This window comes from Eschrichtius robustus, chromosome 6 (genome assembly GCF_028021215.1).
Source record: "Eschrichtius robustus isolate mEscRob2 chromosome 6, mEscRob2.pri, whole genome shotgun sequence".
NCBI classification, from domain to species: Eukaryota; Metazoa; Chordata; class Mammalia; order Artiodactyla; family Eschrichtiidae; genus Eschrichtius; species Eschrichtius robustus.
This window is the reverse complement of record NC_090829.1, coordinates 19621669-19682616: the sequence shown is the minus strand read 5'-3', so window position 1 is coordinate 19682616 and position 60948 is coordinate 19621669. Positions and strand designations below refer to the sequence as shown.

At 42.4% G+C, this 60948-nt stretch overlaps 2 protein-coding genes across 3 annotated transcripts; both read right to left on the bottom strand.

The window, feature by feature from the left end:
- Positions 1–2545: 2545 nt before the first annotated feature.
- Positions 2546–27063, bottom strand: CLDN18 (claudin 18). Of its 2 annotated transcripts, none has more exons than XM_068547326.1 (5): positions 26844–27063; positions 6585–6749; positions 5848–5965; positions 3721–3831; positions 2546–2717 (listed from the first exon to the last, which is right to left on the bottom strand). In XM_068547326.1, the coding sequence occupies exons 1-5, from the start codon at positions 27061–27063 to the stop codon at positions 2546–2548; spliced, it is 786 nt and encodes a 261-aa protein (XP_068403427.1). The 2 variants fall into 2 exon arrangements, with proteins under 2 accessions (XP_068403427.1, XP_068403426.1); XM_068547325.1 differs by lacking the exon at positions 26844–27063 and adding an exon at positions 17162–17381.
- A 28442-nt stretch (positions 27064–55505) lies between these two features.
- Positions 55506–55998, bottom strand: LOC137766734 (14-3-3 protein gamma-B-like). The gene has a single exon (XM_068547323.1). The coding sequence runs from the start codon at positions 55872–55874 to the stop codon at positions 55506–55508; it is 369 nt and encodes a 122-aa protein (XP_068403424.1). The 5' UTR covers positions 55875–55998.
- Positions 55999–60948: the final 4950 nt, after the last annotated feature.

The window sequence follows — 60948 nt, the reverse complement described above, 5'->3', positions numbered from 1 at the left end:
GGCCTCCAGGCAGCCAGGCTGCTGCTGAGAAGACAGAGATTCTGCAAACAGAGACACCCCAGGGAGATGTACTCAGCTTTGAGGTGCTGAGACTCCCACCTCCACATTCTGAAGCTAAGGAAAAAAGACCAGAAGCTGTTCGAATGTGAGATAACAGTATCTTTAATATTTAAGTAACAAAACATGTCTGTCAATACTCAGTGCATATACAATAAGACAGAGCAGCAACAAAACAAATTTACAAAGCACACTCTAACTACACGGAGGCTTTCAAACAATTAAGTGTTGGATAGAGAATGTGCTAATTAAAAACCCAGCTGAGCCACACCTCAGGGCCTCAGACCTGACTAGGGACTTGGTGGTGGTGCGGGGGAGAGTTCACTGTGCCCATGGCCTTCAACTCAAACCCTGAGAACCCTGAACAATCTCCATGTCCTACATTGCTCAGCGCTCTCTCTCCCAACCTCCACTTTGTGTGTGTGTGTGTGCGTGCACTTGCTGACATTTTTTAATTTTTAATTTTTTTTTTTTTTTTTTTACAGTAGGTCCTTGTTGGTTATCTCTTTTAAACATAGCAGTGTGTACATGTCAATCCCAAACTTCCAATCTGTCCCTCCCTCTTACCCTTCCCCACTGGTGACCATAAGTTCATTCTCTAAGTCTGTGAGTCTGTTTCTGTTTTGTAAATAAGTTCATTTGTATCATTTTTTTTTTTAGATTCTGCATATAAGCGATATCATATGATATTTGTCTTTCTCTGTCTGATTTATTTCACTTAGTATGATAATCTCCAGATCCATCCTGATTTTATCTGTTCATCCTTTACCCCATCTTAGACAATGATTTTCATGAGCGCTTTTATGTGGTTTGGCCTAAAACCATTGCTGTCTCATTGAGAAGTGTCTCTGGGTTTACTGTTTGGGTTCTTGGTGAACACAATTCCTCTCTGTTGAATGGGCCATGATCTGGTCTTCCCCCGACGTAGTCTTTACAGCCTGAAGACCCCTATGAATATTCACCCATCTCCTTGGAGGCCACTTTCATATGCGCTATTGGCCTGAGGACTTTTTTCCTCCAAAGAATAACCCAATGGTCAGATTCCCCAGTGCCAGTGCTGTTCCCTGACTAGGTAGTTTTGAGAGATTGGCTTTACCTCAGTTTCCTGTGGGGGGAGCCTATTCTGGCTCTGGTGCTGGGATGGGATTCTGGTGGCCTGGAAGAAGGAGGTTAGGCTTTTGGCAGTAGTGATGCAAACACAGGGAAGGCGTGTGGCTGCAGAGAGTTCTTGAACATCCAACGGTCCAACCACTCAAGATGAATTTAGTGAAGAGACCAGCTCTCAGGGTCACAAAGCTGACCACAGTGCCAAGTAAGTGCTACCCTCAACTCTTAGTGGCCTGCAGCCGTGGAAGTGTGGACACCTGTCACTTGGAAATATTACATTCAGGCTCATCACTTTTTTAAAAAAGAACCAGTTTCAACTCACTTCCTAGGACCTGCTGTGTTCCATTATTTGGTTTTTACATGGATTACACTGATTCTATCATCTATAATCAGAGCCCAGGAGACCTCAAAGGGAAAGAAGTAGGATCAGTGAGCATTTCATGAAATTTGGACTTAAATGTGATTTTACAAAGTACATTACAACATCAGAGCAATTATTTTTTCATTTTCTTCTATTCATGTGCAGGGGTGAGGCTAATTCACAGAGACAGTGTATAATTTCACTAATACATTATTTATTCTAAGTATATTTAGAATACCAAATATATTTAGATTACCAAAAAAAAAAAAAAAAAAGAGGAAAAAGAAAAAAATTCTTTTCTCATTCCTCTAGGGACAGTTTCTGGCCTGTGACAGAAAGAGGACCTGCAGTGGGGATTCTAGCTAGAATTAGCAGATGTTAGCAGAGGTGGAAAATGTTGGTTTCCTCAAACTGAAATCACTTTGGTCCAAGTAATGTTCAAGATCATAGTGGAAGAAAACTCAGATAATGAGCTGCAGATATGATAAATATTTTTCCCTACCAACTCTCCTTCAATCAGTGTTTATTAGTAGCCAAGTTAGGGCGGGGGTGGGGGGAAGGGGCAAAAATCAAATAACAGAAAATGATGTCTTTTGATTGACTCTTTTTTTCCTTTCAGAATTGTTCTGGGGGATGAGTTGGGAAATAGATCATCAATGGGCCATTGGCTAGAAGGAGGAGAGAGAGTCTGCCTAAATTACCTAAGTGACTGATAGGAATTCAAACCACATTCTATCATCAGATTAAAAAGGTTATGTTAAAAAAAAAAGAAATAAGAGGATTGGAAAATGTGGGCTATAGCCTCTAATGCACATCTGATAACTCAGCTGTTTTGTGATGGAACATTTAGAGACAGAGAATGGTGGCCAAGACCATCTGGCCTCACCACAGGTGAAACCAAGGCTTTCTAACTTCCAACTGTGAGTCAAAAGCAATGGGAAATCAAGGTAAAAATTCCTTGTTTTTGGGTGAGCTCTAGTTGGGGGATTTCTTCTGCTCCTACCGAGGTGTCTTGGAGGGCTACACGTAGTCGTACTTGGAAGGATAAGATTGTCCCTCATCTTCTGTGCGGGCACCCCCATCGTATATCTTCTTGGTTTTGGTGTTGGACTCAAAGCCAGTGCTGGCTTTGAAGCCTCCAGGCCTGTAGGCAACATTGTGGCCCGAGGCGTGATAAGAGACGGCTTTGTAGCTGAAAGCAAAAGAAACATTCTATGACCATAGATGTATTTGGTAGGAGGACAAACTACTCATTTTCCCTAGGATGTCTGACTTTTAGCACTGAAAGTCCAGTGTCCCAGGAAACCCTTAGTCCTGGGCCAACTGAGACAGTTGCTTCCCTGGGCTTTGGGACACTGGCTTTTCAGCCTCTGCGGTGGAGCAGAATTTCTTGCTTTGTATTAGAGCTGGGGGGTTAGTGACTAGTGAGTTCCCTCTGTTCATCAGTTAAGATGAAGCTGAACCAGAAATGATGTCCAGGGGAACATGGTTATGCCAAAGAATCATAGAATTTGTGAGCTGGGAGGTATTTACATGCAACCCATCTCCCCTAATCTGCTTAGTACGTGGATGAGGTAACAGAGGCTCAGAGAGGGCAAATGATTGGCTAGAGGTCACGGGGCTGGTGAGCAGGAGAGCCTGACTGGGATCCAGGTCTCCCAACCCCAGGCCCAGTTACAGAGGTACAACAGGTATTCTCAGCAGCTGTGCTACTAACATTTTGGAACGGATACTTCTTTGTTGTAGGGGCCTGTCCTGCGCTTTGTAGGATATTTAACAGCATCCCTGGCCTATACCCACCAGATTCCAGTATCACCCAATCCTTCCACCCCAAAGCTGTAACAATCAAGAGTCTTCAGATGTTGCCCAATATCTCCTGGGGACCAGGGCAGGGGTGGGTGGGGGGTGGAAGGTGGGTAAGATTGCTCCCAGCTGAGAACCATTGAGTTACAGAATACTGGAGTCGGGGGGAAACCTAGAGGGCTGGGTTTTTCCTCGAATAGCATCATTTCTAAATCTGCTCAGGCTGAAATAGGCCTGTTCTGTTCTTTAGGTCTCCTCATAAAAGATAAGGTTCATGATCCTTCTGTCAGTAGAGTTCTTCCATGTACCTATACTGATCATTCTGCCTGCAAATGATGTGTTAAAATGGACTCGGATAAAACATCTGATTGCGTTGGGATGGGGAGACTCACTTGGTTTCCTCGGGCGCCAGGCCCCGGCAAGCGATGCACATCAGCACGCCCCCAATTAGCGTGAGGCCTCCAGCGACCCAGCCAACAAACAGAGCCGCACCAAAGGTGTACCTGGGTGGGGAGACAGTGGCTGTGAATGTGGTTGACTCAACTCCCCGGGCTCTACCCAGTGAACCTGGCCATGCCCATCCTCTCTGTCCCCACTTTTGGATCCCACATCTATCCCAGCCCACCCCTGAACACAGCCCTTTGGGTCGCAGTCAACTGCATCAGGTGTCCTGGAGAACAGAATTGGGACTGAAGTTACTCAGCAAAACAGCTGTGGGATTCTTAGGCCCCTAGCATCACTCAGGCATAGAATTAATTGTAAACTTCTAATTTCAGAGAAACATCTCAGGAAATCCCCCTCCCTCCCTATTGGCAAAGGGAAGTGTCTTGACGGTTTGGTAAGAGAAGTTTGAGACATTATGGGATCAGTCTCAAGTTATTATTTCAGAAGGAATTTTGGTCTCTTGGGTTCTTACTGTGGGCCAAGAAGCCTTTATCTTCTCTAACTCAAGTAACCCTGGTAACCGTCCATGCCGGTAGGAGCATTATGTTTAGAAAGAACTAATGTGAAGAGACCAGTCATTCTTTCATTCATTTCTTCACTCATTTGTTCAACAAGTATTTATTGAGCTCTTACTATGTGCCTGGCACTGCCTGGCACTGGGACAGAGGGGTGAACAGAACGGACACAGACCCCACCCTCAGAGTGCTTCTGTTCCAGTCCGCCAAGGCTGGTGCTCTTCCCCTTGGAGGGTTGCCTCCAGTGGGACTCAATTACATCAAAACAGGATTGTCTGAGAACAAAATCTCTGAAGTTGCCTGCCCAAGGGACACAGGAATGTTCTAAGGAGACGGTGTAAGAGAGTGATGGCAGGCATTAGCGCTGGGTGCCAGGCGGGTGGGTGACTCCTCGGGCAGAGGCAGTGACACCAGGCACCCAGACACTGCGGCCAAGGCGGGCTCTTCAAAATAGGGTGACCAACCATCCTGATATGCCCATGACAGAGAAGTTTCCCAGGATCTGGGACTATCAGTGCTAAAACTGGGAAAATCCCAGGAAAACCAGGATGAGTTGATCAGCATGCTTCTAAGTTGCCCTTGTAGTCAAGAGACCATGGGAAGACGGTAAAGGAGGTTGAGGGCAGCTTATGGGGATCACATTTTTTCCTATTCTTGAAATAAAGCAGGAACATGGATGGCGAGTGGAGTTCCAGGCAGCCAGAGAGTAATGGATTTATCACGTGCTCACGCTCATCTGTCTCCCATGATGGTGTTGCTAGAGAAATACCAAGTGTATCCGCTCCAGAGATGACGGGTCACTTTTAGGTATAATATTTACATTGCTCTCCCAGAACAAGATCTTTCTTCTTCAGGAATTTGCTGCTGCTTCTTGCTATGAAATACATCCCTTTGAAGTGGCTAAATGACTATAGGTGTTGGAATTGCTCTTCCACCTTGGAAAAGTTCTACTCTGCTTCCGACACCAAATTACAGTGAGGTTTCATCTCCCTCCACTAGACCGTGACCTCTGTGAGAACGAGGACCTTGTCGTTATCCCCAGACCTCAGAAGAGTTCCTGGCCCACAGCAGGTGTTCGATACATTTGTAGAATGAATGAATTAATGAATGCGAGAAAGAGCAGCCGTACAAGGAAGAAACATTACTTTTCTCATCTGTACCGCACCTCCCTCATTTCGATTCCAGCTTTTCCCTGTCCCTAGCTGGGTTCTCGTCATGGACAGGAGACGCGGGGGTGATGCCCATTTACATGCTTGGGTTAACAATGCCTGTTTCGTTGCCACCACAATGGGGCCTGTGTAAGAGTGTTAGATAAATACTGTGAACTGTCGCTGTATTTCAATGCAAATGTCAGATCAGCCTCAAGTCATATCACCAAGGATATTTCACTGAAATGAAGTTTATGAATTTACAGATCATTGTTGATTTATAATATGGCATGGTTTCCTCTGATAAATTTTTGCTATTTCAGGCACTGACAGTCACATTAGGCATACGTGTTTAATCGGATTTTTACAACAATGTTCACCACGGAATACTGAGACTAGTTTAGGAGGTTACCTGGTCTGGACGGTCTGCACCATCCCACCCATGCTGGTGTACATGTTAGCTGTGGACATCCAGAAGTTAGTAACCAGCATGTTGGCAAACACAGACACTCCAGCGATTGCACAGAGACCTGTGGGCAAGAACGAGAAAACTCCGGAGTCAGCTTTAAATGGATCACATTGTTTGTGAGGCAATGTATGTTTAAACGAGTTTAGAGGAGCAGGCTGCAGAATATTCCATTCCTATAACAGGATGGTCAATCCAAGCATCGATTATTGAATTCCCACTATGAGTCAGACCCTGTGCTAGGTGCCTACACTCTCTTATCTCTCTGGTTGAGGAAAGATTTGTACGTGCACAGAAAGAGATTTTCCATCTTGGGACCAGGGGTCAATAGTACAAATATTTTGGGCCTGGTCCTTTGATGATGTCAAGGGCTTTTCCCTTAAAATCATTTTCTAAAGTCTCACCAAAATAATGCCTTTAGGGATTGAGTCACATGTCTACCTAGAGTTGAGAATCTCTCATAATGAGGTGAAGGTGGCAGCTAAGAGGGACATCAGCACTCATGATAATTCTGTAGAGTGTAAGTGAGCCTTAATCTCAGATCTTGAATCCCAGTGTGTAAAGCTCTGATCCATATTCAAACCATGCTGACTAGGGAGAAGCCCTGTCCTCTGCCAGAATGATTTTGCTTTGACATTCCTGGATGCACATTTGAGAGAGGGAACCCCAGGCTCCTTGTTTACCTGAGATGATGAACATGATCCCGGAGGTAAGTGTCATTTTGGCTTTGGCAGAGTCATCCATGTTGCCAATGCGGATGCACTTTAGGGCGAAGATGGCCACCAGGAGGCCGATGACACTCAGGACGATGCCCACAATCATCAGGGCTCGCACTGCCTGCAGCATGGCTGCGGGTCGAGGGGCAAGACACAAGCAGACAAGTAAGACCACCTCAACGTGATTGATTAGGCTCTGGTTTAATACAACAAAACAACTACAACCAACCGGCACCAAACCGCTGAGAAACGGCAAGTCCATAAACTGTGAACCTTCTCATCATCAGGGGATATGAAATTGTGAAAAATACAAAACCATCGCTTACACTCCCCTGATTGATGAAAGACATGCACGCAGAAGTCTATAGAATGAGAAAATTATGAACTGTTGGAGCTGGGAGGGCCAAGGGAATTTAGCTATTTCATGTCCTCATTTTAAAGCTTGATAACCTGGGGTCCAAGAAGGGGAAGTGGCTTGACTAAGGTGCCATTAAAAATTATTGATAGAGCTTATAGTAAAACTGTGTTGCTTTGACTTCTAACCCAAACATCTTTCTTCTCTAGTCTTTCCATAGGAACGCAATGCTTCATAGGGTTGTGTCCACTTCCAGAAAGCTCAATACTCATTTACAGCCTATAATGAAGCAAGGTCACTGGTAGTATACCAGGGGCACTGTATTGTTGCCTCCTCCCAAAGGGACTACTAAGGTCATGGTGAGCTGTAGGTTTGGGGTCTACATAAAAAGATGATTATATCAATTATATCAATCTCAGGCCTTTCAGCACAACCACAGTTTATCAGCAGTTCCCTTTCCAGGAATCAATGGAAGCTGTACGTCCTGCTGGGACTCTCCTGCAGTGACCTCCCCTCCAGATATTTCCAAAGAGGTTTCTAGTGCAACCTTAATGTGCAGTGACTCATCCCAACAGTTTTTTACTGAGCCTGCATGACTAGGCATGGGGATGACAGTGAGTAACAGGTCAGATATGGTCTCTGCCCTCACGGAGCTTAGGCCAAAGTGGGGAAAGAAAGTCATTAAACATGTCCACCACAAGCATAATTAATTTTACAAAAGGAAGATAAATTAGTTCTTGTGTCTTCCAGAGGGAAAGGCCACTAGCGTGGGTAGTTCTGGTAAAGCAGAACTGAAGAACCATGTGAAGCAAAGCAGAGAGCTCTGTCCTATCCTAGTTGTCATAGCCAACTGCTACTTTTAATTGAAAGCTATTAGGTACTTTTCAACATTAAGAGATTGAAGCCATATAAAAACTCCCTTGCAATGTAGGTAATATTATTATCTCTATTTTATAATTGAAGAAATTGAGACTCAGAGGTTAAATAAGCTGCCCAAAGACACATATCAAAGGAAAGGCAGAGCTGGGGGTCAAACCTGGAACTGTTTCAAAATGGTTATTTTCCCATCACAATACATTGCTCTGAGGTACTTTATCCTTGAAAATCAGGTAGAGTTCTGGCTGCCAGCAAGGTATAGGGATCTGTAAGCTCCTAACAGAATGTATCCTTCAAACTTGGAGACTAGACCATAAAATGTCATCCTCTGAAATGGATGCTAAGAATGTATAAAGGAATATTCTCCAAAAGTCATCTCAGGGAATTGCCTGTCCCAGGAGATTATTTATAAATGTGACTCTCAAGACAAGGGAGCCCTGGGAGGAATTCTCTCCAATCTCGTCGGGAAGATTTCATCTCAAATATGGCCAATATCAGGGGAGCTGCCTGCTTATTCACTCTAACGTGTGTATCATAAAGCAATTTGTCATGATGGAAGAATTGGAAATCAATGAAAGATATTGAAAACAGGAGAGGTAGATCATGCACAATTCATTAAAGAGCCTTCTGCAGTGTCTGAGGAATGGAGGCCCCGGCAACTTTCTCATCAGGTAGCGAGACAATGGTAACCAGCTACTCTAGTTCTGTGCCATTGACTTCCATTCACTTAATTCTGATTCTCTTCTCCCTAAAGAAACTTCTGCTTTTAACTTTGCTTCCCTGCTGGGAAGAGATTTCTATAAGCATCCATCATCAGTCTTGGTCCTATTAACCACTATATTCTGGGGGTAAATGTGTTGGTGTATGGTGTGGATCAATCTTCCAGGATCTGACCATTCATTCCTAGAAGAATTGATGAACATTAGCGTCTTGGGCCTGCAGTTTCCTGATGCTAGAGCCACGGTGGCCCCAGTAAGGTGAAAAGAACTCATGAGGGCTTAAGAGTGGCCTCTGGATCCACTCCTTAATATAAGAGGGCTCTAGTGTGTCGCCTCTGTTTTCCAAAGCCTTGCCCAATGGCTATGTTGACCCCACTCATACTGGGAACAAACACACCATCCATTCTCTCATTAACAAATGCAAGCATGTGACATCTACTTGTGTATTTATTTATACCTTTGTGTATTCATCCAGCACATGTTGGTATACTCTCATAGTCAAACGTTAACAGATTCATGCTCTCATCCATGAATTCATTCATTCATTCATTCATCCATCATGTATTCTTAAGCTCAGATTCTCTGCAAAGCCCTTTGCCAGATGCTGTAGGAAGAATAAAATTTCATGAGAAATAATCTCTGTCTTCAAGCAGCTTACAACCTGGAAAGATTATATTTTCACTGGAAATCCTGAACCTCAACTTTCTTTTCACCTTGGGAGTACTTTGGCTAAGAAATCATAATAGAACCCCTTTCTGACAGTCACTCATGGTGTGGTTCTAGCTCTCTTTCACACACACAATTAAATTCTAAGGCTGTGGTTCAGGACAGCTATGGAGAGGAAATTTGTGGGGCAGCCCCAGACTTCAGGAAATACCCTCAGGGCTCTTCTATTTTTGCATGTTGCTACCAGAAAACTGGACTTATGAGAGGCGGAAGGGACTTTGACTTTCCTTCCGTCTTGTCCTCATGGGCCTCTTATGAACTTCAAATCTACTCAGGAACCTGTTAAAGGTTTTAAAAACTGCTCTTGTTCTGATATTTTAAGCCTTAAGCCATTCAGAGAACAAAATCTTTTATCCCTTTTGAGAAGCACCTGGCAAGGCATCTGGTTAAAACAACCAAAACCCAATCAACCACCCAACCAACCAGCCAACCAACCAACCAATCAACCAATCAACCAGCCAAATAAACAATATTAACCAAGTAGGATAAAAAATATCCCTTCCTCATTCTATGAAAAATTTTACTTATCCTGGACTGTTGGCAAGGATGGGGTCATTGAATCTCTTTAATTGAGTGGTTCTACTATTTGTCCCTGGAAACATACCACATATGTGCTGTGGTTGTGGCTGAAGTATGTGGTCTTCCCTGACATTGTTGGATTAGAAGGGATGATGATGCCAGCTGGTGGGAGGTAAAAGCACCGGGCTTGCCTGATGTGCAGAGCAGCTGCTGCTGTGTGTGCCACAGGATTCCTTGGGTACTGAAGCCCTAGCCAGCCTGTCTTTGCCTTTGCAAAGACAGCCTTTGCCTCAGGCTCTCAGATGCCCTCTTGCCTTTGCTGGGTCAGGTTTGCATGACAAGACCTCATTCTTTACTGCTCTCTCTTGATCTCTGGATTTCTGATGAACACTGGTACCTGCTTTGAACCAGGGGTCCACCCTGACCCTGAGCTCCTTTTTATTTTTTAGAATCTCCTTCTAGGGTTAGGGTTAGCTTACCACTTTCTTTTAGCCTGTGGTTGGGCAAAGACACAACACTGTCTTATATCTTGTGGGGCCACTGTCAGAGCCACAACTCTTGACCTGGATGGATGAACCAAGATCTTCCTTGCTTTGGAGACCCCTTGTGGGTGTTCTTCTGAGGGTGGGAGCTGTGATGGGGACAGCTGCCAGGAAGCAAGGGGAAATGTTCTTCACTACTCACTGCTAGAACTCCCCTATGTCTAGTAATGACCATGGAGATGCATGGTGGTGACCCAAACTTCCTTTCCATCTGGAATATTCTACCACCTGGAATACTAATCCGTCTCCAAGGATAAGTCACCAGAGGAATTGCTTCCAAAGGAGGTAGATTTCTCTAGCCTCTCTGTCTCTCTCTCTTTTTTTTTAAACATCTTTATTGGAGTATAATTGTCTCTTATTTGATATTCTGAGCAAGAGGCATAGGCTTATCAGCTGATAACAGGTGAGTCAACGGGTTCTATAGACTGATTCCCTGCACCAAAGGTGTGACTACAACATTCTTTCCAACGAACAAAGACATATTATCAGACATGAAGGGTGGGCAGGATTCAGGGCTGACAGAAGCAAACAGAAAAATGGGAACTCAGTGTCCCCCACCCCCACCCCACACCATTGCAATATATCTTATTCCCCCAAAGTAGCTATGAACTGACAGGCAAGGCGTGGTTCCCAATCCTGGCTGTACCTTAGCCTCTCCTGGGGAAACTTTTAAAGAAATGTTAATGTTTTGCCCTGATCCCTAGGGATTTTCACTTAATTGTTCAGTGACATAAAATTGCAAGGAATGATCTGAGAAAACAGTCCTCAAGAGTGCTTAGGAGGAGGTGCTCAGAATGGGGAGTTGAGAGGAAAGAGTTCCCAGTGGCTGACATCACTAAGCTGGCTAGGGGGTGTGGGTGGGGCTGATGAGACCGCAAGTCACAAAGTGCCAAAGACTGGACACGGGGCCTTTGTTGGGGTGGGGACGTGGAGGACCCATACCTTCAGGCACAGCTTGGCTTCAGATTGAAGGTTGGAATGGCTGGTGGCGGAGCCCAAAGGAGGGGATCCCAGAGGAGGGAAGTCTGAGGCCAGACCTCAGACCTTCAGAACAGAGTAGGAAGGCCTCGATTCTCCAGAGATTCCAGGGAACCGATATGGAGGTCCTGTGTATCTCATGAAATCCTGCAGACTTCATGATACCAGGTGAGTGTCATTAGGCAAGTCTTTTAACCTCACGGAAACCAAGTCTCCTCAACTCTGGAGTGGGATAGAGATATTTCTTGAAAAGAAATGTTGTGAGGATCAGATGCTGCTTGGCCCCAACATGGAACTAAGCCAGCCTCAGTAAGTTTTAGTTTCTTCCCCTTCCCTAAAAAGAAGTTATCTCTCCATAGAGAACAAACTAGTGGTTACCAGTGGGGAGTGGGGGAGCGGCAATATAGGGGTGTGGGAGTGGGAGGTACAAACTATTGGGTGCAATCTAGGCTACAAGGATGTATTGAACAACACGGGGAATGTAACCAACATTTGGTAATAGCTGTAACTGGAAAGTAAGCTTTAAAAATTGTATAAAAATTAATTAAAAAAAATAAAACAACTTGAAAAAAAGCAGTTATCTCTCTCCAACCCGACATGGCTTTGGTTTGTGCTAACCGTGTACAAACCTGAATCCTCTCACATGGCGATAAAATATGGTTGAGGATTTGAAAGCCATGGGTGAGAGAGTGTGAAGGGAAGGAGTGGAAGAAGACTTGAGAAGAGGGGGAAGAGAAAGCCCTGGACCAAGGTAGGGGGGAAGATCAGGAAAAATGGGCTCAGGGTCTGGCGGGCGATGAGTGGGCTGATGGTGGAAGCAGCGTAGGCAGCTCCTATCCTATTGCCCTTCCTTTCCAACTCTAAGGTGGGCTCCAACTACATAACTCTGACCGTGTGTGTCCCCACCAGGAAATGATGCCCCACCACTGACTGGTCCATGCTACGTACGGTGTGATGCTTTGTGGATGGCTGCCTCCGCTATCAAAGCCACAGGCTGAGGAGGCGTCCTGATTCCTGGGTCTACATAGCTTTGATCAAGAAATCAGAGCAACGACTTCCTTTTATATGTAAGGTACAGGTTTCCTTGGGCTTTGTTGATGTGTTCTCAGTTCTCTGTGGGATCACCTTCAGAGGTACAATAGTGTGTACACATTTAGATGTTTGTCCACATGTTGAAAAAGGCATGTTTGTGCTAAAACATGTCTCTTTTTTGAAGAAAAGGAAAGCAGCTTGACCAAGAGGTTCCCCCAGATCTCACTTCAACTTTACAACTAACTTATAATCATTCTACCTTTTAGGGCCAGTTTCTTCCACCTGACATTGGGGAAAGACAAGCTGGTTTCACAGAATCATGACTTTATGTGACACATTCAGCCAATAGTAAGAAGAAGTAAACAAGGCAGCTCCTTTAGAAAGGATACATAAGAACAGTTTCATATTTTTTTCCCTTATGGATTTTAGATTTTGTGGAATTGTTCTCTCTGTTAAATGTGGTTTCCTTAACTGCTCTCCCCGCAGCCATTGCCGTGTGTGTAAATATGATTGACAAGTTGATGGGAAACTCCCTAGCTCTCCAGTGGCTGTTGTTTTTTCACATTGAGGTGGTAAAGAGGAAATGCAGCCAGTTGTGTGAAAAAAACCAAGACCCTCAGTGCCTGCAAAGGGGCTGAGAACCAGTGAAGTGTTCAGAACACAGGTGGAATGGGGGATGGAAAGGAGAAAAAAGGACCCTAAATAATTTTTTCTTTGGATATTTAGATTCGTAAAAGGTGTTTGATTTTGGAGAAGAAAAAAACCTGGAAGATAGGATGTCCTGTTCGAGAGCTTTGGGTGGTATAGACATGACAGTAATGATTTAATGATGCCAAGAGCCAGATCTTGTAAATGCGTCGCAGAGCACTTTCACACAAATGCCTTCCTGTGAGGCACTGCGCACCTGGAGAACACGAGGTCAAGAGATGTAGGTGGCCAAGCTATACCCTTGATACCAACTCACTCGCCTCTAACCATAGGGCCCTGCCACTGCACCAAATTCAGTCTAAATATTTGCAAACACGTTAGAAAAAACAGTGCTTGACTATGATACCATCATGGAGGCCAGAGACCTGAGTCTGCCAGGCCTCCTCTCCACCGTGCTCATTGACTGCCCTTTTCTTTTTCTTCCCACTGTCTCCAGGGCGGGGAAGTGGGAATGACACACAAGTCATCCACTCTTTAAACTTAGTATTCTTAATTTTGCATTGTTAATGATATTGCTATAAATGGGTCAGGGTGCCGAGGTACCCTCTACTCTTATTGTGCTCAATCTCTTCAACAATAAGGAAGCCCCTTCTAGCTGGAATGAGCATGGACAGGGGAAAAGACACGATTTGGAAGTCTTTTCAGCTGTGTGTTCATACCCTGCTTCTGCCATCTTCTACCCATGGGAGCTTGGGCATGTTATCTTGTCTCTCTCTCTCTGAGCCTCAGTTTCCACTTTTGTAAAAAATAAAGCTGATACTTCTTTCCTTGTATTGTTGTGAAGATTAAACTGGAGAGTTTATGTGCAGTCCGATAAACCAGAGCTGTTTTTATTTCTGGGCATTGTCTCTGTAGAATTACATGCTACACTGGCTGTTTAGAATCCAGTGGAGAGAATCTTGCGCTATAAATTATACAATGCTTGTAATATACAGGTAAACAGTCCTGCTACCACCACCATTTACCTCATTCGTCTCTCTGTAGATTACGTAGTACAGCTAGATGAATGGAATCAAGTTATTCTATGGCTGTCAGTTCCAGCTAAAAGTGATACATTTTAATCAGATGAATGAAAAGTTAAGTGAGATTTTTGCAAGAAAAGAGCTTCTACTTAGGAAGAATTGAATAATTGGTAGTGATGATTACGATGATTAAAGCATTATATTGGTATCTGCCTCATGCCTTTACAGCTCTTGAAAGCTTACTTCCCTGAGTTCCAGGTCAAAATTAAACTCTCTGCAACCTTCCATTTCTACCTCTGGGCATTTCTCCCGGCTCCTCTGCTTCAGGTGTCTCTTCCCAAGGCCCTTTGTCATGCTCAAGGGCATGCTTTCAGCAGCCGCTTCCGCTGGCCGAGTCCCCCCTAGGCACTGGGTCCTGGCTGGTTCATGTTACTCCTTTCAGTCCCCCCGGGAGCCCCGCAAGTGTCCACAAGCCATCCTCTGGCCTCCTCTCTGGCTGCTTCATTGCCTTATGTTCCTGCCTTTAGCTTTTGAGTTTCTTTCTAGCCTTTTCCTCCTGGTAATCCTGCCGCCCTTCCCTCGTCTCAGTCAGTCAGCTACGTCTTAAGTCATCCAAAAAATATTTGCATTTCAGGACGCCAGCTGACACTGAAGTCACTCCTGCTGCCTTGAGGACTGGCTATTCTTAAATTCACACTGTTCTTCAAGGCCATACATGATCAACGATTTAAAGTATCTCCTTTTCCACAAACTCAGTCCCAAGAAATGTCTTTCCTGGCTTTTGGTGGGATCCTGTTCCCCCGACGCAGACCGGCAGGGCTGGGGTCCCCCTCTGTGAAGGCTGCCTGGAGCTTTTCAGAGTTTCAGATTTGTGAGCAGTTGTCAGGAGCGGTACAGGATGTGGTACAGAGATCTGTGGGATCCTTTTTAATCTGGGGATGTGAGGAGGCTTCTTCAGGGAGGAGATGGTATTTGAGCTGGACCTCACATATGGGAAGATTTGTGCAGATGGCAGTTGGGGTGCAAGAGGGGGGACATTTGGGCAGCAGGGGCAATGGGTATCCAGGACCAAGCTCAAGGTATAGTAAATGGACAGGGAAAACCTTAGGCTGTGGGCAAAGGGCTGGTAAGAGATGGGTCAGGGAAGGGAGGTGAGCAATGCAGGAGGGCGTGGGTGTCAGGCTGTCATGTCTGCACCTAATTAAGCTGGGAGTGGGGAACCATGGAAGCTGTTTAGGTCTTGAAATATCCAGGGAGATGAGAGGTGAGAACTGGAAGTTGGTGACTGGAAGATTCTGCCCGACCTTCTGCCACCGTCAAAGCAGAAAACACTCTAAAGAGATGAAGGATAGAAACCAGATTGTGAGAGGTTAAGAGTGAGGGGTGGTAGAAAAATTTAGTCTTTCAATTTGATTGTCAGTGAGCCGAGGAGAGACAAAAATTGACAATGATCCGAATCAAGAGAAGGTTTTCCAGGAAAGGAGGATATAAGCATAAGAGAGGAGGAAAGATGAAAGAGGCAAAAAGGAGAGGGGCTGATCAGCGGTGATGGCCAGACAGGAGGGCATGGGGCATTCACAGCCGGGGTGGAGAGGTCGGCCTTGGGCGGGAGGGAAGGAGGGGATCTTGTTCTTCAGAGAGGTGGGGAGATGAGGAGAGATTCTGGGAGGGCTCAGGGAGGATGGGATCCCTCGGTAGAACAGGAAACACAATGAGAGTGGCAGTGATGGGGTCTGGCCATTTAGGAGAGTGGGGATATTTGGGATCCCCATGTGTAGAAAGATACAGAATGAGCAAGAGATTGGTAACATGTGATGGGGCCCTGGGAAGAGGTTAACGAGCTGAAGTCATGGAATGTCATGCTTTAATTTTCAACATAAGGTCAATCTTATTTTTTCATTTAATAGTTAAAATTAGCTAGCAACTCAACAATCCACGGTCTCGCATCTCCTCCCTTCTGACCTTTGCCCTCACGCTATAGCATCATCCCTCCTCCAGGGTTTCCTTCCCTCCGGACAGGTTCTACCTCCCTTGATTCTCTAAGCAGGTCTCAGTCAGTGATTGGTCTGTCCTGCAACACAAGTGGCTTCTAAAAATGGAGTCAATACCCCAATTCTTCCACTCTGCCACCCACCTTCTATTTCTTTCTGCACATGGAGATGAATTAGTTGAATTACTCTTTACAATTCAATTTCAAGGGCTTCACAGGCTCTTAACAGTTTTGTGCAAATTTATTCCCATCTACCTGTCCACAAAGTGTTTGTTTCAGAGAGGCAAAACCCAGCCCTGTTTTCCTTTCCTCACCAAACTCACATCTGGGCCACTCCTTGGAGCCACTGATTAGCCTGACCTTTTATTTCTTTTTGCTTTAAAAAAAAAAATACAAGTAGAGCTCCCATAATATCTAGAATGCAAAGTTCCTATGATTCCTATTTGAAATAACTCTCTGTATGAGAAACAGGGACTTAGCTGATTTTATCTTCAGGGGTGAAACGATGTCACATTTATAATTATATTTATATTCTGAAATTATTATAATATCATTACAGTTCTATAATTATATTTTGACATGTATTGTTTTTTAGGAGTGCATACCAGAACCTCTCAACCCAAATGCAGAGAAAGGATATTTATAGTTTAATGACAATGTATACTTTCTGGCACCTACGGAGACTCCAGTTTTTCAAAGGAAAAATTAATTGAATTGATAATGAAATGATATTAGCTCCCAATAAACTTTTTTGACTGTAAGAAAATATTCACCGTCCTACCTACTCCCATGTGTGTGCAGGCAAGAGCAAGTCACATGCACATACATGCACACGATTACTTTTCTCCTTGAGAAACATGGTCTATTCTAGTATCATGAGCCTGTCCTCACGATAGACCCATTCTTTTCATGACCTGCTTCCTTACTAGCAATTCCTTTGACCTGAGTATGAAATCGCCGATATTCACCGCTACAACTATAGCCCTTTTTGACACAGGGTCAACTTCTCCTCTTATTCACACCTCTGATCCGGAGCCCGTGCTGCGAGGGTCATGCCCTGCGCCCATCTCACCCAGTCCCTCCTGGCTGCGGTGAGAGAAGCAGGCCCTTCCCTGCCTCACCTGTGCCCTCGCCTACCTGGCAGGCCCAGGATGGTGAAGTAGGGCCGGCACTGGGTGAAGCCGGAGCTCTGCTGCACGCAGCTGCGCCAGAGCCCTTCGTACTGGAACACGGCGGTGACAGGGTTGTCATACAGGTCCTGGGTGCTCCACATGTCCATCACCGTGGCGGCGATGCAGCCGGCCAGGCCCAGGATGGACAGCAGGAAGCCCACCACTTGGCATGTGGCGGTGGACATGGCCTGGGTCCCCGTCCTCCCGCCCAGCTGCCGCCTTCGTCCTGCTGTGCGCCCGGGGAGCTGCTCTGATTAGATGGTTTCCCTCAGCCCTTGGTGTTTGCTCACAGTGTTTTCCTTAGATAGTTCAGTTTCACTCTTGGTTCAAGGGCATTGTTTTTTCATTTGTTAGGGAAGCAGCCCCAAGAGGCACTTGTCCCGCTGAGCCGCGCAGACCCAGCTGGTTTGAGGGCGAGGCGGTCTGGGTGGACCTCCGCCCCACCCTGGCTCGGGCTCTGCCCCGAGGGTGCCACCATCTGGGGAAGAAGCACAGCTGAGACCCCCCCCCCCCAACAAAAGCCCTTCCTTTAGGCTCTGCTCATCACAGGAAACCACTTCGCCTGACCTCACTTAAAAAAAAAAAGGCTCGGGGCTTCCCTGGTGGCACAGTGGTTAAGAATCCGCCTGCCAATTCAGGGCACACGGGTTCGAGCCCTGGTCCGGGAAGATCCCACATGCCGCGGAGCAACTAAGCCCACGCACCACAACTACTGAGCCTGCGCTCTAGAGCCCGTGAGCCACAACTACTGAGCCCGCGTGCCATAACTACTGAAGCCCGCGCGCCTAGAGCCTATGCTCCACAATAAGAGGAGCCACCTCAATGAGAAGCCCGCGCACCGCAACGAAGAGTAGCCCTTGCTCACCGCAACTAGAGAAGAGCCCGCACGCAGCAAGGAAGACCCAACGCAGCCAAAAATAAATAAATTAAAAAAAAATTAAAAGATGCTGTTAATATTCATTGAGGCAAGTTACCTTAAAAAAACAAAACAAAACAAAACGGCTCCAGGAATCTCCTCTTACACCAGATGTTAACATTTTCTCCTCACGACTAAAACCACGTTTCACTGACATAGTTCCATTTTGTTCTTACAGAAATAGGTAGGGCAGGTATTATTATTTCCCACTCATATTTTTTGGGGGGGGGGCTGTGAGTCAAGCGACCTACAAACAGGTTAAGAAACTTGCCCAAGTGCCTTGAACCACAGCTACTTTAAAGATGACAAAGGTGGAGCTCCCATCTCAACTTCCAACCCAGGGCTCTTTCTCTGTTTCCATATGGAGTGACAGAGGCAGGCAGAATTGACCCCTCTTTTGAGAACAGGAAGCCAAATCCTAGAGATAGGCTCTCGGTCCACCGGTATTGGAACTGGGATGAGAAGAAGCAGGGCATTGTGTTGACGGCCATCTCACCCATTCACTCCTGTTGCAAGAACCACGTGAAGACCACGTGACAGGCAGACGTGGAAGTTCCACAAAGGCCAGGAGGAGGGAACAGGGCAGGCTGGGCCAGAGACCCTGACCTGGTTACTGAGAGGCCTAGCACCTGCTCCTGACACTGTCCCTAACACGCCGTGTGCTGCATGAATTGGGACAAATGGCTCAACCTCTGTGGGTCACAGTTTTTTCATCTGTAACATGGACAGATTAAACTAGAACACTTCAGAGCCCTTTCAGGTCTCACACACTGTCATCTTCTACATTTTGCAAAAACAGTTTTCACTACAGTTGGTCAAAATATCAGGATTATATAGTCACACAAAAGAGAGACTTGGCTGGAGATCAACCATGGCGTTTTGTCTACATAATTTGATTTTAGAATTATGTTAGAGAATTGATGGACCTGCTGCTTCCTGTAGGTGGTGTGTGTCTGGCTTCTGAATTCATTTTAATGAGACTTTCCCCAAATCTGGATGTCAAGGCCCTGATACACAGCGCCACACACCCATACCCCAATCTCTAGCCTGCAGACAGGTTCTCCCGGAAACAGGCCTGTGCATCTGGACATTTCAATGTTATCTTGGGTGCACCCAGCCACCACTCCCACGGCTTTATTCCCAGCAAACACAGAAAGCAAATATGCAAGGTCTCCCCTCTGATTTGAATGGAGGCAATGCTCCCCTCAACCGTACACCTTGCTTTAAGTTCTGTGATCAGTGTTTGTAGAGAAAGAAGAATGAGCCAGGAAACCCAGAAGAAGAGAGCAAGCAAGAGTTATATGACTAAGGTCAAGTCGTGGCTCTGTATCCCCTGAACTGAGCTACAAGGCCAAGTCTGAAATGTGGGTAGAAGGCAGCTAGAAGAAGTGACTCTGGTCTCTGCTGGTGGACAGGGATTGACCGATTCAATTGGAAAATGTTGGAGTAATTCAGGAATGATTCTGCCACTGTCTTTGTGGACAGAGCTCATTTTACTCTTTTTTTCAACTAAGAGGCAGGCTTTTTATCCACAAAGAGATCTGTAAGAGTTTGGTTTCCAGTTGTTCATTTTATGACACCTGTCTACCCCCTCCCCACACATTGACTACAATACCACCAGAACAGTAGATTGAAAATGGAAACATTAAAACGAAAAAGTTATTATAGTTATCTATTCTGATTCGTGGCAGTTTCCCCACTCACTCTCCTATGCAAATGTTTTTATGCAAAATTTCAGGACAGAAAAAACAAAGTTATTCAGGTAATAATGAATTAAGCTTTCTTTCTTGTTTGAAATGGCGACAGTGACTTTATGTTTTTGGAGGAAGGAAAAACTAAGTTTAAAGGATGAACTAAAGCTCCCTCTACCTAGGCAGAATACTGAACGAATAGAGAGAAATTCTAAATCTATACACTTTTTAAAATATGAAATAAGTACTAACATGTTTTAAAACATGTGGAAGATGGGATTTTTCACTTCCTGGTGAGTTTTCTGTGCTCCAAAATGAGTGGACCACTGCTTTAGCTGTCACTGCCAAAGAGTGAATGGGGGTCCGCAGAGGAACATCTGGCTTTCTTGTTCATGGCAATAGGCTTTGTTAAAATATATTAACTGTATCTCTAATGATAGTGATAGTTTGTGGTCTGATTATAATAGTATATAATAATAATGGTAATAATTCATGGTCTGATTGTGTTTAACAATAATGGGGTTGTTACAACTTTGTTTAATCACCTTTAAAATGGAGCAAAAATTTTTGCTGACTTCTTAGGGGGAATCCTCCCTATATTCAACTTTAAATTTGCTTCTGGTGGTGGCATTTCAGGTTGTAAATTTCCAGGAGCTTATATTACTTTACTGACATTAGAGAAAACATTTCCCTTACCTTTTCTTTACCTCATTTTAGGAATATAAATATAACACCATCTATGGTTATTAGGCAAAATGGTGATCAAATAGCAATATAAAATATCATAGCTAGGAATATAGGAGGAGTAAAATTAGTATTATTAGCAAGACAAATGATTGATACATCTATTGATTTTTTTCTTTTAAACTGTTAACACACTTTATATTCTTAATTTCTGACTCCACCTTTTGGTGCTCAAAATAGAAAATTTAGAAGCAGGGAAAATTAAAAAAAATCTTACAGTTTTAAATCCTAGACAAAATATCTGGCATACTTTCTTTTTAATCCATTCTCTGTATATATTTTTACATGATTAAGAGATTATACAATTTAATGTTCTGTGCTTTTCACTTGATTGCATACATGTGCAATTAAAGTATTTTGTAAACATTGTTTAATATATTTAATTTAGTATATTAATATCCCATTATATAGAAGTGCTACTATTCACTAAAACAGAATCTATTCTTATATAGTTAGATTATATCCCTTCCCCAGTTTTTTTTTTTTTTTTTGTATGAAAAACAATGTTATGATGAACATTTTTCACATAACTCTTTGCTAGCATTTCTGATTACTCTTTTAGGACAGATTCCTAAGAGAGGAATTAACATGTCAAAGGGTGTGAGGTTTTAAAAAATCTTTCTTATGTAGAAGCAGATTTTTTTTCTATGAATTTTATTCCTAGCAGCAGTATTTGAAAGATCTTGCCTCATTGTACCCTTACCTACACTGTGAATTTGGTAAGTTATACACGATCACTTGTTTTGATTTGCATTACTTTGATTACTAATGAGTTTGAAACTATATTTTTTAAACAAATATTTATGGAGCATTTGTTTTTCCCTTTTCTTGAGTTGTCAATTTGTACTTCTTCCTCATTTATTTGCTGGAATTTTAGCATTTTTTTCTATCAACTTATATGAATTATTTATTTGTTAAGGATCTTAATATATTGCTATGATTACTGAAACGACCTTTTCACATCGATTATTTCCTTTTTAGTGTTTTTCATGGTTCTAGAAAAAATACAGCGTATTCCATTTATATGTTCACACTACATGGTGCATAATAATACGTGCTTAATAAAAATCTGTTGAATGATGTAGTAAAATGACTGTTCTTTTCTATGCTTAAGAATTTAATTTCCATTTAGAAATGATATTAGAATTATTTTAGAATTCTAGAAAGTTTAGAAGTATTTTATGTATCTTTACATTTAATTAATCTGGAATCTATTTTGGTTTATAGTCTATGATTCTTTTTTTCCCTCAAAAAAGTTAATCAATAATTTTTACAGCACTTACTGAATAACCTTCCCTCTCCCCATGCTTTGTAAAACCTCCTCTATCTATATTAAATTCATGTATATGTCTTTCTAATTTTAGACTTTGTTCCATTGACCTTCTGTTCATCTTTGGGCCGAAACACCCTTTTAATTATCACAACTTTAGAATTTGGTTGAATATCTGGCCGAGTTAGCTCTTTACTTTTGTATTATTCTTAAAAAAAAATTTAAAAGTTAATTTCATCTACTTTCTTCTTATAGATAGCCACTTTGTCAAGGTCCCAAAGGAAAACTCTTACTAGCATTTTGATTAGAATTCTTGTAATGTTATCCACACAAGCTTACGCTCTGCAGAAATTCTTCCTGGGTTTGAATTCTCACCTGCCACTTACTAACTACTACAGTGTCATTGGGCAAATTCTACAGCCTTTTTGTGCTTCAGTTTCCTTATCTATAAAATGGAGGTAATACCACTACTTACCTCATAGTGTTGTTGTGAAAATTAAAGTGTAAGGTAATTTATGTAAATTTATACAACCATGTAAATTATATTTAAAAATATAAATTAACATATGCTAATTTCTTGAGCCAATGCCTAGCACAGAGTAAGGTCTTAATACATTTTATTATTATGTAATTAGTTAATTATATTATTTATTATTATACATTAATTAGGAACAAATTCACATCTTTATAATATTCCTATCTAGGAACCTGTAGTATATATTTCCATTTAATTGACATTTAAAATTTTCTTAGTAAACCTCGTTTTTCATCTTTATCCTTGCCTGATATTTACACTTGATCTTAGCCAAAAGGCCGAGAAGTGATCCTTGCCTAATATTTAAAGATATTATTCCTAAGTGTTTAACACATATTGTATTGTGTTGCCTCACAAAGAGGTCTAATTTATTTTAATTCTCTTAATACACTACACTCTCTCATGCCACTGTGTCTTTTCCAATGATGTTCCTCTCTTTCTGGAAAATTCTTTACCTCCTTATCTTCCTGGGTAACTCATACTTGTTGTTAGTAACTCATCTCAGCTGTCATTTCCTTTAGGAAGTCCCTTCCCTCATGTCTGCACCCTGTACCATACAAGGCACTGACTATGCTTTATTGCAGTGATTCTTAACTGGGGCTGCTTTTGCCCCAGGAGGTATATGGCAACGTCTGGAGACATCTTTGTTGTCACAACTGTGGAGCGAGAGGTGCTGCTACTGCCATCTAGTGGATGGAGGCCAGGGATGCTGCTAAATATCCTATAATGCACAGAACCGTACCCAACAAAAAAGAATTACATGGTCTAAACTGTCAGCAGTGCCGAGGTTGAGAAACCTGGCATTGCGATGGTTTGTTGAGCCTCTGTCTCTCTTTCTAGATTTGTGAGCCTTTTGATATCTATGTTCCCCATGTGCAGACAGCTTGGGACATAGTAGGTGCTCAACAAATGTTTGTTGAACAAATAAACGTTCTTTCTAGTGCCACGATTTCTGTGTTACTGGGTTTTAAAAATTTTTTTAAATTTTTTAAAAATTTAAATTAATTAACATATTTATTTTGTGTTATTGTTTATTTCCTGTTATTTCTGCCTGTGTAGGAGGACCAAAGGCTTTGCCTTTCTTTCCTTATCCCTGCCAAGAGGAGAACTTGTTCAAACCCGGTCAGCCCAGGAGAGGGTGGCTGCCAGTGATGGTTCTAGTGAAAAGACTTTGTCTAGGAAGGTTGGCTGCCAGTCCTATGGCTCAGATTTCTCTGGAGGGTTCGGTTGTGCCTGATTTCTTCCCTCTGAGCCTGAGTATCTGTGTTTGCGTTCTTGGGAGTATGTAGCTTCTCCATGGAAATTTAAATATTCTGTGCTTTCATTTCAATGGCAATGGAAAGGAAGTTAAAACAAGTATGTTCCAGATCCTCAGGCTAGCCACTTACGGTTTGGGTTCATTTTGGTGTTTATGATCATGTTTATATCAGGGGTCAGTGAAGTGATAGCCTCAGCTGCTGCTTGAACAAAGTGTTCATTCCAGCTCAAATAGAAATGGAGTCAGGGGAATTTCTCCCTACCTTGTGGCACTGGCACCATGAGCTCAGACACCTGTGCCCTGGTGGTCAATACACAGCATCACCAGCAGCATTGTTCTGTCCTGTCTTCACATAAACCCGATTGCAACAGTTAGTGGTGGTAAATTACACAGCAGAGAACTATTCCTCCCCAATTCCAGAAATAATTGGGTTGATAGCCTTAGAGCCACATTCAGTAGTTCCACATCCCAACCTCACCTCAAGTGAACAAGACCATTGCAAAAAGCAGCAAGTCACAGATGCCTCATCACCACAGACTCAAGAGGATGATTCTCTGACGGGGTGGTGGCTAAGTGTAAGATGTGAGTACCTCGAATTTATTAATACCATTTTGTAAAACAAACCCACGTGAATAGAGAATCTGCATTAATAATACTAAACTCAAAACATTGAGAGAGGTGAAATACAAAATCGGACTTGAGGCTGTCTCTTTGTCCTGTTAAACTCCAAATGAAAACCAACAATATCCCTAACACCAGATGAATTTTGACATTTGTGTTTATTAGTTTTTTAGTGGTATTTACATTACATTTGCAGGTGTGGCTTTGGTCCTTGTATAAGATTTATATGCATTAGGAATTTAAATCGATGGTTATACGTGTTTATATTAAAGTGACACTAAAATGAATATAATTGAAATCAACGTTGAGGGGCTGCAAGAATTTTTTTCTTTTAAAAGCGATTCTTACAAAATTCTCTTTGAAAAATCCTTCTCTGAACTATCTAGTCCCAGGATCTTCACATATGAACACACACAAAATTTCTAAGAGAAGGCCCTAGAGCAGTTTCAGTCTGGCTCAGTTTTAGCTCTGCGGACGTGGGCAAGTCACTTTGCCCTTCTAAGTCTCCCTCTCTTGACCTGCAAAATAACTACCGGGGTTGTTGACAGCTGTTGCTAGTCCAGGACACTCCCCAAGACTGCAACCCCAATCTTAGGCAAGAGGGGAGGATAGGAAAGGTGCCTTTGCACTGGGGATTTCTGCTTTGTGTCTGAGAGCCTTGGGGCTCCCAGTTAGGGCTGCGAGCTGGGGCTTAGGTGCAGGCAGGACAGGGTCTGAGCCCTGGCTCCATTTGCATGTGACTTTGGGCAAGTTGCCCCAGCTCAGCTTCCTTGTTTCTAAAAAGGTGGTAGTGATAGCACCAAGTTCACAGGGTGGCTTGTAGAGATTGCACAAAATATTGCAAGGCAGTTGTTGGCTCAAGTGCTAGTGCCAGGTCTGCCATTGTTATTTGCCTTTGTGAAGCCTTATGACTCCTCAGATGTCACGTGGGTGCTCTGTGCGCGAGAGGTCAGCCTCAGGCTGACTCTCTCCTTCGTGGCCTCTAGCTCTGCATGGACACAGGTCCATGGACCAGACCTCTGAGAGATTTGGGGCATTTTGCATTTGAGGTGAGGGAGAATCCCAAGGGCAGATGGTTAGCCCCGAAGCTCAGGAGGGGTCAGCAGGACATAGGGATGTGGGAGTGGCTCACCTTCCTCCAGTCCCTGGTGGAGGGAGACCTCACTGAATCGGCAGCTGGTCACCCACGGATCTGGCTCACATTCTCCTGTTTGCACCCAGGCCCTTCATCTCTTAGCTTGGCATTCGATGCTCTTCATCATCATCTCCGTATAAACCCTCTTCTCCAGCCAAGGTCATTCCTTCATTTTCTCCCAAGTAAGACTTGGGTGGAAGCACCCCCATGCCTTTGCCCATGCTGTTTTTCCTCCTGGGATGCGGCCCCTCTAACTCCTAACTACCTTTCAAGGGTCACTTGTGGGATTTCCTTCTCGGTGGGTCTCTTCCTGAGCAGGTCATCCTCATCTCATCTCCTGCAGCACCGGCCTTCCGTCCTCCTTACTTGTCACCTTGTCATACCCAGCCCGCAGTGCACTTTCACATTTCGGGGGGGGGGGGGGCGGCGGCGCCAGGTCCACAGAATCCTGAGGTTGTAGTGAGCTCTCCATCCATAAGTGTGGAATGTATGAAAGACTGAGTCACTGCGTCACTGAGTCTTTACCTCTTACCTTCTGTGCGGGTCTAAGTCTTGACCCTGCAGCCAAATGGGAAATTCCTGCAGGAGAAGCCCTAGTTTCTATTTCTGATCCTCCTTACTGTGTCCACCTTAGGAAATGCCTCTCTCCAGACTTTGATGTATATTTATGGAAGGAAAAAAGAACTAAGAAATAAAAATGACAAGTGTATTCATTGTCTTACTCTGTTACCTGAGTGAAAGACACTTTTAACATTCTCTACTCTCGAGACTTGAAGTTTTCTTCAAGTTAACATGACCCATCTACAAATCCTTGAAAACAAATCCTTGTGTGGCTAATATGCCAGTCTGGACATCACAGCCCACACCCCTTTGCCCCGCACAGTCCTCTGTGCAGAGAGTGCCCTGAAGCTGGTTCCATGTGGCCAATACATTCCGGAGGTCAGGAGATGCAGAGAAGGGGCCCATCTGGCGCCCCCATCCCTGAGAAATGCAGCACCCAGTTCTTTTTCTCTGTCCCTTTCCTCTGCTCCCTTTCTGTTGCTGCTACGTGCTGAGGTGCCCCCTGGAAGCTGGGACCAGGCACAAGGGGGGCTGGAGATGGAACTCTCTTCAGGAGATTCACAGTTCCCAACTCAGGGAGGGGAGATCTCAGGGCTAAAGGAAGGAAGTGGCTATGATCTGGGCCTCCTGAGTCCTGTTCCTGTTGGTGATTGAGACAATGCTATTGCTTGCATAGGAGTTATTTTAAAAATGTGCCCATTGGGGAGAACTGGGTACCATCCGGTTAGGGATACAGGAGCCCTACCAGCTCTAGGAAGCTCCTCTCCCTAAGTTTCCTGCACTCCCATTCCTACCTTGGTGGTGGAGGCTTTTGCTTCTCCCTCCCCCGTGGTCCTTCTGTGATGCGCCAGACAGAGACCGCTCTCTCCTGTCCACCTCCATCTTCCCCCACATCCTGCCAGGTACCAGCCCTTACCTGGCAGCCCCAGCAGGGTGAAGTAGCCCCGGCACTCGGTGAACCCAGAGCTCTCTCGGACACAGGAGCGCCACAGCCCTTGGTAGTTGAATACAGCTGTCACCGGGTTGTTGTACAGATCCTGGGTGCTCCACTGGTCCATGCAGGTGGCGGCAATGGTGCCCGCAACCCCAAGCAGTGAAACCACAAACCCCAAGCCCTGGCAGGCGGTCACGGACATGGTGGGGTGCAGAGTTGACACAGAGCGCCACTCAGCAGGGGGCCAGTCCAGTTCTGAGAGCACTGAGTGTAGGGATGGAGTTTTCTCAGAGAGGCTGGCACACACGTCACGAATGGGCCATGTAAGGAGGGGATTCAACAGTGCCACCTGGGCTCGCCCTGCTCCTTTATCTACCTGAGTGAGATAATTTCCATAACATGGTACCAAGAGCCATTTGTTTTCCACCATATGTACACTCTACTCACTGTTTACCTTTTGAAGGAGTTTCCTGATTAGCCAGGCTCCCCTCTGTGGAGGGTAAAGCAGGAACAGAGGGCACTGCCTGCAAGATCCACAGGCTGGCCAGGCAGGGCTCCCAGTGGCTAAGCCACAAAATACTTGGAGATGTCAAAGGAATGTATCTATCTATATATATATACATATATGTATACATATATATACACATGTGATAGATACATATAACTGAATCACTTTGCAGTACAGCAGTAATTAACACAACATTGTAAATCAACTATACTTCAATTAAAAAAAATACTTGGAGATGAAAGGGCTTCATCCGTGTGCCTCTCCCAAGGTACTGCTGCCACTTTAGTTAAAAACCTAGGTAAGGCAGGTTATGAGGCAGGATGAAACACAGCCGATTCTGCTTAAACACGTTGCTTACGTTCTATAAAGTTTCCAGGAACACTGAATTAGCGAATACCGAATCATTGCGCCTGAGAGGATACAGGGTTCGGTTCCTGTGAGCCTCGGGTCACATTTCCGTCAACCGATCAATACATAACCTTGTTACGTGTGGGTTTCTGCCTAAAGACACCTTATTTACATTGTTGATTCATTATCATTGAACTCGTGGCCATCCGCACTAGAACTCAGGCCTGAAGCTCAACTAGCGCGTCCTTTTCTCTGTAAGGCGCATCCTAGCCTTCTGGCCTTAGGAGCACTAACCAGCACTTCAGCACTATGCTTGGGGCCATTTTAAATAGAGAAATCACCAAATAAAAGCACAAAGACGTGAAAAACATGGCACTAAAATACTGCGAGAGAGGCATTTGTTTACAGGATGAGCTGAAACAAGAAGGCAAAGAAAACCTTGCTTGTTTCGCCTCACCTGGGAACATGTACCTCCCACCGCCCATGTATCTTGCCGTCTGCATACGCACATGTCCGGTGACCACTGAGGAAGCACCTTGAGCACTGACTAAAGTACATTCTAGCGAATAGGTGAACTGGCAAATATGAATCTGCAAATAATCGACTAGTTATTTGATGGAACTGAGTAGTGACTGTGGTCAAGCTGTTTGCAGCTTCTGTGGCACTGACTCCGCCTTCAGCCCCGAGATCATGGGGGAGGGAAGATGGCAGAGGGAAGGAGCAGGACGGTCCTGGGCTCTGGAGTCAGCAGCCTGGGTTCACCCTCATGGAACTAGCTGTGTGAGACAACAGCTAACTCGCTTAACCTCTCTGAGTCTCATTGTCTTCATCTGTAAAATGAGATACTAAGAGTGATTACCTCCCTGGATTGTTTTGTAGCTTCAATGTGATAATGCATGTGAAATGCTAGGTATTACATGTGGAGCTCTGAACTCAGAAATAATAGCTAATATTACTAGGGCAGACTGATAGTAGAATTAAAAGCTTTAGTGATTGACTGATCACTTTCACATTGTGTTTCTTCACATAGATCAGAAACTAAACCCCAGCCTCTCACACAAAGTATCTCTAGTTATAGAGAGGTTTTAAAAGTTTTTGGTCCAAATATCATTTCTACCTACTTTGACCCTGGATTCAAGTCTCAACTCTTTTACCAACTCACAGGACTATATTATACATTGTTGGCTAATACCTCTGTGCCTCAGTTACCCCAAATTATTAAAGTATTTGTAATGTATAGAAATATTGGATCACTATGTTGTGTACCAGGAAAAAATAAAGTAAAAGGTATGGAATATCTCAGAAATCTCATAATTTAAAAAAAGAGGAACCCCTTTCGTTGTCTGTGATATTGTCAGGAAGACTAATATGTCATGTAGGTAAAATGTGTGGGTGTGTGTGTGTGTGTGTGTGTACGCTTGTGTGGCAGCGCAAGGAGAGGAGAGGGGTGTGGTACCCTATTTTTGAAGCAGCAGGGAAGAATCTGCCCACTTTTCTCTTGCTCCCTGAAGTAGCTGCTTGGATCATTTATTAGAATCCCTCAGGGCATCTGGGGACATAGTTTGAAAACCACTGGACAAGATTCATTCAATAATCTATTCAACAATTTATACAGTGAAGGGATGGACTAGAAAATTCAGCTCCCTGGCCCAGGGAGAAAACAAAGAAGCTTGTTAGGCTTAGTCTGACTTGGTCTCCATATGGAAAAAAAAAAGAAAAAGTCGTCTGAGAATATATGACCATGAGACTTTGTTTCATATGTGACTGGCTTTGAATGGACACATCCCACATCATGGTCCTGGAACTCCCATACTAAGAAAATAGCATTAAAAGGTGATTCCAGGCTGATACAACCTCAAGAACGACTTGCAGAGGCAACTGCACAACCCTCAGTGAAGACTGAATAGACTTCTACATTTAAAGCTGTCAAACTTGAGCTCAAAACTCAAAAATTCTAAGTCTATTATGAATAGTGGTAAACCAACTCTTTAAAAAAATCACTGACTTTATAGCATTTGCCAATTTGCATGGCGTAAATACTCCCATTATGGCTGACTTCAAGCTACTATTGTGAGGTCACTGAATGAAAAGTTGGGAAGAGATGCATGAATCAGCTCCCACAAGCTGACTCCAGCACATCACTTGATTACAGCTAAGATCACAAGACTTAACAAACAGTTACAATGGACCCCCTAAGAAGATCAGATAATATTGGTTAAAGACGTAAAAGAAGGAACAAAAATCACAAGTAACTAAAAGACGCCAATGAAAAAACAGAACAGGAAGATTTGACCACTACCCACCCACCTAGAATTCCTAGAAATTAAAAATGTAGTCAATGAAACAAAAAACTCAGAGGATAGTGTAACAGGCACAGTTTTTGGCCCGATGATTTCTACCTTTTAGGTTACACCATGGTTATATTATGTCATATGGCAAAAAGAGTTTTACAGATGTCAATTTACTTATCAGGGGACCTTAAAATAGATTATCCTAGATTATAGGATAGGAAGCACAATGTATTCCAATGAGCCCTAAGAAGCAAAAGAGGAATGCAGGACAGATAGTGAGAGAAATGCAGCAGAAAGGAAGTCAGAGATTAGGAGAACGAGAAGGATTCAATGCACCAGTGTTGATTTGAAGATGAAAGGAGTCATAAGTCAAGGAAACAGGGACCTCAGTTCTACAGCTGCAAAGAACTGAATTCCTCCAACCAACAGTGATCTTGGAAGAGGACCTCAAGCCCCATATAAGAACCACAGCCATGGCTGGTACCTTGATTTAAGCCTGGTGAGACCATAAGCAGAGTATCAAACCACACCATGCTAGACTTGTGACCTACAGAAATTGTGAGATAATAAATGGATGTTGTTTGAAGCTGCAAAGTTTCTGAAAATTTGTTATGGAAGCAATAGAAAACTAACAACAGGTAATTAGAAGATTAAATACACCTAAAGTTAGCATTCATAAACTAAAAGATAGAACTGAGAAAAGTATGCAAAATGAGACACAAATAAAGAGATAGAAAACATGAAATAGCAGTAAAAGGCATGGAGGATAGAAAGAGAAGTTCCAACATACATCCAATGTATGAGTACTGAAAGAAGAGAATAAAGAGAATGAGAGAAAGACAATATTTGCTAAGCTATTGGCTAAGAATTTTCTATAGCTGGTGAAAAGCATTACTTCCATATTAAGGTGGTACAGTAGTTCCATGAAAAGTAAATAAAAATAAAACAAGAGTTGCATGTATTGTAGTATTGCAAAAATACCAAAGATAAAGAGAAAAACCTTTTAAAAATCTGAAAGAAAAGAATTATAGCCATTATATCAGTTGCACCAATAGAAACCAGGAGGTGAAAGAATTATATCTTTAAAAATTGAGAATAAAAATAACTATCAACCTCAAGACAATGAGAAGATAGGCCACAAATGGAGAGAAAATACTTGCAAAAGGAACATATTTACGAAAGAAAAATATCTGCAAAAGTATTTTTTTTAATTAATTTAAATTTTTTTTTTTTTTTTTAAATTTTTGGCTGTGTTGGGTCTTCGTTTCTGTGCGTGGGCTTTCTCTAGTTGCGGCAAGTGGGGGCCACTCTTCATTGCGGTGCGCGGGCCTCTCACTATCGCGGCCTCTCATGTTGCGGAGCACAGGCTCCAGACGCGCAGGCTCAGTAATTGTGGGGCACGGGCCCAGTTGCTCCACGGCATGTGGGATCTTCCCAGACCAGGGCTCGAACCCGTGTCCCCTGCATTGGCAGGCAGATTCTCAACCACTGCGCCACCAGGGAAGCCCCTGCAAAAGTATTTTTTATCCAAAAAATTTTTGGATCGAAGACTCACCCCAAACATACAAAGAACTTTTGAAAGTCAACAAGAGGAAAATGAACAACCTGATTAAAAAATGGGCAAGAGATCTGAAGAGTTCCTCATCAAAGAAAATATACAGATGGCAAATAAGCATCTGAAAAGATGCTCAACATCATATGTCATTAGGGAATTACAAATTAAAACGACAACAAGATACTACTACCTACCTGTTAGAATGGCTAAAATCCAAAACACTAACACCAAATTCTAACAAGGATGTGGAGCAACAGGAACTCTCATTTATTGCTGGTGATAATGCAAAATGGTACAGTCATTTTGGAAGACAGTTTGGCAGCTTCTTACAAAACTAGACATACTCTTATCATATGATCCAGCCAATCACACTCCTTGGTATTTACCCACGTGAGTTGAAATCTTATGTCCACACAAAAACCTGCACACAGATGTTTATAAAAACTTTATTCATAATTGACAAAACTTGTAGGTAACTAAGATGTCCTTCAGTAGGTGAATGGATAAATAAACTGTGGCACACGCAGACAATGGAATATTATCTAGTGCTAAAAAGAAATGAGCTATAAAGTCATGAAAAGACATGAGGAAACCTTATATGCACATTACTAAGTGAAAGAAGCCAACCTGAGAAGGCTACATACTGTATGATTCCAACTATACGACATTCTGGAAACGGCAAAACTATGGAGGCAGTAAGAAAGATTAGTGGTTACCAGGGTCTTGGGGCTCAGGAGGGATGAATAGGAGGAGCACAGAAGATTTTTAGGGCAGTGAAGCTATTCTGTATGATACTATAATGGGGGGTGGGTATCCGTCTTTATACATTTATCAAAACCCATAGAATGTACAACATCAAGAGTGTACCCTAATGTAAACTATGGACTTAGGGTGATAATGATGCGTCAGTGTAGGTTAATTGATTGTAATAGAGGTACCATTCTGGGGTTGAATGTAGGTAGTTGGGAAGGCTGTGCATGTGTGGGGGAGGGCTTATATGGGAACTCTCTCCATATTGCTGTGAGCCTAAAACTGCTCTTAAACATAAAGTCTCTTTTTAATAAAAGGGCTGAGTTCCATATTTGGGTTGATATCTGAGTGGAGAGAGAAGAACAGCTCTGGAAGTGCAGAGCAGAGAACAAGACTTCCACAGGAACAGGGACCTGGAATGAGAAGTGCTCGTGAAAAGGTAAAATTGCTGGGAATTCTGAGAAATCTTGGAGTGGGCAGTAGACTTTCTCAAGGTGTGGCATGAGAGCTCAAAACCATCTCATTTAGGTCTTCAGGGACAGGGGAGCCCCTAGGGAAAATCTCAGTTACATGGCAAGCAGAAGGAGCAAGGACACTATCTCGGATGTGCTCAGTCATGGGGAGGACATAAGTCAGAACACTTTCAAACTCTTGGTAACGGGGCGATTGTGAGGCTTGAATTGGGAAGAGAGAATTCTGACTCAAAACATTCTCAGTGACTGCAAGGCTGGCTCCGTGTAGCTCTGACCCTCTGGCTGCCAGATGTACACCTTAAGCTCTGTGGCCAAGAGAACACTCCTTATTATCTAACCTTCTGTCCAGGTGGTCAGTGGTCAAGGATTCTTTAAAAAACTTGTAGGAATTTTTTTATTATCAAATCTTGGAATCAGAGGCAAAGCAATCTCAGTATATACGCTAACATATGAAGAAGTTCATGTCCTAACTCTAACATTGTGTGGCTTTACTTACACCATTTTACCAAAACTGGACCTCTCTCTCCCAGAGAAATAAGGAATATTTTGAAGAATAACAGGCTGAATACCACTACATGCAGAGATCTCTGGCACTGAGTGTGGGCTGTGAAAAAACAAACTCAAATTTCCTGAGAGAGCCGGTCTGCTCTTTCCAGGTAAAATGTCTACCCCAGATTCTGCAGGAGAAACTCAGCATGTCCTTGTCATAAGCTTATGCTCCTGAGTTAGCTATGACTCAGAAAAATGACCACTGAACCCTGAGTTTCAGCCTAATGTGGGTGTTCCAAGGACAGGGCTCAGCCACACGGTGACTCATTTCCATTTGGTTTGGCTTGTGGGAGTAAAAAGATTATACTCCCTTGACTGTGGTGGGTATAAATGACTCAAGTACCCCACACCATTTGAGTTTCAAGATTCAATTCTAAAGCCAGTAAGCAAGGCTAATCAATATCCTGCTCAGCATTCATCAGCTTTCTAGACCTGGCTATATTTTTGAGTCCCAATTGGAGTGACTAATTGCATATGGATTTTTAATAAAAAATTTGCCTAACATATCTAGAAAAGAATTTGGACAGTATGCATCATTTCAGGCTAGACAAGAATTAAGTCCCTATTTGTCTGCCAAGCAGGGTTTTAGTTGGGAAACCCAAACCTTGCTTCTTCGGTGATAAAGCAAAATGCAGCAGCAATATGGACACATCCACAGTGTCCATGTTTTTCTTGTTGCCAGCACAAGCCAATATCAAGGTGTCCCCTGAAATATAGGAAACACTTTTAGGGCAAAAGTTCTAGGACAGAATCAGCCCTTGATGCAGGTATGATGATGTCACAGATGATCCTCTTACTCCCCTGCCCTCACCTATATCCCTTCCTCATTGATGCTCATTGATGCTCTGTGCCCCAGGCTCCTCAAGCTCACTCCCAGCTCTAAAAGCTGCTCTCAGGAAAGAGATGTGCTAAGGCACAATGATTGAATGGCAAAGCTTAGTTTGTAACCTCTTCTGGACTCTGTGTTTTACCCCATGAATCAACTTCTCCTCTCTCCCCCTAAAAAAACAAATGAAACAAAACATTGTGTTTTTGTTAATGGTTTGGTGATCTCCAGTCTTCTGGATTGTATGAATGAGTAAATTTTCATATAAAAGATGCCAGGACACAAATAAGACCACCAAATTTTAATTTTTCCCAGTAAAGACAATAACTAATTATTATGATCACCATCATTTGTAAGAGAAAAATATTTTGATATAAAAAATATAAAAAACCTTAATCTCAGAATAAAGGACAGTCATGCACAGCTAGAAAACCACAATCTCAGAAATATATATATATATATATATACATATTTGGATTTATGATCCACATTGTCCCCGTTTCTTCCCTCATTTCTTTTTAGATGGGAAAACCATCATCATGGATCAGCATGGTCCATGGAGCAACATGGCTGCAGAAGCCTGGAGCTGGAGGACTGGGTGTTTTCCTATAGCCAATGAGATGCTCACTGCTAAGGTTTGTTGAAGGGAGGCAATGCCAGGATATAGGGGCTAGAAACATGATTATTGAATGGAAGGTGAGGGTGGGAGTTTTGGTGATCCTGAAGGGAGTTGTTAGCTTTGGGAGGAGATATAGATGGGCAAAGGTGGGAGATCTTGAGGATTCAGGATGATCTGGTTGGGGGTGTACAGACTGAGGTGGGTGGAAGGGCAGTGCGTTTGCTAAAAAATCATTCTCATCAGGCACGGAAAAAAAACAATGAAAAGTTCCTAAGGACAGTGATTATAACCTTACAAGGACTTATTTAGAATGTTCTGTAGACAGAGACTAAGGAACATCATTGACCGATTGATTTTGTGTGACCTATTTGATTCATTTATGGATGCATTTGCCTAAAAAGGAATTGCGGAGCCAGGTGTACACTAAGCACTGGAAATCTGGAAATAAATAAGATTCAGTCCTTGTTCCCGGATATGTAAAATTATTTATAAATGATATATATGTGCTACTATATTTATGTATTACATTGCAAAACACAGCCTAACAAGAAATTAAAGGAGGATAACACAAAGTGATTGTAAATAGAAGTTCTAAAATAATCTTCCTGTATCCCGGTGTATTGTTTTGTTTGTCGTTGCACTGGGTGCTTCCCTATTTGGAAATTACTGGCCAAATCAGCTGTGAGCAAGTTGAGAGAGAGACTGGTAAGTCAGAGCGATGATGGCTTTGCAGAGAGAAGTATTACTACAAGGCTGAGGAATAGACACGGGGCTCAAAGAGAGTAGCCCAAGTTCTTTAGGATTAAAGAGAAAAGAGGGGGGAAAGAGTGAATAAAAGTGAAATGAAGCAAAAAGAAGAGAGAAGAATATGTAGCTTGGGCCTGGGAGGAAAGTAGAGAGGTCAAGAAATCTGTTGAATGACCCTTGAGGCAGAGCCTATCAACAGAAAGGGAGCTTTAAACTCTAGGTGGGGTGGATGAGGCTCATTTGGACCCAGCTAAGTGAGCAGCATGAGGCTGGGTCTGCGATTTAGCCACTCAGCCCCACACTGTAATACAGTGATGACTGATGGCTGTGCTCAACCACAGAGGATTGGGTGGGAAGGGCTTCCATGAGACCTGAAATAGAGAAAAACCAGAAATCTTCAGGGAGAACCTTGCACTGCTGCTGATATATAGGTCACGAGGCACTGTGGCTCAACGATAGCTTTTTGAATCATCTGCTATCAGCACTGGGGTTACCAGTCATCCTGGTTTGCTTGGGAGTGTCCCAGTTATATCACTGAAAGTCCCAGGTCCTGGGAAACCCCTCAGTTTTGGGAAGATTTGGACAGCTTATCACCCTAAGTTAGAGCATCTTTCTTGCTCTTTTGAGGAATGACCTCTTATCCCTTTCAGTCCATTAGGTTCCAGTGGAGTGGTTTCCTCTCTAGAGGTAGACATGTGACTGAAGCTGGTCAATCAGTATTTTTCACCTCCTTGGTCACAGTGATTGGATTATGAATGAGCACAAAATACAAACCAGGTCAGCGAGGCTCAATTCTAGGCATTTTGTTGGGCTGTTGGGAAAGAAAAGGGGCTGTTTTCACTGGGACTGCAGGCATTGAGTCTGATGAACACTTGAAGATGCTGGAACCACTTATTGGAAACTTGAATGAATCAACTTAGAAAAAGGTAGAAAGGAGAGATGGTGAGAGATACTGATGATCTTGATGATGTCTGATTCCCTCTACCAGCCTCCGCCTGAAGAGAGTTTACACTTAAACTTTTCAGTTATGTGAGCCAACAAATCTCTCCATCCCCACCATCCCACCCTCTGCTCAAGCCAATTTGAATTAGGTTTTTCTAACTTTTAACTGATAGAGTCCTGACAAATACAGCTTGTGGTGATCAGATAGAGACAAGGAAATACATACTGTTCTATCCAGAAGACATCTTTCATTCTGCATCTTGATCCTTGGGGTAAGGGGTACAAATAACTGTTAGCCCTCCTCTAAGGTAAAAGAAATAATCAGTAGTTGTGTGGAGTTTAATAGTCAGGAATAAAAGTGGAGAACTGATGTCTAATGGAACTCGGTTAGTATTTCAGAAAATAGTCAGGAATAGTAATGCAGGACCAGTGCTATAAGAAATTTGGAAAATTCTAGATTTTTGTCACTCCATTTTATTTACTTTATTTTTATTTATTCCTCTGTGCAGAGTGATTAACAGTAAAATCTTCAAAAAACATATTAAAAATTAGCTTGTAAGCATCTTTTGGGGAGCAGCTAAGCTAGGGAAAGAAGAAATCAAGAAACATCATGTGAGACTAATAATTTAGAGCCCTCTGTCTAACCAAAAGTCTTTAAGTATTTGTTCAACACTTATTTAGAAGTGATGAGAAAAACTTATATTTATTAAAAATTTACTTCCGTTAATTAAAGTTGTCCTAAAAACATTCCATAAAATGTTTTTGTAGTTCTCATTCTTCTCTATAGCTTTATGATTTACCGAAGCAGACATCTCCTTGGTAGGCTTATTACAAAGTTTAAATTTTTAAAAATAAATTTCAGTAAATGGCACTATGCTATGCATGATTCAGTTTTATAATTTCAGTTCTCTGTGAGAGAGACCTTTGGTGGCCATTAGCAGGCTGGCTTTGGGTTGGAACAGTCAAGAGAAAAAGAGGTGCTGGAGAGATGTGCTTGAAAAACTTTTACTGGGGGGCATATTCTACTTTGGAGGCAGTGGGGCTATTTAACTTTTCACCAACAAGGTATAGAGTTGTGTGAGGAAACATGAGTTAAGTGACGTCATATTTCCAATTTATTCAGTGATGGTGTAACATCCCATATGGACTGTCACTGCTATCGGTTGCCTGGTTAGCCTAATCCAGCTCTGGAGAGAAAACATGGTAGCAGATACTGAGGGGGGAGAAGAATTTGGATCTCTGAGTCTTCAGGAAAGGGTGCTTTAAAAAAGAGTAAGAAAACTGGTCTGTTGTCCTCAGGATGGGCAGTAGAAATGGTAGAAATGCCAGGTGGAGAGGTTCCTTGTTTCTAGAAATGGTGAGCTATGTAATTTGATCAACCCTTCCACTGGAAACTATTTAAAAAGCTGAATAAAATATTGGGAAAAAGGGTTCTTAAAAAATAAAGGGATCACCAGCCAAAAGTGAAGGAAAACCAGAACCCTGGGAAATAACTGAGCACGGAAGTGACTTTTAATTGAGGGCATTTGCTGACCTTTCAAAATTAGAACCTTTGTTTTGACAACCTAGTGAGGTATGTGTGGAGAACAAAAATCAAAATTCCATGAGAGCTAAAGATGAGGACTCAAGGGACTATCCCACAATTAACTGGGAATCCAAAAATCTAAACCCTCAAGATAAGGGTGCACCAGAAGTTTAGAACTTAAGCTATAAAAAAATTCCCTGGTATTCCAGATAGTTTGATTTAAGGTTGTTTTGGACTGGCAATAACCTCAGCCACCTGGCATAAAGCAAACTCAAATTCTTCCTTGCAGAACGTCTCTTTATTGTGGGCCTCGAATTATTTCTTCAAATAATTAAAAAATATATAATATATAACATATAGCCAAAAGTAACCAGGCACACATAGAAATAAGACTCCATGAGAAACAGCCAGCAAAAAACCAAACCAAAACAAAACACAACAGCAGATTAGACATAGTCAAAGAAGGAATTAGTGAACTGATAGACCCATTAAAGAAATTATTCAGAATACTGTATGAGGTAAAATGAGGGAGAGATTGAGATGACAGAGATAGAGATAGAGTTAGAGATAGAGATGAGAGAGGAAGAGAGAGAGAGAGAGAAAGAGAGAGAGAGAAAGAAAGAAAAGGGGGTAAGAATCCTGCAAGATACAGTGATAAGACATAACATATGTATAATTGCAATCCAAAGAGGAGAAGAGAGAGAGAATGCAGCAGATGCTGTATGTGAAGAGATAATTGCTGAGAGTTTTTCAGAACTGATTAAAGACACCATTGCACAGATTCAAGAAACCCCCAAATCCCTAGCCAGATAAATAAAAGGAAATGTATTCCTAGACACATCATGACATTACTGAAAATCAAAGATAAGGAGAGTTTTTTAATAGCAGCTGGTGAACAAGAGATTAATTTAAAAGGAGCAGCAGTAGACTGTCAGCAACAATGGAAGACAGAAGACAGTGGAATGATGTCTCCAAGTTGCTGAAAGAAGATAGCTGCCAACCTACCATTTTATATTTGGCAAACACATTTTTCAAGACTTGCAATAAAGAAAAAACATTCAAACAAACAAAAAATGAGTGAGTTCTCCATTAGCAGACCTATAACTAAGGAAATTCTGAAGGAATTTTGTAGACAGTAAAAAAAGTGATTTCAAATATCCTAAATCTGATAAAGAGTATCTATTAAACCTGAAATCTGATAATGAATATCTATTATACCCTCAACTAACATCATATCTAAAAAGACAATGTTTTCCCCCTAAGATCAGGAACAAGACAAGGATGTCTACTCTCATCACTCTATTCAACATTTTACTGGAGATTCTAATCTGGGCAATTAGTCAAGAAAATGAAATAAAACGTGTCCAGATTGAAAAGGAAGAAGTGAAACTATCTCTATTTTCAGATGACATGATCTCATATACAGAAAATCCTTAAGAATCCACTAAAAAGCTAATAGAGCTTATAATGAGTTGAGCAGGTTACAGGCTACAAGGTCAATATATAATTGCATTTCTATATTCTTGCAATGAAAAATCTGAAAAGGACATTAAGAAAACAATTTCATCTAAAATAGCATAAAAAAGAACAAAAGGGTTAGGGATAAATTTAATGAAAGAAGTATAAAACTTATATTCTGAAAACTACAAAACATGATTGAAATAAATGGAAAAACATCTCCTGTTCATGACTTGGAAAACCTAATATTGTTAAGGTGACAATACTCCTCAAACTGATCTTCAAATTCAACGTGATCTCTATAAAAATTCCAGCTGACTTCTTTATAAAAAACGATAAGTTTATCCTAAAGTTCATATGGAAATTCAAAGGATCCGGTATAGCCAAAAGAACCTTGAAAAAGAACAAAATTGAAGAGTTCACACTTTCCAATTTCAAAACTTAATACAAATCTACAGTAATCAAGACAGTGTGGTACAGGAATAATGGAATGGAATTGAGAGTCCAGAAATAAACCCTCACCATAATGTCATAAGTGAAAAAACTTGTTTTTGACAAGAGGGCCAAGACAATTCAATAGAGGAAAGAATAATCTCTTCAACAAATGGTGCTGATCAACTGGATATCCACATGGAAAAGAATGAAGTTGGACCCCTACCTACACTATATACAAAAATTAACTCAACATGGACCTAAATGTTAAGTGTTAAAGCTATAAAACTCTTAGAAGAAAACATAGACATAAATATTTGTGATCTTGGAGTAAGCAATGGTTTCTTAGATATGACACCAACAGCACATGCAACAAAAGAAAACAAAGAAACTGGACTTTATTAGAATAAAATTTTTGTGTGTCCAAGGACAGGATCAAGAAAGTGAGATGAATCAGTGGAATGTGGTACTGTGGAAATCATCTTTTTTAAGAATTTGAAATCCAATTTTCACTTTGAAGAATGGAGATATGCTAAAGGAATGTGTACTGTTAGTCCTCCCAGGAGAGAAGGCTAGTAAAAGGGAGTGCAGTGATGCTTCAGAACACTCCTGATAAAAGTTCTGTACAGTGACTGTTTTCCAAACTAAAGAGATTATGCACGTGAACTGAGGCAGGTTCCCCACCTTCGCTTTTGATTTAAATGAAAATTTTTAATGAAAAAAATTTAATATAAATGAGTCACCTTTAGTTAATGTATGCGATAAGATGAGAAGAAACCCCCTACATGGCAAGTGGTCGGAGTGATATGGTCGTAGGAGTTTTCATTCACCACTGGCACACACCTTATCTGAGCTGACACTCAGAATCAGGAAGCAGTGGTACTCTGTGGTTCCTGCTCCCAGAAAGAGAATGAGGCAAGAGAGCAAACAAGGTGGGAGGGCTGGCTGGTTTCTGTTTGATTAGCCTGGGCCCAGAGGCACCCTGACTTCTCCTGGTACTCCACACGGAAACTGCATGTTCACCTTTCGGTGCTTTTATTCAGTGGAGCTGAAAATATTCTCAAAGTGTTTCTGAGTCACAGGGAAAATGAAAGCTCCAGCGTGCATTTTCCTTCACAAAAGAGTTTCTTTAAATGACAGTATTTTATTATTATTATTATAAAAGTAATATAAAATGTAGAAAATGTTACAGAATAAAAAAAATGTGTAAATCCAAAGAGGGAAGAATAGGTGGAGCATAGGATTTTTAAGGCAGTGAAACTACTCTGTAGGATCCTATATTGTCAGTTTATATTTGTCTAAACCCATGGGACGTACACCAAGAGTGAACCCTAATGATGTGTCAATGTAGGTTCATCAATTGTAACAAATGTACCACTCTGGTGGGGGATGTTGATAATGGGGGAGACTATCCATGTGTGGGGGGAGGTTATATGAGGAATCTCTGTACCTTCCCCTCAATTTTTCTGTGAACCTAAGACTGCTCTAAAAAAATAAAATGTAATAAAAAATTTTCAAAAAGAAAAAGAAAAAATTTTAAAAATCCAAAAAAATAAAACCAAGAAAAGCATAGAGAATAAAACAATAAACTGTGACTCTATCTCTAAAAGGTACGATTGTTAACATTTTGGCTTTATTTCCTTCTAGTCTTCTTTCCTTGAATACATGGTTTTTAAATAGTTAGGATCATATTACACGTATAGTTTTTACTCAAGCTTTTTTATTTAACTTTATATCTGTCAAAAATATTTTCGTACTTTATCAAAAATTTATTGTAAGTGTAAATTTTAATACTTTATCACGTGGATGTACCATGTTTGTTTAACCTTTCCCCCACTGTTGAGTATTTAGGTTATTTGCAGTGTTTACTTTTTACGTGTAATATGATTTTAGAAAAACCAGAATCTCTGATTTTTGAAATCTTGATGGTTAGAAGTTTAAAAAAAACTAACATTTAAACTGTAAGCAGTTTTCTGTTTCACTAGCGATAGAGGCTTTAATACTCCTTCAATACAGGCTGTATTTTGTTCTGGGCATCACTGGAATTAACAATATAATCACACAAATGTAAATTACTCACTTACTATTCTTGGAGAAAATGTGGTATCATCACCAACCATAATATAGATGTTTGTAGACTGAGAATCCAAGTATCCTGATGGGTAAAGTACATTTTTTTGGTGTATGCCTGAGTCAGAATCATGTCTCTGTAGAATTTTTATTTTTTTTTGTAAGGAGAAGTTAATGGATTAAAAAAAAAAAAGTTTTTTTTCCCCTCATTTTAGAATGAAACTGCTTTTTGCCTGAAGGCTGGTTGTTCCCGTGGATATGGATATGCATGTGTGTGTGTGTATGCTGTGGTTACCTGGAGCACTCAGCCTCTTGTGATCTAAATAAGACTGGTTCTATCACTCATTCCGCATCTCCTGGGTCTCCAAAGCCCTGCCCGCAATTTCTGCAATTTCCTGACAGTCTTATGTTCTTGTATCAATTTTGCCTCTGGGATCCTGCTGCCCTGCAGCTGTTCCTGTTCGATACCATGTATACTCAGATCTCAAATTCAGCTTCTTCCTCAATTTCCATGATACTAACTCACATAGAGCATCCTTATGTAGAGAAATAATAATAATGACCACTGACATTTACTGAGCACTTACACTGTACCAGGCATTATTATAAGAACTTCAGAGGTATTGCCTAATTTAATGTTCATAACAACTCTATGAGATAGGAATATGCCAACTTTACAAATGGAGAACCTGAGACACTGAGAAATTAGGTACAATTTATGTTCAAGTATGTTTACTAAAGCATAAATGTATTTTAAAAATTAGTAAGCATCTTAATAATTCTGCAAGGTGCTAGGGATTCAATGGTGAATAATACAGATGTGGTCTTGACCATCAGAGAGCTCATGGTCTAGAGGCAGGATTAAGACAATTATCAAATTACCAAAAACATGAAATAGATGAAGTACAGAGTGATACTCCAGAAAATTTCATTTAATCTTTGTATTTATGGAAACTTCCTGACCGAAATGGTGACTAATAGAGACCTGGAGGATGATTTGAAGTGAGCCATAAAAGTGGGAAGTGGGAAGAACGAGGTAAAGAGTGTTTTGGGTACAGAGTAGTTTGTGCAAAGGCTGAGAATGAAGAGTAAGTATGGGAGGACCAGGTGCTAAAGGAGGTTGGGAATGGCTGCAGCACAGAGGGCTGTGGGTGAATGTGAGAGAGGGGCTAGGGAGTTGGAGGGTTGGACAGAAGCCAGGACATGGAGGGCTTGTAGGCCATGGAGTAAACATGAAGGGTCTAATAGGTCTCTTAAGGATTTTGGCCTCCATCCCAAGTGTGGTGGCAAGCCAATGAAGGGCTTGAGAGGGGAGGGATAAGCTCATCTTTACATCTTGCTTACTTACTTTGGTTGCATATGGAGAATGGGATTGACTAGCAGGCAACTACTAACAACAGGCAATCCAGAAGGCTTCTGAGGGAGCCTTTTATGGTGGCCTGGACATATGGTGGCCTGGACTGAAGGAGTGGCAATGCCAATGGAGAGAAGTAGATGGATTTGAGGTTTACTTAAAAGGTTGTATCAGTCTGGGTTCTTAATTGCAGAAAACAGAATCATTCCAGGTGATTTGAGCAGGAAGGGATTTATTATAAGATATTAAGTAGCTCACAAAATGTATAGGAAGACTCAGGGAATAGACTCTAGGCTGAGCTTCCAGAAAAACCGCTAGAGGAGGTGGTAGAGAAATCCCTCTGCTACAGCCAGACAGCTGCTTCTGTCACTATCAAACTCAGAACTACACCGTCTCTGCTGCTACCCACATTGGCAACATGGATGCCCCACGCCTTGCCTCTTTTACACAACTCAGTTTTGATCAAAGCATCATGCAACTTTATCTAATGAGAAGAACCTTAATCACATAGGTCTCTCCTAGTGGCAAGGAAGCAAGAGAAATGTACAATCTCCGTACAGGAAGTCATGCTAGAAAGTAATTAGAATGGCATTGAGTGAGTCAACATGCAGTACCTGTTTCAAAGGTGGCAGGGCTGATAGGCTTTGGTGAATGATTTTGAGGAGAGTAAGAGAGAACAAGGTATTAAGAAAAGCCCCTAATTCTAGCTTAGATCCTGAGAGTATCATGGTAGATTTTTATTAAAGTAAAAACATGGCAGAAGGAGAACCTCTTTGGAGATTGGAGAAAGGAGAGAGATAAGTTCATTTGGGTAGGGATTGACTTCGAGATATCTGTGGGTTGTACATACAAAGGTGACCCCTGGATAGTTAGATGCAGGCCTCTGGAGGTATAGATTTCTGAGTTATCAGTATATGGATGGCACCTGATGAGAGAGACGAGACAGTCATTAGAGGAATGAGATCATATGGGAATAGAGTATAGCATCTGTAGCATGGAGGGCCAAAGATAAGAACCTTGGGAATACTACCAACACTAGGACAGGCAGAGCAAGAGGCATCAGCAAAGAGACTGGGAAGGGTTGACCAGAGAGGTGGAAGGAAGTTAGAATGTGGGTCATGGAAGGCAAGAGAAAAGAGTGTTTGGAGGAGAAGGGAGAGTGTGACAGTGTCGAATGCTGCTAGAGGTCAAGCAAATGGAGGACTGAGTGGTGTCCAGTGGATTGAATAATAAAGAGGTCATTCGTTTCTCTTCTGTCCTCTTTTGAGGGCAATTTCAGTCTAGTGAGAGGGAAGAAAGTCAGATGTAGGGAGCGGAGGAGAGCATAGCATGTGGGGAAGAGGAGAGGATGGCAGTAGATGTCTCTTTCCATAAGTTTGGCCATGAAAGGAAAGATGAGAAAGGGATATGGGATTGAAGGAATATGGCGGGTGGGTGAGAAGGCATGGCTAGAGTGTATAAATGCTGATAAACAGGAGAGAGGAAGAGGAATAAGGTTCAGAAGAGAGAGGGGATAATTGAGAGATTGAAGTCCCTAAGAAGATAGAAGGGGTAAAGCCAGAGTTTAGGCAGGTAGAGAGAGAGAGAGACATTCATTCATTCAATTATTTTTATTCATTCATTCATTTAATTAATTTTTTTCTGAGCCACTGCCTCCTTCAGCTGGGTATTGTGTAGTTCAGAGGCCATTAAGCATTTCTCCATTGAATCATCCTTCTATTTGCTCTTGAATTTATTCATTCTCTACTCACTCACTTAATCCTCCCTCCCTCCCTCTTTTCCTCCCTTCCTCCCTCCCTCCCTCCCTTCCTTCCTTCCTTCCTTCCTTCTTTCCTTCCTTCCTTCCTCCTTTCATGGTCTCATCCTGGGCCAAGGAAGGGACAGTCCTTTGGGTCACTTTTCTTTCTGAGCCATCTGCCTCCTTCTCCTGGGCCTTGTGTAGTCCAGAGTTCACTATGAAATTCTCCATTCAATCATCCTTCTAGTTGCTCTTGAATTTATTTACTATCTCAAACATGCCCATACTTTATTCACCCATTCAGCTACTTACTCATTTATTTATTCATTCATTTATTAATTAATTCGTTCATCCATTCATACTCTATTTACTCATTCATTCATTCATTCACTCACACATTCCCACTTAACTCATTTACTCAACTGACATTTATGTGTTGGTCATTGTGGGAATAGAAGAGAGCGGTGGATCAGTTCAGAGTCTGGAATTCAGAACTGTCTGCTTTGGCCAAGGGCACTGGGCAGACCCATCTTCCTTCTCCTATACACCTCTGCTTGGCTGGTGGCTCTCAAGCTAAGTGCTTCTCAACTGCTGATGTTCGCACAAATAACCTGGGGATCTTGTTAAATGAAAGATTTTGGTTCAGTAGCTGTGGATGAGGCTTAAGATGCAGCATCTCTGACAAGATCCCAGGTTAGATCTATGTTTCTGGTCTTCAGACCACATTCTGTGTAGCAAGAGTCTTGATCAGTGCTGTCCAATAGACATGTTAGTGTGGCCAGATAATATTTAGGATGCCCAGTTTAATTAATGAATTTCAGATAAACAATGAATTTTATTTTTAGAATAAATATGTCCCAAATAGCGCATGGGACATATTTATACTAAAAATTTACTAAATATACTAAAAAAATTTGTATTTATTTGAAATTCAAACTAACCTGGGCATCCAGTATTTTTATTTCCTAAATCTGGAAAGCTTATGTATGATCTGAGCCACAAATGTGAATCACATATGAAATTTAAAATTTTCTAATAGCTACATTTTAAAAAGTAAAAAGAGGTAGGTGAATTAATTTAAAGAATATACTTTATTTAACCCAATATATCCAAAATACCATTTCAACATATTATTAATATAAATATTATTAATGAGATATTTCTCATTCTCTTTTTTGGCATAGAGTTGCTTGTAGTAATCTCTCATGATCTTTTGTATTTCTGCAGTGTCAGTGGTTACTTCTCCTTTTTCATTTCTAATTCTATTGATCTGAGTCTTCTCCCTTTTCCTCTTGATGAGTCTGGCTAATGGTTTATCAATTTTGTTTATCTTCTCAAAGAACCAGCTTTTAGTTTCATTGATTTTTGCTATTGTTTCCTTCATTTCTTTTTCATTTATTTGTGACCTAATCTTTATGATTTCTTTCCTTCTGCTGGCTTTGGGGTTTTTTTGTTCTTCTTTCTCTAATTGCTTTAGGTGCAAGGTTAGGTTGTTTATTCGAGATGTTTCCTGTTTCTTGAGGTAGGCTTGTATTGCTATAAACTTCCCTCTTAGCACTGCTTTTGCTGCGTCCCATAGGTTTTGGGTCGTCGTATCTCCATTGTCATTTGTTTCTAGGTATTTTTTGATTTCCCCTTTGATTTCTTCAGTGATCACTTCGTTATTAAGTAGTGTATTGTGTAGCCTCCATGTGTTTGTATTTTTTACAGATCTTTTCCTGTAATTGATATCTAGTCTCATAGCGTTGTGGTCAGAAAAGATACTTGATACGATTTCAATTTTCTTAAATTTACCAAGGCTTGATTTGTGACCCAAGATATGATCTATCCTGGAGAATGTTCCATGAGCACTTGAGAAAAATGTGTATTCTGTTGTTTTTGGGTGGAATGTCCTATAAATATCAATTAAGTCCATCTTGTTTAATGTATCATTTAAAGCTTGTGTTTCCTTATTTATTTTCATTTTGGATGACTGTCCATTGGTGAAAGTGGGATGTTAAAGTCCCCTACTATGATTGTGTTGCTGTCGATTTCCCCTTTTATGGCTGTTAGTATTTGCCTTATGTATTGAGGTGCTCCTATGTTGGGTGCATAAATATTTACAATTGTTATACCTTCCTCTTGGATCGATCCCTTGATCATTATATAGTGTCCTTCTTTGTCTCTTGTAATAGTCTTTATTTTCAAGTCTATTTTGTCTGATATGAGAATTGCTACTCCAGCTTTCTTTTGATTTCCATTTGCATGGAATATCTTTTTCCATCCCCTCACTTTCAGTCTGTATGTGTCTCTAGGTCTGAAGTGGGTCTCTTGTAGACAGCATATATATGGGTCTTGTTTTTGTATCCATTCAGCCAGCCTGTGTCTTTTGGTGGGAGCATTTAATCCATTTACATTCAAGGTAATTATCGATATGTATGTTCCTATTCCCATTTTCTTAAATGTTTTGGGTTTGTTATTGTAGGTGTTTCCCTTCTCTTGTGTTTCTTGCCTAGAGAAGTTCCTTTAGCATTTGTTGTAAAGCTGGTTTGGTGGTGCTGAACTCTCTCAGCTTTTGCTTGTCTGTAAAGGTTTTAATTTCTCCATCAAATCTGAATGAGATCCTTGCTGGGTAGAGTAATCTTGGTTGTAGGCTTTTCTCCTTCATCACTTTAAGTATATCCTGCCACTCCCTTCTGGCTTGCAGAGTTTCTGCTGAAAGATCAGATGTTAACCTTATGGGGATTCCCTTGTGTGTTATTTGTTGTTTTTCCCTTGCTGCTTTTAATATGTTTTCCTTATATTTAATTTTTGACAGTTTGATTAATATGTGTCTTGGCGTGTTTCTCCTTGGGTTTATCCTGTATGGGACTCTATGTGCTTCCAGGACTTGATTAACTATTTCCTTTCCCATATTAGGGAAGTTTTCAACTATAATCTCTTCAAATATTTTCTCAGTCCCTTTCTTTTTCTCTTCTTCTTCTGGGACCCCTATAATTCGAATGTTGGTGTGTTTAATGTTGTCCCAGAGGTCTCTGAGACTGTCCTCAGTTCTTTTCATTCTTTTTTCTTTATCCTGCTCTGCAGTAGTTATTTCCACCATTTTATCTTCCAGGTCACTTATCCTTTCTTCTGCCTCAGTTATTCTGCTATTGATCCCATCTAGAGTATTTTTAATTTCATTTATTGTGTTTTTCATCATTGCCTGGTTCCTCTTTAGTTCTTCTACGTCCTTGTTAAATGTTTCTTGCATTTTGTCTATTCTGTTTCCAAGATTTTGGATCATCCTTACTATCATTATTCTGAATTCTTTTTCAGGTAGACTACCTATTTCCTCTTCATTTGTTAAGTCTGGTGTGTTTTGACCCTGCTCCTTCATCTGCTGTGTGTTTGTCTGTCGTCTCATTTTGCTTATCTTACTGTGTCTGGGGTCTCCTTTTCACAGGCTGCAGGTTCGTAGTTCCTGTTGTTTTTGGTATCTGTCCCCAGTGGCTAAGGTTGGTTCAGTGGGTTGTGTAGGCTTCCTGGTGGAGGGAACTAGTGCCTGAGTTCTGGTGGATGAGGCTGGATCTTGTCTTTCTGGTGGGCACGTCCACGTCTGGTAGTGTATTTTGGGGTGTCCGTGGCCTTATTATGATTTTAGGCAGCCTCTCTGCTAATGGATGGGGCTGTGTTCCTGTCTTGCTAGTTGTTTGGCATAGGGTGTTCAGCACTGTAGCTTGCTGGTCATTGAGTGATGCTGGGTCTTGATGTTGAGATGGAGATCTCTGAGAGATTTTGGCCGTTTGGTATTACCTGGAGCTGGGAGGTCTCTTGTGGACCAGTGTCCTGAAGTTGGCTCTCCCACCTCAGAGGTACGGCCCTGATGCCTGGCTGGAGCACCAAGAGCCTTTCGTCCACACGGCTCAGAGTAAAAGGGAGAAAAAATAGAAAGAAAGAAAGAAAGAGGCTATAATATAGTGAAGTAAAATAAAGCTATTATAAAGCAAAGCTATACAGACAAAATCTCACCCAGAAGCATATACATATACACTCACAAAAAAAGGAAAAGGGGAAAAATTAATATATCCTGCTCCCAAAGTCCACCTCCTGAATTTGGGATGATTCGTTGTCTATTCAGGTATTCAACAGATGCAGGCACATCAAGTTGTTTGTGGAGTTTTAATCTGCTGCTTCTGAGGCTGTTGGGAGAGATTTCCCCTTCTCTTCTCTGTTCGCACAGCTCCTGGGGATCAGCTTTGGATTTGGACCCGCCTCTGCGTGTAGGTCGCCTGAGGGCGTCTGTTCCCCGCCCAGACAGGACGGGGTTAAAGGAGCAGCTGCTTCGGGGGCTCTGGCTCACTCAGGCCGCGGGGAGGGAGGGGTACAGAGGAGGCGGGGCGAGCCTGCGGTGTCAGAGGCCGGCGTGATGTTGCACCAGCCTGAGGCGCGCAGTGCGTTCTCCCGGGGAAGTTGTCCCTGGATCACGGGACCCTGGCAGTGGCGGGCTGCCCAGGCTCCTGGGAGGGGCAGTGTGGAAAGTGACCTGTGCTCGCACACAGGATTTTTGGAGGCGGCAGCAGCAGCCCCAGCGTCTCACGCCCGTCTCTGGGGTCTGCGCTGATAGCCGCGGCTCGCGCCAGTCTCTGGAGTTCGTTTAGGCGGCGCTCTGAATCCCCTCTCCTTGCGCGCCGTGAAACAAAGAGGCAAGAAAAAGTCTCTTGCCTCTTCGGCAGCTGCAGACTTTTTCCCGGTCTCCCTCCCAGCCAGCTGTGGTGCGCTAACCCCTTCAGGCTGTGTTCATGCCGCCAGCCCCAGTCCTCTCCCTGCGATCCAACCGCAGCCCGAGCCTCAGCTCCCAGCCCCGCCCGCCCCGGCGGGTGAGCAGACAAGCCTCTCGGGCTGGTGAGCGCTGCTCGGCGCCGAGCCTCTGTGCGGGAATCTCTCCGTTTTTTCCTCTGCGCCCCTGTTGCTGTGGGATCCACGCTGATAGCCGCGGCTCGCGCCCGTCTCTGAAGTTCGTTTAGGCGGCGCTCTGAATCCCCTCTCCTCGCGCACCAGGAAACAAAGAGGGAAGAAAAAGTCTCTTGCCTCTTCGGCAGCTGCAGACTTTTTCCCGGACTCCCTCCCGGCTAGCTGTGGTGCACTAACCCCTTCAGGATGTGTTCACGCCGCCAACCCCAGTCCTCTCCCTGCGATCCGACCGAAGCCTGAGCCTCAGCTCCCAGCGCAGCCCGCCACAGCGGGTGAGCAGACAAGCCTCTCGGGCTGGTGAGTGCTGGTCGGCACTGATCCTCTCTGCGGGAATCTCTCCGCTTTGCCCTCCGCACCCCTGTGGCTGCGCTCTCCTCCGTGGCTCCGAAGCTTCCCCCCTCCGCCACCCGCAGTCTCCGCCCGCGAAGGGGCTTCCTAGTGCGTGGAAATCTTTCCTCCTTCACAGCTCCCTCCCACTGGTGCAGGTGCCGTCCCTATTCTTTTGTCTCTGTTACTTCTTTTTTCTTTTGCCCTACCCAAGTACGGGGGGAGTTTCTTGCCTTTTGGGAGGTCTGACGTTTTCTGCCAGCGTTCAGTGGGTGTTCTGTAGGAGCAGTTCCACGTGTAGATGTATTTCTACTGTATCTGTGGGAAGGAAGGTGATCTCCGCGTCTTACTCTTCCGCCATCTTCTCTCCTCCCTCCTCATTCTCTTTTTTGTACTAAGCCTTTGATATCCAGTGTATATTTTACACTTACATCTCATTTTGAATTAGCCACATTTCAAGTGCTCAGTAGCCGCATGTGGCTAATGGCTACTGTGTTGGTCAGCTCAGGTCCGAATCTCCCTAGCTATTCCTATTTCATTGACCTGGGGCATGAGCTTTAAAAGCTCCAATGATTCCAGTGTGCAGCCTGGTTGCCACTTCTGCCCTTCAGGGCTGCCTGGTCACAGATCATTCCGTGATGAGCGGCAGCCGCCACAAGAGGGAGCCAGCCCTTTGGAATAAAGGCTTCTCAAAGCTGCCCGGTCTTCACTAGGCAGGGACTCGGGAAAACCTGGACGCGTCCACGAGCGCAGCGGCTGGACCTGTTCCTCAGTTTCCCTCACACTCGCTTTCCCAGCCAAGGTTTCCCACAGCCTGGGCCTCTATTGCAGATCTCTCTGTTAAGTTGCTCCATAATTATCCCTTTCCTCTGTTGTATCTTGATCTCCCTTCTCCCACCATCATGAGGTCTTTCCCCCCTTAGCAGTTTGTAAGGTACGAAGACTAGGAACCAGCGGTCCTAGAGATTGGGGTCGTATCCCAGCTCTGCTACTGACGAGTCAAGCGCCCTTTCAGGGCTTCCCATAATCGTTGCCAGCTTCTTCACTAGTGTGGAGATACTATCAATCTCATAAGCATGTCGAGAAAGGACAACGTGTGATGATATACTCCTAAGAAAATGAAGCAAGGTATGTGCTCAGGGAGTAACAGTTCATTCCCCCCCTGCCCCCCTGCAGATGTGTTGGAGGTAATGTGACACACCTAACATATTAGCTCCCAAACTTGGCTGTACCACAGGATCATCGAACGAACTTATGCATAAATCCTATTTCCTGATCCTCCCAGAGCTTCTGCTTCAGTAGGTCTGGGATGAGGCCAGGGATTATGGATTATGAATTTTGAAGAAGTTCTCCAGGTGATTCTGAGAAGCCAGTCTGGTACTGGTTTTGTGGCTTGTGTGGGAACCACCGACATGTGGAAGGAACAGGGGATTTGGAATCAGGGGTCCTGGGCTTCACTTCATGCTTTGCTGTTTACTTAACTTCTCTGAGCCTCTGTCATGCCATTGCTAAAGGAGACAGTATAAGACCCCTGCCCAGGAGGTGGTAAGATATATAAGGCAGAGTAAGGGCTGGGTAACCATGCTCCACCCTTTCCCCACCACTTCCTATGCCCCCTCTTTCCTAAGTCCCTGGCCTTCCTACTGTTTCTTGCACAGGCCATTCCTTCTCACCTCCCAACCACTCCACACTCTATATGTTATTGGGACGTCCTCTGTTTCTTTCTCTGTCCAATCTGGGCCAGCTCAACCAACAGCACTGCTCGCTTCCCTTGGACTTATTAGATCCTGTCTTTGGTGCCCTATTGCTCCACCCTGGTTTCGGATTCAGTTTCTTTGATGGAGCAATGAGTTTACCCTTGGGCCAATTCAAATATGGCCTTTTCTATCTCCTCACCACTCTTCCCACCCTACTCCCCACCCCACCTCCCACTTCACTCAGCCCCAAGGAGCCGGACTTAGCTGACAGGTCTTCCTGGGAGGCGATGGGTGCCATAGAGGAAGGAAAGAGGAGAAGTTCCATGTGGGAAAGAACAAAGTAGACAACCTTTGCAGGTTTTGGCCTGAAACAGATTTGCTCTACAGCAAACCTATCAAAAACAAAGCTAGAAGACAAATGCCAAAAGGTTAATATCTTACCAGGTCTCATATATAAATGATATTAAATCAAGTTTGCACTTTTGATTAATATCCTGGACCAAACATTCTGATTTTTCACTTGAGACAGTAACTGTATCTTAAAGTGACTGTAGGATTGTCAACCAAGAGTGAGCAGAAAAATCACGGGCTTTCTACAGTTTTCATCTAGTTGCAGAGGAAATTTACACTCACTGACCAAACTTTAAAGTGACAATACCAGACCCAAAATAAAATTGCATTTTTATTATGTCAGCACTGGTAACTATTCAATGTACCGGTCATACCCAGTATTCTTAACCTCTTTATTTATTTATTTTTTCAGATCTGTAAGTTTATTTGCTCAATGTACGACAGCTACATAATGACTCACATTCATGATATTCCATCACTGAGGAAAACTGCTAAGAATGGTCCGTGTGTGAAATAATTCCTTAGAGAAACACGGAGTTGGAAAAATAATCACTGATTAGACCTTAAAAATAGTTCACTGCATAACATGACAAAAAGCTCAAAGGCTCATTCAGAGAACATATTCGTTGTTCTCCTACACTGTAATAGTTATAATTTCACCATGACAAACACCAGACATTAAGATTAAGCTGACACTGGTGTTCCTTTTGCGTCCCCCCCACCCTTAAAAACAAAATATATAACTGCATGTCACTATAGCAACATCCAAAACAGATCAGTTTGTTACGATCACTATTTGGTAGAGCAAACTTTACCCCCAAAAGGGAAAAATTAAATTAAAAATACTTTAAAAAATTTGAAGACAATTTTTTTTTGTCATAGGAATACATAACACCTACAGTATAAGTTAATAAATTTCAAGCTACTGTATAGAAATACAACACTAGCATGCACAATATTGTATCAATAGCGTAATGGAGGAGTAATCATTTCACTGGAGAGACAGCATCATAGGCAAGTGCATTTCTTTAAAAATAAAGAAAAGAAAATAAACCATTCAAGCTGCTTAAATATCAAGTCTACCATTCCCTCCTTCATTTTTAGCCCTCAGATATGGCTTTATCTTGCATTATTCTAAAAAGCAGCCAGAGTCAAAGCTGAAATTTAAAAGAAAAATAGGTTTTGTAATTCCAGTAAATCATTTCCAAATGCTACAAGGAAGGACAGAACACTGCTCACTGGACATGAAGATAAATTAAGGAAAACCCCACCTACCCCCCCCCCCAAATCTGTTCCCATCCGTGGCATTGACCTTAGGCCCTTGTTAGGGCACAGAAGCTATAAAGCTCTCTTCTGTTAGTTCTTCTGGTAGGTTTGGTTAGTTGGGACTTCCGCTCTAGCATATGGAGGGGGCCTTCGACGGAAAGTCATGCTGGGTAACTGTGCCACATTACAGAGCATCGTCACACTCTGCTATCTTCACTGTCACCTGGATCCTGGTCAACACGTGCATTTCACAACTGGAAGCTCCATTCTGGTTTCAGCAAAAGCAACTGTCAGGTTTTCCTCAATTACTACTCATTCCTCTCCCTGCCTAAATAAAACAAAGAAACAAACAAGTCTGGTGTCATTACCTATCTCAGCAGTTCACGCTGTTACTGACCTTATAAAAAAGGCTGAATGCACATGCAACAGGTCGTGTGTTAAGACTTATCCAAAATGAGAACCAAGGACCTAAGGCTAACTGAAACAAACTTGTGGAGATAGCATCGTGGTTTCCTTCAATTCTAAAACGTGTACAGATGGCACAAATCAATTTCCAACTTCTATGCTTTCATTAAAAAGAAAAAAAAATACATAGAAAAAGTTTTGGTCAAATAGGAGTTAAGTATTTATTATCTGATAATGATTTTAGCTTATTTTCCTACAACGATTATTTGGGGAAGGAGTGTTTTCAGGAAAGAAAAACTGACACACGAGACTACCGAAATTGGACTGAATGTTTATGAATAGAGCTCTTCCTTTAGGATTTTTCTACCAGTAAGTTCCTAGCACCTGAATTTTCACACACTGCACCACAAACTTTCTCAAAACGACCGCCAACTTCTACGACCCAACAGCTTTTCAACCCACGCAAGTGCATGCCCTGGGCACAAGGTACAGTAGGGAAGACTCACGTGAGGAATGAGACAGCAGTGCAGTTCCTGAGGAAGGAGCTATGGCAGCTGAAAAAAATCAGGATTTCTCTGGAAATACCAGCACAATAAATGACATACAGACCTGAATTTTCTCTATTTTTGTGGTGTTTAACGTTTCTATTAAAGTGATTAATCATTTTTGTGGTGGAAATTAATTAAGAAGAAAGAAGGACAAAAATCCCACCGCCATCTGCCAAGCACCTATTAAACAAAACCTAAAGTAGCTTTGATTCCCCTCAGGCAACCCTTTTGGCCTAGGAGATAGATAACAGCAAAACCAATCTGGATGAGGCTGAATAAGGATGTAAAAGCCAAAATAAGAAAAACACACAATCAATGGCTTGATGTCACGTATGGCTGTAATGTAGAAATACTGTAAACTGCAATTTAGTGTTAATACAGTCAACTAATCAGAAACTTCTGAAAACTGGCAAGGCCTAAACCACAAGGATAAATATACCTTATGTTCTAAGTCTATCAGCTTGGGATTTTAACTATTCCATGTCTGGTAGAGTACACCCTGAAAAACAAAATGCACAGCTAAAACAGATGAGCTAGAAAGTACCCAGAACTTAAAAGACAAGAGCATATGTACATAAAAATCCTTACTGGAACCACAGAACTTATTGAATGAGGGCTATTCCATTTAAGTTTTCTTTTCATCTTAAAACCCTATTTTCTAGCAATAAGTTAAACTAAGGACAGCTCGACTTGCATTAATCTACAGAACAGTCCATATGCCAGTGTGAGGCTGCTATTCCAACACCAGCACAGCTAGCCTCACTTTCCACTAGTGGTACTTTGGCAAAAATGTCAAAGAGGCGATCAAAGACAGGACAGGTCGTGGGTTTCTCCCTAGGAAGGTCATCACTCCCTTTCCCTCCCCCACCCGACCCCCAACTCATGGGAAAAAAATAAAGACTGCAGCGTGTGCTGCCAGCCCACTTGGGGGCCTTAATTGTTGTCTTCTCCACCGTCGTCGTCTTGCTGATCGCTTGTCCAGAGCATGAGGTTGTCGCGGAGGAGCTGCACGATGAGCGTGGAGTCCTTGTAGGAGTCCTCGTTGAGAGTGTCGAGCTCGGCAATGGCGTCATCAAAAGCGGTCTTGGCCAAGTGGCAGGCTTGCTCTGGGGCGTTCTGGATCTCATAGCAGAAAACGGAGTAGTTAAGGGCCAGGCCTAATCTAATGGGGTGAGTGGGCTGCATGTGCTCCTTGCTAATCTCACGGGCTTCGCTGTAGGCCTTCTCAGATGACTCCACGACGGTCGCCCTCTTCTCTCCAGTGGCGACTTTGGCCAGGTAGCGGTAATAGTCCCCTTTCATCTTCAGGTAAAACACTTTGCTCTCATACTGGGTCTCACTGCAATTCTTGATCAGGTAGTTATCCAGCAGGCTCAGCACATCCTGACATACGGCCTCCAACTCCTTCTCTATTTTTTCACGGTAAGCACGGACCACCTCTATCTTCTTCTCATTACCATCTGCAGATGTCTTCTGCTCAATGCTACTAATGCCCCTCCAGGAAGAACGGCGTGCTCCAACTACATTCTTGTAGGCCACAGAGAGAAGGTTTCTTTCTTCATTGGACAGTGGCTCATTCAGCTCTGTCACCTGCAGGAGCGACGGGCGACTAGTCCCCAAGTCAACCCAGCGAAAGCCCGTGTCTGCGAAGGGGCTGGGGCGAGGCAGCAGGGTGGCGGAGGGTGGTGGAGGAGAAACTCATGTTCTTCATGTCCGCAGCCGTGTCGTCGTAGCGCTCTGCCTGCTCCGCCAGCTGGGCTTTCTGCACCGGTTGCTCGCAGTCCACCATCTGCACGGGCTGGGTTGGGCCGGGCGAGGAGATCGGGGCGGCCTGAAGGGCTCGGAGGGCGGTTGCGGGCACGGCTGGAGCCCATGTGCTGGAAGGACCGACTCACGAAACGAGCGGCTGAGGCGACGGCGCGAAGGCTGCGGCTCGAGCTGCGACCGCGGGACCCGGCGCGAGGCGGCTCTTAACCCCTTTATTTTTAATTTTAATTTTTTTAATATAATGGGATAATTTTTTATGCTATTACATCAAAATTTACCCCAGTCTTTTAAGACCCTGCGTAGTATTCCATCATTTGTCTATACTGTAATTTATTTCACATGATCCAGCAATTCCACTCCTGGGCATATATCCAGAGAAAACTCTAACTTGAAAAGATACACACACCCCAATGTTCACAGCAGCACTATTCACAAGAGCCAAGGCATGGAAGCAATGTAAATGTCCATTGACGGATGAATGGATAAAGATGTGGTACAATGGAATATTACTCAGCCATAAAAAAGAATGAAATAATGCCATTTTCAGCAACATGGTTGGACTTAGAGATTATCATACTAAGTGAAGTAAGCCAGACAGAGAAAGACATATATCATATGATATCACTTATATGTGGAATCTAAAAAAATAATACAAATGGACTTATTTATAAAACAGAAATAGACTCACAGACATAGAGAACAAATTTATGATTACCAAAAGGAAAAGGGGGGGAGGGATGAATTTGGAATTTGAGATTAACAGGTATAGACTACTGTATATAAAATAGATAACCAACAAGGACCTACTGTATAGCACAGGGAACTATATTCAATATCTTGTAGTAACCTATAATGGAAAAGAATGTATGTATATAGATATATATATATCTCTCTATATATCTTCTAATCACTTTGCTATACACATGAAACATTGTAATCAATTATACTTCAGTAAAAAAAAAGGGGAAAAATTCAGCTAGTTTAAAAAATAATCGCATATAATGTATATTTAGTTGTTTCCAATTTTTAAATTATAATTATTTATAATGACATCAATGATATTGATATCTTAGAATATTAATCTTTTCCCCCTCGTTTCATTATTTCCTTAGGAAAAACTCCCTGAAGTGAAATATCTGGTATGAGCATACAAAAGATACATATTTAAAATTTTGATCATATTGTCCGCTCAAAAAGTTAGATCAGCTTATACTCCTGCTAAAAAACAGTATATTTAAATGACAATTTTCCATACCCTCAAAAACTGAGGATTATCAATATATTATTAGTTTCAAGAAAGAATAGATGGAAGTGATGCCCCATTTTAACCTGCAATTCTTTGATTATTGTCTGCCAAGTACCTTCTTCTGTATTTGTGGACATCTTTATTTCTTCTCTTTCGATTTGCTTGTTCATGTTCATGAGTAAAGTTTTAATCAGATTAATAATTCCATTACAAGGTTGTGTCTTAATATCTTCTTTCAGTGAAATTAATGTCAAATTGGTGGGCAGAGGTCTCTACCCTCCAATTATATATAAGATTAATGCCTCCAATTACTGTCTTAGATTAAAGTACTTTTCAGATTCTTATCTTCTGTGCAACCCAAGGTTTTATGGTATTTTTATTTATTTTTTTAGAAGAATGTGAGTGTAGTGTGAAGCTCACTCAGACAGAAATAAGGTTGCTAATGTGGCCTTTGGTAGGGAAGGGAGCTGCCTCTCTGTGGGACCTACTCATTGATTCTAAAAGCCAGACCATCCAGATCTATTTGAAACAATCTTTGAGGATGTTTATTAAGACCAAAAAGAAGTTTGTTAATGAGACTGAACTCAATTTTTTTGCTGGACAGTTAACTTAAATATAAATGTATCCATCTGATGAAGCATATACCGATAGGTTCTGTCATCACTTTCAATTTTCTCTTCACTATGGAGCTTTTTGAAAGTCTTCACCTGGGATGAGGAATAGAATGGCCACTCCTGGCCCTTTGGCAGTGACCGGGTTTCTGGGAACCTTTTCTGTGTGTCTCCATAGCTCTTGCTGTGCCAGACACATCTTTACATGAGATGTAATGGTGGCACTTGTTGGCTGATCCTTCCTGCTCTTTCTGCCATGTTTCAGTTCAGTGTAAGGGCCCAGTGTAATCATGAGAGTAAAGCTCAGGGATTTTCTTCCCCCCAGTATGTTTTGCAAAATACAGTGAAGGAGCTGAACCCATAGGTTACAAACCTAAGACAATTTTCCTTCCCTGGTGTCTACTCAAACCCAGTCTTGGAATAGTCCTCCACTACTCGTGGATGACATCCCAAGCAGACCCTGCTTTCCCAATCATCCTTAGACACAAAAGGTCCACAAATCAGAGACCAAGAAAAGGTCCCATTTCAGTGATCAGTATGTCCACTCTAACAACGGTGTGTGTCCACTGTTATTTGACACCCACAGAGGATCACTTGTCAACATTTCCTCCCTCTATAGGACCAAATTATTTTCAGTATAATCATGAAAGGAAACAAATAATAACAATGGCCAAAGAAAAAAATGTAAACAGTGCAAGTTTTCTTTTCTCAAACGTCCATATATAATCATGCCAGGAAACAAAAAATAAGTAAAAATAAAACAAATACTACAATACAGGAAGGGGGAAAAGTAGTGAATTAATACTTTCTACTTAGGTTATGATTATTTTAAACAAAGAAAGAATTACACTGTAGTTTGCACTCGCCTTTAAATTTTAAACCAAGAAAAACTCCAAGTGGTCTCAGAGAATGACAGAATTGAAATAACATGTGTTCTTTGTCTTTACAATAACCATGCTATCATGGTTTATTTCAAATCTACTGATTAAATGCAGGGATATGAAGTACCACAGGAGCTGGAGATATTAAACTGTGCCTGAAGCAAACACAGTGATTCTGAACCCTTAAAATTTACTCGTAAAACAAATGTGTGCAGCTAAGTTCAAGTGTGTTGGGGCCAGCTGGGCAGCAGGAAACTTTCTGAATTAACTTCCAGGCAGAAACTGTTTATTAAAAGAGAAGTCATAAAAATATCCTAATTTGGAGCCTACATATATAGTACTCAAGAGTATCCACAGCAATTGTTTAGATATTAGACCAACAAAAGATACTTTGGGGGGGGAGAAGTTTATCATTGACATTCTATAGAATTGTCACATGATGATAATAAAAAGCAGATTGACGTTGATTAGACTTTATTATTGCTTTTAAATTCTCTACAGACGATGCCTACCTGATGCCTTTATACCATATCGGCTCTGGAGCTTGGGTTCAACCCTCAGGAAAACATAGGAGAAAGATACGAGTTTTGGTCATTGAGTGAAATGGGGCTCAAAGTAAAAATTATGCTCAGTTATTAAAGAATGGAAAAAGTTACTCTCTTAAACATCTGAGTCTGTGGCTGGAAATTTGTAGCTTGTTATTCCAGAAACTGCTTCTTGGTGCTTGCTGCTTCCCTTTCTCTGTCTCATCTGAGCCCATATAGTATAGTTTCTGTTGTATGGGTAGAAGAGATTTTTAACTTTTGTTTTGGAGAGAAGAATCACTTAGTAAATGGGATCCAAACCAAACACAGACTTGTGGGTGGGTGGGTGGGTGGGGCAGAAGCATGAACTTGTAACCTCAGTACACGATTTGCACAGAATTCAGGGAACATCCACGCTCAATGTCAAGTGGGTCACAGAAGTCCCTTTCATCTCCAATCCCCTCTCCTCTTCAGGGCACTGCACACCCTCATCTTCTTTGTCAATTCCTGGCCTGAGGCTGCTCTCAGGAGCTAAAATGGCAGGTGCCGTTCATTCCCAATGTCTTCATTCTGAAGAGCATCGATTTGAATATCTGTGGCAGCAAGGGAGGGACCTGCAGCCCTAGAGGGGGACTCTTTCGTAGAGCAATGGAAATTTTTCTGAATCCTGAAATCCAACATGTCTTTGCAAATGACCATGCTGGTGAGTGAGTCTTCAATCAGGATGCCTCTTTGGTGGTGTTTCAGCTTGCAATTAGCTCCAAAGTCCTCAGGGGTTGGCACAATCGGTATGGGCCCCCACTGGGTTTGATAACTCTCCAAAGCATCCCTGGGGGTGCCGTGCCCATGCTAAGAAGGCACTGCAGCAATTAAAGAATGTTTTCTTCCTGAGCTCTGGGGTGCATTTATCTTCAAGCTAATGTTACGGTTGGCACTTTCTTTTGCCAAAGCTCCATAACAGCTGGGCCTCTTATTCCTTCCCAGCCTCATCACGGAGTAAGAGGAGGGTTCAAAACAAAACAAAACCCTTCCTCCGGTGAGGGGGAAGAGTGCTAGTTGAGTATCCACTAGACTCAATAAGTCAGCCTCATTTCAAAGGCATCTTGTTGACCTATCTCAGGTCCTGCTGAAGCTGTGACCCAGAAGAGGCGCTGGACCTCTTTTGTCTCCAAGGGCTGGCAGGAGGGAAGCTGGGCAGCGAGACGGCGCCCTGCTGGACAATGGGGAGTGGTGACAGAGTGCTCCCATTTATTGGCTGAGCGACTACATCAGTCATTCATTCACAAGCACAAGGTCTAAATTGCAGAACCAATTAACAGCACTAATAGCCCTTGCCTGAATTAATCT

Bases quoted from the DNA above. Each gene is read 5' to 3' on its own strand.
- CLDN18 (XM_068547326.1), bottom strand. From the start codon at position 27,063: ATGTCCGTGACCGCCTGCCAGGGCTTGGGGTTTGTGGTTTCACTGCTT. The intron at 6,750-26,843 runs GTAAGGGCTGGT...CTCGACCCGCAG, and splicing joins CACCCTGCTGGGGCTGCCAG to CCATGCTGCAGGCAGTGCGA. The intron at 2,718-3,720 runs GTGAGTCTCCCC...TTTTGCTTTCAG, and splicing joins CTGGCGCCCGAGGAAACCAA to CTACAAAGCCGTCTCTTATC.
- LOC137766734 (XM_068547323.1), bottom strand. From the start codon at position 55,874: ATGAAAGGGGACTATTACCGCTACCTGGCCAAAGTCGCCACTGGAGAG.